At 45.5% G+C, this 72089-nt stretch overlaps 1 protein-coding gene across 1 annotated transcript; it reads right to left on the bottom strand.

Annotated features, from left to right (window-relative positions):
* Positions 1–2900: 2900 nt before the first annotated feature.
* CBY2 (chibby family member 2) lies at positions 2901–13822 on the bottom strand. Its single transcript, XM_030882119.2, is given in 4 exon segments — positions 2901–3725; positions 3801–4127; positions 4129–4194; positions 13769–13822. Coding segments are annotated over 4 exon segments (1272 nt in total).
* Positions 13823–72089: the final 58267 nt, after the last annotated feature.

Here is a 72089-nt window from a genome sequence, read left to right on the forward strand (position 1 = left end):
GACAGAGTGCACTACACAATGAAACATTGTTTTGAAGTAAAGCTCCCCCACTCCATAAAAATAACATTTTATGGTTGGTCTTGCTAATTTTTCACCCATTTAGATCCTGCGTGACAGAGAAAGTTCACAGTGTTAAATAGTATTAAGTCCTCCAAGCTCCCTCAGCTTGCAAGAAACCCTCCGACTGCTGTTAGATAGCTGACTCCAAGTTAAATATTCGTAACACAAACACGGTGACAGCGTGCCTTCCAGTTGTCTAGAATCACAGAAATCTATTTGGTTTCATCAAGAAACGAAAATGAAAAAAGCCCTGCACCCTGGGGTTAGTACATTGACTTAAACGAAGTATGGCAGTGGTCCCCAACCTCTTTGGCACCAGGGACCAGTTCATGATATCCGGCATGATGCATTTACCAAGTTCAGAAGGGAAGAACTGCAAAGGGCCAGAGGCCCATGAGCAACAACTTCCTAGTTATCAGATTTTGGTGGCAACAGGGGAATAAATGACGTGGCCTCTGCATGCCCATGAGTCACCTTCCACCCTTGCGTACGATTAGATATGTTGTCACTGCCCTGTCACTCCCTCATTTGGAATTTCTGATGCTATTCTGGATAAGACTCGAGTTCCTCAATCTGGAAAACAGGCACCAACACCATTGTTAAACTTCATTTTCTGGAGCCCAGGTTTACTTGGCAGTGTGATCTAATAGGAGTCTGAGATCCACCACCATTAGGTCTGTGCTGAAGCCCCAGTTCGGCTCTTCCTAGCTGGCTATAGCCTCTGGCAAATCACGTGGCATGGTAGCGTCAGAGCCCTGTGAGGAACGATAAATGCCTACCGTGCAGGTGCCGAGGGTCACAGGGGTCACATCAAGTGAAAAGTGATGGGCGAAGAGCTCTGCAGGTGTGGGCTGCTGCCTCTGGCTCACCTTCTGGAATTTGCTCACAGCTCAGAAATCGAGCCAGCGTGAACGATGGGTTAGGAGTAAGGACCTTCCAGTCTCAAGCTCACATCCGTCACAATTAGTTTTCCATCAGCAAAGTGAGTAAACTCTTTTCCCTCACATGCACCTACTCACTTATACCCATGACTAGAGAATGGGACATTCTATTGAGAATCAGGTGTCTTAGCTCACCTTACCATGGTGATTCCTCAGCTGTGCTGCATATTGGAACCACCTAGAGAGCTTTTAACCCTCCCGATGTCCAGTCCTACCCAAGACCACATAAGTCAGAACGTCTGGGGGTGGAGTCCAGGCATCAGTATTTTTCAAAGACCGTGAGGTGACTCTACTCCACAGCGAACTTTGGGGAACCTCTGTCCACCTCCCTCCTGCAGTCCCCTGAGGTTACCTTTCAACCTCTTGGTTCTAAAGTATGTCCGCCTTTGAAATGGGAATTGGGGCCCAGGACACCCAGTCTTGAGCCTCTACTGGACAGGAAGGCAAGTCTAGGCATCGGGAGTGCACAGGGCACCCCTTCCCAAACTGGGTGACCAGCAGAGTCACATAAACAGAGATTTCAAAGAAAAAACTTAAAGAGATTTCAAGATCAGATAAAATTGGCCAATTCTGGGTTCACCGAAGATAAGCGGTTTTCTTCATCGCAGGACCTCTCAGACCCTTTAAGCTGGAGTGTGATCATGAATCTGCCCGAAAGGATTGTCTTCCCCTCGTGGAAACCTTCACTTTCTCAGAGCATTTCAAGGGCTGTTGTTTCCAGGAAGATTCTCTGAGAGCAGTGTTGGGAGTGGGGCAGGGGTTTAACCTCCCACCCCCGGGGGCCATTTGACAAAGCCTGGAAACACTTGCTTGTCACAGCTGGGGGCCAGGTGGCTGTTCCTGGCATCTAGTGCAAAGGCCAGGGATTCTACTAAACATCCTACAACACACGGGACAGCCCTAGACAGAGCTTTCCAGCCCAGTGTCGCCAGCAGCCCAGGTGAAAAGTCCTGGCCTTGAGTGGGCTCTACTCCCACATCCTCTCCTCCACACTATGACCTCATCAGATGATGAGAGAGCAAGGAGGACAGGAGAAAGGGGAGGAAAACAAGGAAGGAAAAAGGGAGGAAATGAAAAGCAGATGATAATGAAGGCTGAAGTAAGGAAGAGACAAGAGAAAAAAGAAGAAAAGGAAGCCAGATTCGTAACTGCCAAAACTTGGAAGTAGCCGAGAAGTCCTTCGGTAGGTGAATGGATAAACACACTGCAGTAAATTCAGACAAGGGAACAGCATTCAGCATTAAAAAGAAACGAGCTATCAAGCCATGAAAAGACATGGAGGAGACTGAAATGCCTGCTGCTGAAAAGCCTGTCTACTGTATGATTCCATATGACACTCTAGAAAAGGCAAAACCATGGGGATAGTAAAAAGATCAGTGGTTGCTGGGGGTGGGAGGCAGGGAAGGATGAACAGGCAGAGCACAAAGGAGTTCTAGGGCCGTGAATATACTCTGTATATACTCTGTTCCATCCCATAGAATGAACCCACCCAGAGTGAACCCTAATGTGAACCGTGGCTTTGGGTGATAATGATGTGTCAGTGCAGGTTCATCAGTTGTAACAAGTGCGCCCTCTGGCGGATGATGTTGATAGCGGGGAGGCTGCGGGTTGGTGTGTGGGGTAGAGGGTATGTGGGAAATCTCTGTACTTTCTGCTCCATTTTGCCGTGATCCCGCAAGTGCTCAAAAGAAAGAAAAACGAGAAAGAAAGCAGAGCAGCACGCGCGATTAGCGGCCCTCGCCTTCTCACATCTTTATTGCTTCTCTGAGTTGACCAGGCCACTCGTTCTGCTCTTGCACGGGCACCAGCTGGTGGAGGCGGGCGAAGCGACCACGGGAAGGCGGGCGATGCCGTTTGGTGGCCCAGCTCTGGGCTTCGGTGCGGCTCGGACGGGGAGCCTCAGACCCTGCTGGGCTTCTTGGGGTCTTTGTTCTTGGTCGGGATGAAGGCGTACAGCTCCTCGATGAGCAGCTCCATCCGGGCGGTGACCTCGGTCACCGTGTCGATGACCAGCTTCTGCTGGAGCTTCAGCTTGTTGTTCTCCCACAGCGCCTTGCTCTCCTGGAAAATGCGGTGCTCCTCGCGCAGCACGTGCAGCGCCCGGTTCTCCTCCTGCAGGAGCCGGTTCTCCTCGCGGAGGGCCTGCAGGGTCTGGTTCTCCTTCTGCAGCGCCTGCAGCGCCTGGCTCATCTCCCGCAGCAGCTCCAGGGACTGGCCGCCGTCGGGCAGGCCCGGGCCCGCCTTGCCCACCTCCTCCCTGGGCTGCCCCGACAGGTTGCTGAGCATCTCGTGCAGGGTCCGGAGCGTCTTGGAGTCCTCCTGCGGGGCCTGGGGGCCCTTGGGCTCCTCGAAGGGGGAGGAGAGGCCCACGCCCTGGTCCGGCAGCAGCCCGCGGGGCGCCTCATGGGGCGAGGGGACCGGTTTGATCTCGGTCGAGGCCGCCTTCTCGTCCGGCTGGGCCCAGTAGGCCTTTCTCTGCTCCAGCAGCTGCTGCAGGGCCCGGTTCTCCTCCCGGAGGAGCTGCAGGGTGCTGCTCTCCCGGCCGCCGTGCACCTGCAGGTCCGGGTCCTTCTTCGCCGCCTCCAGGGACGAGGCGTTGTCCTTGTGCAGCAGTGGCGAGGAGGCCCGGCCGTCCTCGCGGCCCAGCGCGGCCTGGTGCACCTCCCATAGGACCTGCAGGATCTTGCTTTCCTCGCGGAGCGTGCGGTTTTCCGCGCGCAAGAACTGGATCTCCGCGCGCAGGGACTGGTTCTCCGTGCGCAGGGACTGGTTCTCGGCGCGCAGGGACTGGTTCTCCACGCGCAGGGACTGCTTCTCCGCGCGCAGGGACTTGTTCTCCTCCTGCCGCAGGCACTCCTTGGCCAGCCGCTTGTGGTGCAGCTTGTGGTGGAAGGACGAGGACGGGGAGAAGTAGGGGGACTGCAGGCGACAGTTCTCACTCACCCACCGCCCGTCCTGGAAGACGAACGTCTCGTCGCTGAGCTGCACGCGGGGAGGGTTGTAGTCCAGCTCCAGGTCCGCCTGGGAGGTAGGGCTTTCCATGGGGTCCAGGGGCACGGAGGGGAAGCGGTTCGGCAGGTAGGAGTGCTGGCTGACCGCCCGGCGGCTCAGCCTGGGCAGGGAGGTCCTGCCTGGCCCAGCGCGGGGTGGGGTACAAGTTGTGGAGCCTCAGGAAGAGCTCGGCTGTACCCCTCTGCGGGAGAGAACAGGGAAGCCCAGAGTTAGCGAAGGAGCTGACGCACCCGAGGCTGGCTGACCACATGAGAGGCCGGGAGACCCCACAAGAAACCCAGTCTGGAGGTCTGGACTGGCCACAGAGGGCGCTTTTGCACTTGGTCTCTTGGGTTCCTCGCGAGGAAATGACATCGGTCCTCCTTATTCGCGGTTCTATAAAGTCCCGCGAACACACCATTCGCGACTACTGTACCATTGCTCCAAAGAGACGCACGGCGTTAGGTTCCTGCTAGCCTCTGGTCACATTTTCCTCATCCAATCAATAAATAACTTTGTCTGCTGTTGAAAGACACCTTATTTTAAATGTACTTTTGATTCATTACATTGAACTTGCGGTCAACAGCACTGTGACTCATGCGGGAAGGAAGCTTACCTAGCAAGTGTTTTCTCTGTAAGGCACATCACATCACTGCTTTCTGGTGCTTAAGACGACTAGACAGCACTGCAGCGCTATGCTTGAGGGCCATTTTAGACAGAGAAACACCAACAAAAAGCACAAGAGTGTGAAAACAGTGACACTAAATAAACTGTGAAACGGACACTTTTACAGTCTGAGAGCTGAAACAAGAAGGCACCTCCAACTGGAAATGCATCAGGTAACTCAAATTTTTCATCATTCTGTGCATGTCTATGAATAATCATGAAAGTGAGACAAGTATTGATTTTGGGGCTGCAAACTAATTTTAGTGAAAAAAATTTAGGCAGATTCACAAATATGGAATCCATGAATAATGAGAATCAAGAATATATCATGGGGCTTCCCTGGTGGCGCAGTGGTTGAGAGTCCGCCTGCTGATGCAGGGGATGCAGGTTTGTGCCCCGGTCCGGGAAGATCCCACATGCCGCGGAGCGGCTGGGCCCGTGAGCCATGGCCGCTGAGCCTGCGCGTCCAGAGCCTGTGCTCCGCAACGGGAGAGGCCACAACAGTGAGAGGCCCATGTACCGCAAAAAAAAAAAAAAAAAAAAAAGAATATATCATGGAGGATAAAGGCATTGATATTGGAATCAACCAACTGTTTGAGTTCTCGCCCCATTATTTGATTAGTTACAAGAACATGGACAAATTATGTGAGCTTTAGTTACCACGCTTTCAAATTGGGGTAACTGCACCTACTGCCTTGCCTCATAGAAATATTTTAGGATAAAAGAGGTAATGTGTGAAAGCACTAAGCACGGGTTCTGGCACACTTCTGTCACCCTAGAGGAAGAATAAACACTGTTCTCCAGCCACCGGAGCTGTAGATGTGTACCCACAATTGGCATCACCCAACAGCCACTCACATTGTCCCAAATGGCAGTGCTACTGGTAAGTCCCACAGCCCCTTTAACACCAGCCAACATGGTGCTAAGCTTAAAACAGAGTCCAGCTGATAATTTTGGAAAGGAAGGGCACCATCACAGACATATCACCGAGCAATGGGAGTTCAACGTGTGGCAGTGAAGACATCAAAGGATACCAGGGAATGCATACAGAGGAATTCATGATGGTGGCCATGCACCTCGAAACCACCACATAAAAAGAGGATCGGAGCCACAGAGCTTAAAGCCAGCAAACCACTGCCACACTCCTCAATATAGAAGATAAGCTGAGTGCGTTTTAAATGCACATTTTGGAGCCTTTACTTACAAGACTCATTCACTCATTCACCCATCCATCTGTATTTCTAACCAGCTCCCTCCGGTGATTCTGGCTTCCGGTGGTCAGAACTGCTCTGAGCCAGGTAGAATGCAGTTTGCTCAGGTGAGGGTTACACCAGGGCTGAAGGTCAAGGGGTCAAGACTGGGGTCACACAGATGCTCATCCCGGTTCTGTTGCTGATGGGCAGCGTGGAACTAGAGAGCTCTCACCCTCTCTGAGACCCAGATTTTCACTAGTACGAAAGAGAGTCAGACTCTGTGACCTTAACGGCACCACCTTCCAACACTGAAAGTCAGCAAACTGTACCTGTCAAATGGAAATAATAACACGTGCCCTGCTTAGTTCACAACACCGTTGTGAGGATTAAATGAGATAATGAATGCAAAAGTGTTTTTAAAACTGCCAGGTGCCACAGAATGTAAGAAATGTAAGGTATTGTTACCAAGAAAAGGAGATTTCACTAATGGAGGAATTCTGAGATGAATTCAAAAAGCAGTGAACAAGTGGGATGCATCCTGGAGAAGAGGTAACAATTGCAGCCATGAATTTAAATAAAAATAAGATCATGAGAGCTGCTTCTGAATACACCAAAAGCATTTCATCCAAGTACACTGCAAGGCTCTCCAAATATTAATTTCTCGTTTCTTAGGTTATTTTCAAAATTTTACAGATAGAGAAGATAGAAAACAAGTCAGGTTATTCACATTGTATATATAGGCATATAGAGATACATAATTTGTACAGCGTATAAAGTTGGTTAGAATTCTTTAAGACCCAAAGAGCTAGATAAATAGAAGGCATGATTCTATGCTATTAACTTTCCAATAAGCACGTCATTAACTTTGTAAGGTTGTGCTTAGTCTTCCAGAGAGCAAAGGCGCAGGGACATTCTGCAATCAGAACCTTATTCATTTTAAATAAATCCAGCCTCCATGGTTATCATCCTTCTCAATGGGAGAAGCACAATGGCTCTTGTGACTGAACCTGTGATCAGAATGAACCCCATTGTGAAGAGCCCAGACCGTTCCCTTATACATTTAAGGTGCTTTGATCCCAGACTGGGAAGATTAGCCAAGGTCAATAAGGAGTAAATCTTGAGAGGTCCTCTTCATCCTCCAAGGATGAAGTACTACAGGAATCCGTCTCCGCAGTAATATCCTGCTCTTGAAGATGTTACTATGGAAAATGTAGTTTTAATCCATGATGGGTATACCCATCAAGAGAAAGAAAGGGAAGAAGTTTTGCACTACTGAATTCATTTAATCTTCACAACACTGATTTAATAAGGTGTTATTATTCCCATTTTACAGATGGAGAAACTAAAACTCAGAGAAGTTAAATAACCAGCACCAGTTCACTCAGTAAGTCACAAATCCAGTTCTGGCTCCCTGAACTTACGTATGTGAAGCACACATGTAGGGAATCTCCATGAACTAAGCAAAGGACTTTCACTACTTGGGGACTTTCTATTATGGAAAATTTCAAACATACACAAAAAGAGAGATGATAGTCTAATAAATTTCCATGTACCCAGCTTCGGCAGTTATCAAATCAAGGCCACACCTGCTTCATCTATACCTTCATCCAATTCCAGAACCACTCCCCTGCCGCTGGGTTATTTCAAAGCAAAGTATAGACACTGTTTTGTTTTGGGTTTTTTTTTAGGTTTTTTTTTTTGTTGTTTTTTTGCCGTACGCGGGCCTCTCACCGCTGCAGCCTCTCCCATTGTGGAGCACAGGCTCCGGACGCGCAGACTCAGCGGCCATGGCTCACGGGCCCAGCCACTCCGCGGCTTGCGGGATTTCCCGGACCAGGGCACGAACCCGCGTCCCCTGCATCGGCAGGCGGACTCTCAACCACCGCGCCACCAGGGAAGCCCCACTGTGCTCTTTTACCCATAAATACATCAATGCGTATTTTTTTAACAAAACACAATACCATTATCTTCCCTTTAAAATTTAACAATGATCCCTTAATACCAACAAATACTGATTCAGATTTCCCCAACTCTCTCATTTCTTTTTTTTTTTGCGGTACAAGGGCCTCTCACTGTTGTGGCCTCTCCCGTTGCGGAGCACAGGCTCGGGACGCACAGGCTCAGCGGCCATGGCTCACGGGCCCAGCCGCTCCGCGGCATGTGGGATCTTCCCGGACCTGGGCACGAACCCGCGTCCCCTGCATCGGCAGGCGGACTCTCAACCACTGCGCCACCAGGGAAGCCCTCTCACTTCTTTTTTATGATTGATTTCTATCAGAAAGATAGTCTCCCTGATCCAGGTGAACAACCAAAGAGAAACCTCTGGTGCTTTATACCTGTTCATAGTATCCTTGATGGCCTTTAAATCACCCTACTCAGTCAGCTGCCTTTATTTTATATCCATATCCTGAACTGGGTACCCAAGGGATTTTCAACTATCCCCTCAACATAAAGGCACTAAATAAAAACTTAACATGTGGGTGGCGGATCCCTAGCTATATAGACAATTTGGGTATTTGGGCCCTTGTCCTTACGCATGCCATTGGGTGACCTCGGTTACATCCTCTAACCCTCTGACCTTGGTTTCCACTTCTGTATAATGAAAGGTCAGTAGCATTATCTCTAATATCCTCTTGTCTAACTTCCTCTGGTCGAAGGGATCCATGTTTACAAACTGGCATCACTATGGCCCCAGCAGTCCTCTTTTATCAACCTAGCTGACATCGTGTCCCCTCCCTTAAATGACCAACACCTTCCAAGCAAGTCCTGTGCTGTCTCTGTTCCGTGCCCACGCACCTAATCCAGAAAATACTGATGGACTGATAGGTCTCCTTTACCTCCTTAACCAAGAGACCAAACGCTCCTCTTATGAAAGTCCTTCTATCCTTCCTCTTATCCCCAGACAGGACCCAGAAGGTGGCCAAGTCCAGCACTGCCTCATGGCCTAGTTTCTTAGATAAAACACTTAAATACTGTAAACATTTTAATAGTCATATATTTATTTTAATGGGTATTGGGAAAATATACCTATTTTATCAAACCCACAATCCTATGGATAGGATTTAGATGAAGCTAAAGTAGAGCAGCATCTTTTCTTTTTCTGAAAATGAGACCATCTAAGGGAAAATACTAAATATATACGATTTCAGATATATCAAGAATCGTGCTTAAACTTTGGGAAGGGATTGAGGCAAGACAAATTCTTTCTTTCCCATATTTCCCTGATTCCAATCAGACCTAGCTGGACTTATTAGTCCTCCAAGGAAATCTCTTTCTTGGCCTTGTGAAAACTTCTCACCCTAATCTATTCCCACTCTAAACATTCTTGCACCAAATCACATTTATGTCAATGAATCAACTAACATTAATTTGGCGTCTGTTCTCAGGGAACTTCCAATCAATTTGAAAATCAGTGCATAGCAACCATTATTTCTTGGGGTAAGTGAGGGAGGTGGACGTGCAGCAAGCATTAATTCTGGCACTACAGTATGGGGAACAGGGGACTGGACATCATAACACTGAAAAGGGTCCTGGGTCTGTGCTGTATGAGTGCATAGCCTTTACAAAATCACTTAATTTCTCTGCCTCAGTTTCCATAACTAGAAAATGTGGATGCTAGCATGATTCAGAGCCACCCCCTATGTTCGTGCAGGCTATACAATGCCCAGCTCTAGAGGGTGCCATTCACAACTGGTGTTGCAGTGCACAACCTGTGCAACCATCCACAGCAGTTTTACTAACATCTGCCCTATTTATTTCAGACGCTTTGTTGTAGAGTTCAAAAATAAAAGGAGAATATGTGACATCTTCTTTGTTTATAGAGAGCTACAGACATGCAAGAATGGTTACTGTGAATTCAGAAGAGAAGTTGCTTAGCATTTCCTTTGATTGTATAGAGCAAGGAAAAGGAAGTAACACTGAAAGACTATTATGTGATGATATGCTAACGGATTTCCATAGTCATAAGTAATATCTTACTGAAAAGAGCTACCATGGTTCCACCAAAGATCACATAGCCAGCAAGGGTTTAAAACCAGGATATCTGACTCCAAACTGCAGGCTCATTCTAGCTCTTCATAATGCCCAGATATTTTATTTTGCATGTGTGTTGATATCATTCCTTTGCAGTGATTCTCATACGTCTTGTCCCATCTTGTCCCCAGATGACTAAATTGTAATTATCTGAGCACAGTGACCCGTCCCTTACTTTTTTTGACATCCCTAGTCCTGGAAGTTAGAAGAACACATTTCACACACACTGGAGGTGTGATGAGTCCTTGCCAATGCACTAATCAACCAAAGTGCACTGAAAGGTAAGGAGGAGATATCAGATTGAACTACACAAAACTGTTAACATTATACTATTTTGGGCCCTCAAAAGTGGTGATTTTGTTTACCTTAATATGTTTAGTCTATTTAGGAAAGCCGTATCCACATTTCAATTCACATTTTTAAACTGCAGAGCTGTTACATCATGGGGTTTTCCCCATGTCCATCTACACAGTCCCTAAAGGAAGCCGTCCTCTGCACACAAGCATGCTGGTGGTCCACACTGCCATCTTGAACCTATAATCCAATGAGACTAGAGGTCTTAAATTCCCAGTAGCTTTGGGCTTAAAAGTCCCATCTTTGACTGCTCTTGTGAAAGTCGCGTAACTTCTCTGAATGTCACCTCTAAAATGAACCCCCATGTAGCTTCTCTGCCCTGTTCCTGGTGGTGCTGTGAGACGCTAAGAAAGTGGTCGGTAAGCTGTCATAAAGACCAAACAGGGGCTTCCCGGGCGGCCCAGTGGTTAAGACTCCTCACTTCCAATGCAGGGGGCGTGGGTTCGATCCCTGCTCGGGGAATTAACATCCCACATGCCGCGGAGCCAAAAGATTTTTAAAAAGACCAAACAGATGGCCAGCTCTACTAGTAAAGCTTAAACGTTCCTGACCCAAAACACTCTAGCAAATGCTGAATGTTTTTCTTTACAAAAGGACTTTGCAAAAAGTGAGCATCTGATAAGCAAACCCTCGAGGTAAAACATCCCAGGCCCCCTTAGCCAATGTCTGAAGCCAGCTCCTTCTTGGTGGGTCTCCTCAACCAGTGGTGTCACTGGGTTGGTTTCATGGGCTAAACTAATCTGTCTTTGGTGTCATTGAGCCCCACCAAGAGGTCTGGGCCAAGAAAAAGCGCCTGGAACACCCCCGAAAGTTCTCTTCAGCCTAGGAGGCGGAGTCTACAGCAGCCTGATTCAAGCCCCCAGAGAAGCCTGGCCTGGTCTCCCCATGAAGGAAAGGACGGTCTCTTCCTTGACCTGTGGGAAATGCCCTCACATGTGGATGCAGACCCAGTAGGTGGGAGAGGAAGAGGGGGGCTTCCTCATGAAAGAACAGGATATGAGAAAGGATGCAGGAGGGGAAGACAAATGGCCATGGCGCTCATCACACCTCGCATCTGGCTTTGTTAGGAAGGTGACCAAGAGACGCTGCCCTCAGGGGCAATGTGCTCCCACTTGTGGCCTAAGTAAGATGCATCAGTGCTGAGGATCCAGGAAGGGCCCTGGGCACCAACATCTCCCTCACCGGTGCCTGAATCCCACCTATGGTTGGGAATCCGTCCTTAACATCAGGCCTGGCCTTCTCCCTGGCATCTCCTTTTTTTGTGGGCCTCTCATTGTCACAGCCTCTCCCGTTGCGGAGCACAGGCTCCAGACACGCAGGCTCAGTAGTTGTGGCGCACGGGCCTAGTTGCTCCGCGGCATGTGGGATCTTCCGAGACCAGGGCTCGAACCCGTATCCCCTGCATTAGCAGGCAGACTCTCAACCACTGAGCCACCAGGGAAGCCCTGGCATCTCCTTTTTAAATGCATTTGGTCCTAGAAGGAAAATGCATGAAATCACCAACTATGTGCTTCTGTCAGATCACCAGCCTTGTGCGTGGCAAGTGGAGACCGTGGAGGAGGAAAAGCCAGTGGAAGGGCGGGCAGGGCAAAGGCAAAGGAGAGGTGATAAGACCAAAGTCTCTCTCTGATGCTAAGGGGTGTCTAAGGACCAGGACTCTGAGGGGGACCTTCTGGGCTGGAATTTCTGGGGCTGCTGGCCTCCCATCTAAATAGTTCAGCAACAGGGCTAGACAATGACTAGCCAGTTTAGCTGACATGCACTGAGGTTCTCTCCACTCCTGGAGAAGTACGGCTACCACAGACCAGAAGAGACGTCCAAATGCTCCCAGCAGACGTCAAGCCTGTTGACCAAGATTTTTAAAGCCCTACTTTGCCAGCATTACTGAGGGTTACGGTCAGAGAACATTCAACCATCTGGGGTTACTTTTCAAACATGTGAAGCTGAGAGGCCCAGGACGCTGGAAGGAAAAGCCAGATCTGCCACTAATTTTCAGACCAGGTTGACAAGGCTGAGTGTCTCATTATCATAGTTTTAAATTAACTCCGTTCCGAGCACCATGAGAAAGTCAATGTTGGTTTTAAGAAATGCGAACAGGTAAGAGGATAATTCATGGGTCAGTGTGACTGATTTTGATAGAATCATAAACTAACAGCAAAGAGGATGAAGATGTCGTCTGTCATGTATCTGGTAGTTTTAGCTAATTGTTTAACACACAATCTTCTGAAATCTTCCTCCTAACACTTATTCAAATTGGTAGAGATACAGGCATTGTTGGTGGATTCCATAGCTTCTGAAGAACAAACCCAAACAAAGGGGACTGAGAAAAGGCAACAGCGAGGGATAAGGGGGGCCCTGGAGGGTGCTGTGGGAGCTCATTCTGACCTGGTATAGATCCTTCATTAATGATCTCACAGGAAACAGTGCTTTTATGAAACTCACAGATAGCGCTCACTGGGGACATGGGAATGCTGGCGAGAACTGAATCATTATGCACAAAAGGAACCAGGAGGGCAGACAGCTTGGGCAGGAAGTAACATCGATGGCTGGCGAGTTAATGTGTTGGAGGGAAATAGACCAGAAAACACAAATGTTTAATGTGAGGAAGAAAAACTGGAAATCAATAAGACCTGAAAAGACCTAAGGGTGAAACAAATAGCGAACCATAGGCATGTGCAATGGAAATGAGAAGCGCCAGGCATGACTGGGAGCTGGGAGGCCAGAGGTACTTTCTGGAGACACAGAGCTGCTGCTGCAATCCCCTTCCCAGATGAATGGGCTCAGCCTCCAAACGAAGCAGAATGTGGCAGATACACGCAGGGAGCTCACGGTAGGCGGTGAAGACGGGCGGAGAAGAGGCACCATCTCTTAAGAGCAAGGGAAGAAGCAGGTGGCATGTGCCCAGCTTGCGGCATAGCAGAGGAAGTGGGCACTGACCTGGCTTCAAGCCTTTAACTCCAGCTCTGACATTACTAGTGGGCTTCCTAGGGTTCCCAGTTCCCGTTCCTATACAATCTCTCCCTCGCACTGCACGGCCCAGTGCCGCCACATGATCAAATCAGGGCTCAATCTCCCTTCATCCCCTTGTTTTTTGTTTTGTTTTGTTTTTGTTTGTTTGTTTGGCCACACCATGCAGCATGCGGGATATTAGTTCCCCGACCAGGGATCGAACCTGTGCCCCCGGCAGTGGATGTGCAGAGTCTTAACCACTGGACCGCCAGAGAAGTCCTCATTTGGGGAGGTTCAGTCAGCACACTGGTCCCTCTCACAGCTCTAGTGATGACCCAGTTCAGATCATCTAAACTTATAGATGCCCCCTTCACCCCAAGCGCCAGCCTAGAGTACCCTGCCGGGTGTCTGGAACCTGCCGCAGGACTTGTGCCCCCTTGGCAGGTAAACCCATGAGACACATCTGCCCATGTGCCCAGGCAGCAGGTGTCCTCTAATTTCATGCTCTCCAAGATCCCAGGATGCCCACTGGCGATCAATCCTGTTCCTACACGTCCCTGGACAGAGCTTTCAGATAGTTACCTCTGCATTGGATTCCTCCACTCTACATTTCAGCCCCTCTGGTTGCACCACCATAATCTTCCAAGAGGGCCTTGACTCTGGAGAAGCAAGGCTGCCCCCTTTGTGACACAGCAGTAGGAACAATCCAATCAGGAGGACCCCTCCCAGGAAACCCAGCCTGTCATCCGTTCATTGGCCTCCATTCTGAACCCCCCAGGCCCACCCCTCTTACACTCTCTCTGTCTTTGGTATACAGCAGGCCTTCATTCTCTTGACCCCTCCGCATGACCCTGTACCCCTCAGCCCACATCCTAGGTTCATGGATTCAGTCGTATGCTTTTGACTGCAAGTCTCAGTTCTAATTCTGCCCCCATAAATCCAGAGTAGTTGTACAACAGCAAGCACCAAAAGATCTAATTTTGAGAAGATTGGCTTATTTCCGAGAGTCACAGAAACTTCAAGTGGTAGGGCTGGAAGGTCTTCCCAGATCACCTAACCCACCCCGCTCATTCAAGGGATGAGAAATCCAAGACGCTGAGTGACTAAGTGGCCTCCCCCAGGTACACAGCTGGCTGGCGGCTGACCTAGAACTAGAATCTGAGGCCCTGACTACTCTGCTCCTTCTATGACATCCTGCTAGAGTTTTGACAGAGGAGGGCTATTCTCGCTAAAACTGAGAGGTTGCATCCTTCTGTGATTATCCCTACCTGAGGTAGGACCACACTGATTGGAATTTCTAGGCTTTCAGATCTGGAATCTCTTTTTCTTGTAAAATTTGGCCTCAAGTGCTGTGGAAAAGAGGAAATAAGTAGATTTCTGCTTCCCAGCCCATCCTCTGGACCTCAACTTCTCACCTGAAAAACAGAGGACTTTGTACTACTCACTTATCCCCTCTTGTTAATTATGTACATTATGAAAATCTGAGTCTGAGAGAATGTGAAGATGATATCTGATACGATGCTTTATCAGTCTCTGAACAGAAATTAAGACAGGTATTACAGTTGATGGAAAAGCTTTCTGAAAGTGTGTGGAGCAGAGATACCGATACCTACTACCTTTTCTAAAATTATTTCTATCTCAAGTAAAAAGCCATACCAATGTTAGGTGCCAGGTGTAGGTCCTATGCAGAAGTTGGTCACCAAAACACTCAGAACATTCCACGGGTGACATCACAAAACAATATGATGTTTTTCATGGCTCATGGTCTCTCTCTGAGCATCACAGGTGGGAATGAGGCATCTGATGGTCAGCAAGAGCTCACCCTGGTTGTGTCCACATGGCCGGTCAAGGTCGGTGTGACACACAATAGCCCAAACACGGGCCCCCTGTTTGGTCATCCTGGCTGACATTTACATCCCCACTGCCAGGCTGGGCCGAGACCCCTATCCTCTCTCCAGGGGTGGTATCTTCTACTTGGATTACTCAAGAAGGAAGAAACCCAGACCAAGAGAAAGAATGTAGTCTGAGATGTTTTTTGATACCAATCTATTCTTCAGTTCTCTGACACCAACTGGATGTCCTACACTTCAATTCTGACACACCCCACCTGGAGCTGGCACCAGATTCCACAAGTTAAAGGGCTCAGTCCCACAAAACTGCTCCCACTTCAGATGTCAGTCACAAGTCTTGGGCCACCAGTACTTCTAACTAACCAGCTACGAATCAGAGGCTCGCAGTTTTGCTGATTTGCTAGAAGAGCTCAAAGAACTCAGGAAAACGCTTTACGTACAAATACAGGTTTTGGGTTTTGTTTTTTTTAATGAAACATACAGCTCAGGAACAGTCAAATGGAAAAGATGCTTAAGGCAAGGTATGAGGGGAGAGGGAGGCAGAGCTTCCATACCCAGCAGGGCACACCACCCTCCCTGAATCTTCATGTACTCCCCAACTCGGACGCTCTCCAAACCCTGTCGTCTAGAGGTTTTTATGGAGGTTTCATTATATGGTCATGACTGATTATTTCATTGGCCTTTGGTGATTGAATAATAAAAGATACACCTATCACTCAAGAAATCCCAAGGGTTTTAAGTTACTCTGTGCCAGGAACTGGGAACAAAGACCAAACATATATTTTTATTAGACCACATGTAGAAACTGCTGACACCTGGGCTTCACGAAAGGGACAGCCTAGTCCCCTGGCCTCAATTCTGTAAATCATTTGCCTCGAGAGGCTGTCAGTGGGAGCCCTCCTATGTACCTTAAGTCTCCCATTAGGCGGGGAACTCCAACCCCACACTATTATGCCACATGCAGGGAAAGAAGTGGGGGACCAGGTTAGGGTCGCTGTAACAACCCACCAGAAGCTCCCGCACCCAGGTTACATGCAAGCCTCGCTTTAAGAAAATCCAATGTACAAAAAAATCAAGGACATACATATGTACAAACCGAGAAAGTAATTAATCACATTATCAAAGCATTTCTCATTTTCCATGGGAACTTCTCCTAGGGTTTCTTTTTTAATTTTTATTTTATTTCTTAATTGTGGTTACAAACACATAACATTAAATTTTCCATCTTAGGGACTTCCCTGGTGGTGCAGTGGTTAAGAATCCGCCTGCCAATGCAGGGGACACGGGTTCGAACCCTGGTCCAGGAAGATCCCACATGCCACGGAGCAACTAAGCCCACATGCCACAACTACTGAGCCCACATGCCACAACTACTGAAGCCCACGTGCCTAGAGCCCATGCTCTGCAACAAGAGAAGCCACCGCGATGAGAAACCTGTGCACCACAATGAAGAGTAGCCCCTGCTCGCCGCAACTAGAGAAAGCCCGCACGCATCAACGAGACCCAACGCAGTCAAAAATAAGTAAATAAATAAATAAATTTATTTTAAAAAAATTTTTTTTCCATCTTAAACATTTTTGAGTATACAGTCCAGGAGTGTCAAGTACATCCACATTGCTGTGCAATGGATCTCTAGAACTTTTTCATCTTGCAAAACTGAAACTCTATGACCATTAAACACTACCTCCTCTCCCACCTACCCCCCAGCCCTGGGAAATCACCTTTCCACTTGCTATTTCTATGATTTTGACCTCTTTAGATACCTCATATGAGTGGGATCATATAGTATTTGTCCTTTTGTGACTGGCTTAATTTAGCATCATGTCCTCAAAAAACCTCCATTTGGGGGCATGTGACAGGATCTCCTTTTTTTAAGCTGCATAATATTTCTTTGTGTTTATATACCACACATTTTATTTCTTTATCCATTCATTCATTGATGAACATTGGGTTGCTTCCACCTCTTGACTATTGTGAATAATGCTTCAGTGAACATGAGTGTGCAAAGATCTCTTTGAGATCCTGCTTTTAATTCTTTTGGATATATACACAGAAGTAGGATTGCTGGATCATATGTTTTATGTTTAATTTTTTGAGGAACCTCTATACTGTTTTCCACACCAGCTGTACCATCATTTCCACCAACAGTGCCCAAGGGTTCCCATTTTTCCACATCCTCATTGACACTTGTTTTCTCTTTCTCCAAGTGTTTCTGTAAGTGATTAACTCCCACACTGCCTGAAAACACAATTTGGTTTTTCCTTAAACACACACCTCATGGAAGCACCTGCACATGAACCTCTGAGGCTGAGCTGGGAAGACTAAACAGAGAGGGAAGTGGCTGTATTCATTTCCTAGGGCTGCGCAAAGGACCATGAACTGAATGGCTTAAAACAACAGAAACGCATTGTCTCCCAGTTCTGGAGGCTGGAGGTCCAAAATCAAGGTATTGGCAAGACCAGGCTCCCTCGGAAACCGTAGGGGAGAACCTTCCTCGCCTCTCCGAGCGTCTGAAGGCTGCTGGCAGTCCTTGGCCTGCCTTGATCGCACTGCAGTGCTTCAGTCTGTGCCTATGGCATCAGACGGCACTCTCCCCATCTGTATCTGTTCTCGTCTTAAGAGGGCACCAATCATATGGGACTAAGGCCCACCCTACTGTGGCATAACCTCATCTTAACCAATTACATCTGCAATGACCCTCTTTCCAAATAAGATTACATTCAGAGGTACTGGGGGTTCTGCCTTCAACATATCATTTTGGGGGGACACAATTCAACCCATAACATAACCTAATATTAACCGAACATATAATAAACACCAGCTCTGTGCTAGATACTTCATGTTATCTTCACTTAATCAGAGTCACTGGCAAATATGCAGATCCTACCACCCTTGGGATACAGCCCACCCTTGGGGTCCCTAAGCCCATCACCCTGGCCCACCTCCAGCAAGTTCAGTTGATTCCCTTTCTTCCCACCTCTAGTGCCAAGGAGCACAAGCTCTGCCCTGTAAGCCTCCCCACGAACAAAGGACCCTGCTAGTAAGCCTGATGTGTCTTATTACTATTACATATATTATATATCATTCATATTTATTATCATTTCCATTCTATTATTTTGCTTGCTGTTAGACCCCCTTCCTTCTCCATAGTTTTGACCATCTGTCCCCTAGTTCGCTCCGGGGTGAGAAAATCCTTACCCCAATCCTGCCCTGAGGCCATATCTGGAGAAAGAAACAGACCACCCATTTAAGTTACTCAGTGGTTTGCTAGTATGACCCCAAAGTCAGACCCGTGATATCAGGGGAGCTCATGGTACAGTTCACTCCTAGAAAGGAAGTCCTGCTACTAGATGATCACGGAGACTCCCTGGGTCCAGACCATGGTGCAAATCACCAAAGACAGCTGCTGATAGATTTGGATATAGGGTAAGCGAGAAAGGACCTAGGGCACTACTTCCCTCCTTCCTCACCTCTGCCATAGTCCTTTGCCTTTTCTCTGCAGAGGCCTGGCTCCAGGGCAAGGGGCAGCCACCAGATCTGTGGCTGACAGTGACGGCCCTCACAGCACGCAGGTGACTCATTATCCACGCTATCTGGTCAAAGCCCCCCCCCACCTCATCCTAGTAGGGGGAGTGCTGAGGGAAGGAAACAAAGCAAATAGGCACACGGACTGGCCTGCCACATTGGCATGAAAAGAACTTCTTTTACTGAACCCAAAGGAAAGGCACCGATAAGAATAAATGAGGCTGCAGATAGCAAGGTCATGGACACTGGCCACAGAAGACCTGTGTGCAAATCTGCAGGTCCAGAAATAGTTATTTACTATGTGTCTTAGTCAGCTCTGTCTGCTATAACATCCACAGACTGGTGGGCCTAACAACTGACTTTTATTTCTCGTAGTTCTAAAGGCTGGGAAGTTCAAAATCAAGGTGCTGGCAGATTTGGTTCCTCATGAGGCCCGTTTCCAGGTTTGCAGATGGCCACCTTCTCACTGCGTCGTTACACGAGAGAGAGAGAGAGAGACACAGAGACAGAGCGAGAGAGAGACAGAGACAGAGACAGAGACAGAGACAGAGTGTGTGTGTGTGTGTGTGTGTGTGTGTGTTCTAGTCTCTCTTTCTTTTTTATAAGGACACTAATCCCATCCTTAAGACTTCATCCAAACGTAATTACCTTCCAAAGGCCAAACCTCCAGATACCATCACACTGTGGATTAGGGCTGCACAATATGAATTTTGGAGGGACACAAACATTCAGTCCATCACTATGTGACCTGGGCAAGTTACCCCAGCTCTCAGACGCTCAGTTTACTCATCTCCAAAATAAGGAAATGACATCTAATTTGAGATCACATATGTAAAGAAGCCGACAGTAAGCTCTCAATAATCATTGTTTTGGTGCCTTCGGACGTGCTCCCTTTGACTTAAAGTCTCAAGCAGCTGACACACAACTGGTGCTGCTGTTAAAACGGCTTCATACTACGGCCTGGCTGAGGGCTTGTTTGCTTGCTTGTTTGTTTGATTTGCCTTTTTTTTTTTTTTTTTGTGGTACGTGGGCCTCTCACTGTTGTGGCCCCTCCCGTTGTGGAGCACAGGCTCTGGACGCGCAGGCTCAGCGGCCATGGCTCACAGGCCCAGCCGCTCCGCGGCACGTGGGATCTTCCCGGACCGGGGCACAAACCCGTGTCCCCTGCATCGGCAGGCGGACTCTCAACCACTGCGCCACCAGGGAAGCCCTGCCTTTTGTTTTTAAGAGAAGAGCATTTTGAACTGAGAATCCTGGTACCGGCTCCTGCAGTTGCCCATTAGTTGGGTCTCTTCCTCCTCAGCAGGACACACACATCTGTAACCCAGTACTGAAAAACTTCCTTGAGATTGTGCCCCAAATGTTATTGCTCAGATTAACACCGTCATCAATCACCCACGTTCCATGAGCGCCCACACTTGGTGGGTACTGCACAGAGCGCAGAGGTAGACATGCCTCGTGGCTTTCTAATCTAAACAGACAGGTAGAACAGAGACAAAGGAAAGGGCAAGCACGCATCCAAGACTCTCCCCGCTTTCCATGTCTGCAGCTTCTCTGGTGATGAATCACACGGGGAAATTCAACAAGAGTAGGGTCCATTAGAGAGCATGGGCCCCTTGCCCTTCCCCAGAGAGCCACAGAAACTGCAGCTCTTGGTCCAGGAGTCAGAGGTGGGTATGGGGCATAGGTTCTGACTTTTCTCTCCTTGTCATTTGTGGAGAAGGGGATGGGGAGTTGCGTGGGTGTAGTAAATTATCATGATGGCTGTCCTCTCCAAATCGCATGACATGTTTGGGAAGGTTTGTTATTTTTGCTACATAGAGCAGAGGGCAGCTCTACACTGGAGCCAGAGGAGCAGCCGGAGCCCAGCCAGGCTTTGGGCCAAGCTGCTCTTGGGACAGGCTAGGAGCTCTCACCTTCTGAGGAAGCAGGAGGCAATGGCCAGGAAGAGCAAGAGAGCAGCAGATGAGTCTGTCAGGCAAAAAATACAGATCAACTGTTGGAAAAAGTCTGGGCGGGAAGGAAGTAGAAAAATACAATGTCTGCTCTCAGAGGTGGCTGGCTGAGGTGAACAGCTGTTGTGGAATCACTCACATTTGTGGGAATACTGAAGGAACCAACAGAAGGGGCAGGTGTTGGAAAGCAGGGCAATTGACACACCCAGGTTCCAGAGATAACAGGACAGCAAATCATTCTTGGTGATCACCCGGATACCAAAACCAGACAAAGATACTACAAAAGAAGAAAATTACAGACCAATATCACTGATGAATACAGATGAACAAATCCTCAACAAAATACTAGCAAACAGAATCCAACAACATATTAAAAGGATCATACACCATGATCAAGTGGAGTTTATCCCAGGGATGCAAGGATTCTTCAATATACGCAAATCAATCACTGTGATACACCATATTAACAAACTGAAGAATAAAAATATGAACATCTCAATAGATGCAGAAAAAGCTTTTGACAAAATTCAACACCCATTTATGATAAAAACTCTCTAGAAAGTGGGCATAGAGGGAACCTACCTCAACATAATAAAGGCCATATACAACAAACCCACAGTAAACTTCATTCTCAATGGTGAGAAACTGAAAGCATTTCCTCTAAGATCAGGAACAAGACAAGGATGTCCACTCTCATCACTATTATTCAACATAGTTTTGGAAGTCCTAGCCATGGCAATCAGAGAAGAAAAAGAAATAAAGGAATACAAATTGGAAAAGAAGAAGTAAAACTGTCACTGTTTGCAGATGACATGATACTATACACAGAAAATCCTAAAGATGCCACCAGAAAACTACTAGAGCTAATCAATGAATTTGGTAAAGTTGCAGGATATAAAATTAATGCGCAGAAATCTCTGGCATTCCTATACACTAATGATGAAAGATCAGAAAGAGAAATTAAGGAAACAATCCCATTCACTATTGCAACAAAAAGAATAAAATACCTAGGAATAAACCTACCTAAGGAGGTAAAAGACCTGTACTCAGAAAACTGTAAGACACTGATGAAAGAAATCAAAGATGACCCAAACAGATGGAGAGATATACCATGATCCTGGATGCAAAGTATCAATATTGTGAAAATGACTATACTACCCAAAGAAATCTACAGATTCAATGCAATTCCTATCAAATTACCAATGGCATTTTTTACAGAACTAAAACAAAAAAATCTTAAAATTTGTATGGAGACACAAAAGACCCCGAATAGCCAAAGTAATCTTGAGGAAAAAAAAAAAACAGAGCTGGAGGAATCAGACTCCCTGACTTCAAACTATACTACAAAGCTACAGTAATCAACACAATATGGTACTGGCACAAAAACAGAAACATAGATCAATGAAACAGGATAGAAAGCCCAGAGATAAACCCATGCACCTATGGTCAACTAATCTATGACAAAGGAGGCAAGGATATACAATGGAGAAAAGATAGTCTCTTCAATAAGTGGTGCTGTGAAAACTGCACAGCTACATGTAAAAGAATGAAATTAGAACACTCCCTAACACCATACACAAAAATAAACTCAAAATGGATTAAAGACCTAAATGTAAGGGCAGACACTATCAAACTTTTAGAGGAAAACATAGGAAGAACACTCTTTGACATAAATCACAGCAAGATCTTTTTTGACCCACCTCCTAGAGTAACTGAAATAAAAACACAAATAAACAAATGGAACCTAATGAAACTTCAAAGCTTTTGCACAGCAAAGGAAACCATAAACAAGATGAAAAGACAACACTCAGAATGGGAGAAAATATTTGCAAACGAATCAATGGACAAAGAATTGGTCTCTAAAATATATAAACAGCTGATGCAGCTCAATATCAAAAAGAACAAACAACCCAATCAAAAATGGGCAGAAGACCTAAATAGACATTTCTCCAAAGAAAACATACAGATGGCTAAGAGGCACATGAAAAGCTGCTCAACATCACTAATTTTTAGAGAAATGCAAATCAAAACTACAATGAGGTATCACCTCACACTGGTTAGAATGGGCATCATCAGAAAATCTACAAACAACAAATGCTGGAGAGGGTGTGAAGAAAAGGGAACCCTCTTGCACTGTTGGTGGGAATGGAAATTGATACGGCCACTATGGAGAACAGTATGCAGGTTCCTTAAAAAACTAAAAATAGAATTACCATATGACCCAGCAATCCCATTACTGGGCATATACCCAGAGAAAACCATAATTCAAAAAGACACATGCACCCCAATGTTCATTGCAGCACTATTTACAATAGCCAGGTCATGGAAGCAACCTAAATGCCCATCAACAGACGAATGGATAAAGAAGATGTGGTACATATATACAATGGAATATTACTCAGCCATAAAAAGGAACGAAATTGGGTCATTTGTAGAGATGTGGATGGACCTAGAGACTGTCATACAGAGTGACGTAAGTCAGAAGGAGAAAAACAAATATCGTATATTAATGCACATATGTGGAATCTAGAAAAATAGTAAAGATGAACTGGTTTGCAAGGCAGAAATAGAGACACAGATGTAGAGAACAAATGTATGGACACCAAGTGGGGAAGTGGGGGGTGTTGGTGTGATGAATTGGGAGATTGGCATTGACATATATACACTAATATATGTAAAATCGATAATAAGAACCTGCTGTATAACACAGGGAACTCTACTTCAATTCGCTGTACAGTAGAAACCAACAAACACTGTAAAACAGCTATACGCCAATAAAAATAATTAATTAACTAATTTTTTAAAAATCCTTCTTGGTGAAGTCAGAAAGGCGACCATGTGCAGGGCTGGTCCCCACAGGTAACATCGAAGCTTGAGGGTCTCGAGGGCTGCATACTATCCTTGCAAACTTCCCTTCTGTGGAAGCTTTTCCTCCTTCACAGCTCCCTCCCACTGGTGCAGGTGCCGTCCCTATTCTTTTGTCTCTGTTTTTTCTTTTTTTTTTTTTCTTGCCCTACCCAGGTACGTGGGGAGTTTCTTGCCTTTTGGGAGGTCTGAGGTCTTCTGCCAGCCTTCAGTAGGTGTTCTGTAGGAGTTGTTCCACGTGTAGATGTATTTCTGGTGTATCTGTGGGGAGGAAGGTGATCTCTGCGTCTTACTCTTCCGCCATCTTCCCAAACTTCCCTTCTGAATCTGGAAGCCATTAGAAGTCCCCCCAAAGTTCAGACTTTTTCCTAACACTAGTTAATTTGTTCACTCCATCCAAGAGTGAGTGAGGCTGTATCAAAAGACATCCCAAGGAAAAGACTATCAGTCTCTAAGAAATTCTCTTTTTTTTTTTTTTTTTGGAAAAAGTCAAAAGAGGTAACTGCCTGGTCTCTGGCCCCATTCTGAAACAAAACTTGACCTTGGTCGCAGGCAGGCAGATGTCCTGGGAGCGGATGCTTCCAAATGAAGAGGTGGGTGGTCCCACTCCACTTCCAACCAGGAGGGGCGAAACTGAAGTCTTTGTTTATATTAGCACAACTCTAATCGTGATGTATGCGATTCTGTACATTTCAGTCTAAGCAAAATATTTTTCCATCGTTTCAACTTTAATTTATTCTTGAGGCTTATTTGCACTCCTGATCTTGAGAGACCCCAACTTCTTTTAATTATTTCTCTTTGCTTGAGCTAGTTAAGGCAAGTTTATTTTATTTTGTGATTAACACCAGAAAAGCCACGAAAACCGTGACAGTGGAAAAATGGTCATCATATTAAATATGGGATTAAAGAGTCTTGAGATTTAAGACAACCACTTCATCTTTCCAGTCCTCCGTTTTCACATCAACAAAACGAAGGAGGTAAATTAGATCAACTTTGTAGTACTCAAAAAATGTTGTTCCACTTCCATGTGGCTTCATGGTTTCTAATGCAAACTCCACAGTCATTTGATTCACTGTTGCCTTGTAAGTAATATATCATATTCTCTGCAGCTTCTTTCAAGATGTTTTTCATTGTCATTAGTTTTTAGCTGTTATTATGTGTCTAGGCTGGGATTTCTTTAAATTTATCCTGTTTTGGATTCACTGAGCCTTTTATATTTTCCATCAAATTTGAGCATTTCAGCCATTATTTCTTCAAATATATTTTTTTTTTCTGCATCACATTCCTTCTCCTCTCCTTCTTGGACTCTAATGACACAAATGTTAGACCTTTTTTCATATTTTCCCATAGACTCACCCTGCCCCCGTCTTTTCAATCGTTTTTCTCTCTGTTGTTTAGATTGGATAGTTTTTTACTGATCTACCTTCAAGTTTACTGACTCTTTCCCCTGTCATCTCTATTCTGCTTCTAAGCCTGTGGTAGACAGAATGGCCACCCAAAGATGTCTACTTCCTAACCCCAAGAACCTGTGAATATGTGGCCTTAACAGCAGATGCTAATTAAATTAAGGATCCTAAGAAAGGGAGATTAGTCTGAATTATCTGAGTGGGCCCAATGTAATCACAGGGTCCTTATAAAAGGGAGACAGGAATGCGAGAGACAAAAAACAGGAGATCTACAGCAGAAGCAGCGGTTGGAGAGATGCACTTTGAAGATGAAGGCTGCCATAAGCCAAGGAATGCAGGCAGCCTCTAGAACGTAGAAAAGGCAAAAAAAATGTATTTTTCCCTGGAGTCCCCAGAAGAAATGCAGCCCTGCTGACACCTTGATTTTAATTTTATAAGATTCATTTCATACTTCTGACCCTCAGAACTGTAAGTTACTATGTCTGTTTTGTTTTAAGCCACTACAGTTGTAGTACTTTGTTACAGCAGCAATGAGGAACTAATACAAAGCCCAGTCATTTAAAAATTTTTGGTTATTGTATTTTTCAGTTCTAAAATTTCCATTTGGCTCTTTATACTTTCTATTTCTTCACTGAGACTTTTCATCTTTTCATTCATTTCAAGCGTGTTCATACTTATTCATGTCTTTTTTTTTTTTTTTTTTTTTTTTTGGGCAGGTAGGATCTTAGTTCCCTGACCAGGGATCGAACCCACACCCCCTGCATTGGAAACATGGAGTCTAAACCACTGGACCGCCAGGGAAGTCCCCCTCATGACATTTTTATAATAGTGTCTTTTTTTAAAAAAACATCTTTATTGGAGTATAATTGCTTTACAATGTTGTGTTAGTTTCTGCTGTATAACAAAGTGAATCAGCTATATGTATACATATATCCCCATATCCCCTCCCTCTTGCATCTCCCCCCCACCCTCCCTATCCCACCCCTCTAGGTGGTCACAAAGCACCAAGCTGATCTCCCTGTGCTGTTCAGCTGCTCCTGACTAGCTAGCTATTTTACATTTGGTAGTGTATATATGTCAAAGCTTCGTCCCAGCTTACCCTTCCCCCTCCCAGTGTCCTCAAGTCCATTCTCTATGTCTGCATCTTTTTCCTGTCCTGTCCCTAGGTTCATCAGAACCATTTTTTTTTTAGATTCCATATTTTAATTAACTTATTTGTTTGTTTGTTTGTTTCTGGCTGCATTGGGTCTTCGTTGCTGCGCACGGACTTTCTCTAGCTGCAGCGAGTGGGGGCTACTCTTCGTTGTGGTGCGTGGGCTTCTCATTGCGGTGGCTTCTCTTGTTGCGGAGCACGGGCTCTAGGCACGTGGGCTTCAGTAGTTGTAGCACGCAGGCTCAGTAGTTGTGGCACGTGGGCCCTAGAGCACGTGGGCTTCAGTAGTTGTAGCACGCAGGCTCAGTAGTTGTGGCTTGTGGGCTCTAGAGCGCAGGCTCAGTAGTTGTGGCATATGGGCTTAGTTGCTCCGCAGCATGTGGGATCTTCCCAGACCAGGGCTCAAACCCATGTTCCCTGCATTGGCAGGCGGATTCTTAATCGCTGCACCACCAGGGAAGCCCCCCTAAGCAAAATTTTTAAATCAGCAAAGTAGTTAAATGTGTAATCCCTTCAACTAATTATCCATTAGTTGATCCTTAATGATAATGGAATGCTTACCAAATAGCATGTGATCTCTGAATAGTGCCAAATAAAGTGATTAAAATGTTTCTTCAAGAAGTAACAAGGGTTCCGTTTGCTCGGCTTTCTCAGTGAATCTTAATGCATTCAGGCCACTGAAAAGTGGATCCGAGATCAGGCTGGCATCACCATAAGGAAGGACAACCTCTAAAGGTAACCGTGTCAGAGAAACACTCACCTCCACACTGGGTAACTAAAAAGGCAAAGTTAGCACCTACATGGGACCCCTTTTCCAACCCCAGCTGGCGGTATGACCTCTGCCACTTACTTTTACTAAGCCTCAGTTTCTTTGGTGATAGAATGGGTGTGATAGTCCTTAAAATCTAGGGTTGTTGGTAAGGATCAAATTAGATAACATAGGAGATGAAAGACTTCAAAACAGTGGTGAGCAGACTTCGCCCATAGTGGCGATCAATAAATATGTACTGATTGACAAGTTCAGGTGACTGAAACTAACACAACATTGTAAATCAACTATACTCCAATAATAAAATAAATAATATAAATAAAATTTTTTTAAAGTTATAATTACGAGGGAGGAATGGGAAGCTATTGTTTAATGGATACAAAGTTTCAGTTTTGCAAGATGGAAAGAGTTCTGGAAGTGAATGGTAGCGATGGTTGTACAACAATATGAATGTTCTCAGGGCCACTGAACTGGACACTTAAAATGATTAAGATGCTAAATTTGAAGTTATGTATATCTTACCACAATTGAAAAAATATAAAATAATTCCGAAAAAAAAGTTCAGGTGAACTGAAATCATTATTAATAAACACGTGAGCATCACCTCTGAGCAAGACACTGCACTTGGTAGTGGGGATAAGGAAGGAAAGGAGGGAAAGAAAGGAGAGGAGAAGAAATCAGATACCATTCTTCACTCTCAAAAAGACTGTAATCTAATTAGAGAGCAGAATTTGGGGAAATAGGAGATATGATGATCATAATAGCCAACATATATTGAATGTTCACTTGTATCATGCACTGTTATAGCCCTTTAAGCATCACTTAATCTTCTCAACGATTCTATAAGGTAGGTAATGTAACTTTCAGCCCCATTTCACAGATAAGGAAACTGAGGCCCCAAGCTAAGTAACTTGCCTAGGGTCACACAGTAAGTGCCAGAGCTAGGATATGAGCTCCAATTCTGCATCCTTAATACTGCCTGTAGTACTGGGGGCAGGGGGTGGTCCTACACTTAGACTTGGAGTTCTAGATTTGAATCATCCATACCATCTGTGTAGTCCTAACTACTTCAGACTTCACAACAGTGGAGTTTTGGGCTTCCCTGGTGGCGCAGTGGTTGAGAGTCCGCCTGCCGATGCAGGGGACGCGGGTTCGTGCCCCGGTCCGGGAAGATCCCACATGCCGCGGAGCGGCTGGGCCCGTGAGCCGTGGCCGCTGAGCCTGCGTGTCCGGAGCCTGTGCCGCGCAACGGGAGAGGCCGCAACAGTGAGAGGCCCTGCGGTAAAACAGTGGAGTTTCAGAGTGGGAGTCTCTTCAACTGTAAAATGAATTAACAGTCCCCACTGAATGGCTGTTGTGATCATGAAAGTAGGTGAGTATAAGTGCTCTGTGCAGTGCCTGGCATGTGGTATGTGTCTAATAAAGTTCAGATACATCTGATCACTGTTTATAAACCAGAGTTGCCATCAGCTAAAAATTCCCTGATCCCCCCAGATAAAACCTGGACACTAAATATGCTTCCCATCTTCTCATAAGGTTGACCCAGACTATTCTGAACACTGTATCAAGGAATTACAATATGAACATCGCTAATCTACAGGCAGTGAGCTACAAAATCTTTTCATAGTAAATCCCACCAAAAAAATACTTTAAGTGCAAACCCTTAAACCTATATTTCTTATTTTATAAATTTGATGCTTTTTCTAACCTATTATTATGGTATGCATATTATAAAACATACCCAAAATTGAAATTTTACAGGATAAACAAAGAAAAATAACTGTTTCATAATAGTGTTATTTTATCTTCTTCATTAAAAACACAAAACAAGTTTTGCTTCCACAAAAAACAATTATCGATAGTAATATTTTTAGTGAGCACAGTGTAATTTTAAAAAGTGTGGTTCCCTCTTTCTTAAAATCTTGTTTTAACACAGTGAGCCAAAAGTCAAGTTCTAAGTTCAGTTTACTTATGTTTTTGGATTTAATGACTGTCCTTGCTGAAGAGGGTACCTCACAATGATGTACATATCCAAATGGAAAAACACATTATTGACTACAATTTCTAAACAATATTTAATATTCAGTCCTATCCCCAAATAATGCAATGGTTATTGCTAAAATTTTAAATTTGCATCCCAAATGTTCTTTTCATTGAGTGAGGTTCTTCACACACAAAAAACCACTCAATTCTCTTGCTTACTGTTAAAACACCATCATTTCCATGAAGGGGGAAATATATTTTTTTAATCTCTCAAAAAATGTCAGGTTCCTATATAGCACACTGTTAACAACCACTTGTCACCACAGGAAAAGGTTAGCAAACTTATAACACTGCTCTTTTGTAAAAAGAGAGACAACTGCAAAATCTCTGAGACACAACAGACTTTTATGGTCGGTCTCCATCTTGGTACAAAGTACTGCAAAAATCCTGGCGTTCTGTACAGCTCTCTCACTTATTAAAATCAGATCCACTGCATCCATGATATCATCTAGTTCCTTGTGCACTTCTTGGCTTTGACTGCTTTGCAGCGATAGTTTGACTATAAATTACTCTACGGTGAATAAATTTCATGAGTGATGCCATCCCTGTACCCTCACCCCAGCATCCTCTTGATATTCTAAAGCAGCCGCCCCATCAAATGTTATTTTAAACAACTGTTCCATCAGAACATTATTTCTAGTAAAGTTATTTACAGTTGAGATCTTTTCTGACATGTCTTTCTATAATTGGTTCACAAAAGAATAGCACTTTGTTTTATTATTGAAGGGGAAGCTATACCTGTACTTCACTCAGCTGTATGAAAAATACTACTTGATTTGTTTCAGTACTTGTTTCTTCAAAGTTTTCTCTGCATCTATCAGCAGTTTTGCTGGCTAAGGAATGAATATTCATTTCATTCAATCATTCAGAAAGGATTTACTGAGCACTTGGGCTGTGCCAGCCGCTGTCCTAGGTGTGAGGATGTCGTGAACAAAATTAAGTTCTCACGGAGCTGTGTGCCTGTGCAGGAAGACAGATGGTAAGCAAATAAAAACCCAAGTATATGTCAGGGTGAGCACTCTAAAGAGAAGTTCAACGGGATATTGGGACAGAGAGTGGCAGAGTGAGCCATTTCAGGTGATGAGGAAGACTTCCTTGAGGAGGTGACATTTGACCAAAAGTGTTGCGGGTAAGCTATGGAATACCTGGGAGAAGAGCACGTCAGCTGAGGGGCAGCAGGGGCAAAGCCCCTGAGGCAGGAGCTTGATTGGTGCAGCTGAACCACAAGGAGGCCAGTGTCCCTGGAGCCAGTGAGGGTGGGGATGCGTGAGGACCAGAGGTCAGAGGATTTTTTTCCAGCTGAGATAGGAAGCCACTGAGGGTGTTCAGCAGAGTGTGGCATGATCTGACTCAGGTTTAAAAAGATTTCTGTGGCCACACCATGGAGAATAGATTGCAATGTAGCAAGGCAGGAACGGGACAAATTTCAACTGTCCAGGTAAGAGATGGACTCAAATGGCCATGGTAAGAGGGCGAGAAATCATAAGATTCTAGATATAGTCTGATACAGAACCAATGAGAGCTGCTGATAGATCTGGATATAGGGTAAGTGAGAAGGGAGCTAGAGCTCTTCACCTAAGCACTTGGAAAATGTAGTGGTCATTTACAGGGGTGGAGAAGACTGACGGTGGAATGGAGATTAAGAATTCATTTAGGGACTTCCCTGGTGGCGCAGTGGTTAAGAATCCGCCTGCCAATGCAGGGGACACAGGATCCCTGGTCCGGGAAGATCCCACACGCCGCGGAGCAACTAAGCCCGTGAGCCACAACTACTGCGCCTGCGCTCTAGAGCCCGCGAGCCACAACTACTGAGCCCACGTGCCACAGCTACTGAAGCCGTCACGCCTAGAGCCCGTGATCCGCAACAAGAGAAGCCACCGCAATGAGAAGCCCGCGCACCACAACAAAGAGTAGCTCCCGCTCGCCGCAACTAGAGAAAGCCCACATGCAGCAACGAAGACCCAACGCAGCCAAAAATAAATAAATAAAATAAATTTATTTTAAAAATACATTAAAAAAAGAATTCATTTAGACACGCTAAGTTGAGAAAGACTACACTCAAGGGAAGGTGTCAAGAAACCAGCCACTTATAAGAGTCTGGAGTTACAAGAGAGGCATTTGGAATGGAAATATAAACTTGACACTTGTCAGTGTGTAAATGGCATTAAAAGCCTTGTCACTATATTTTCCCATGTATTATTTCAGCGGTATTTATTGCCGTGGGAAGAACAAGTATTTCCCCCAGCAGTATGCAGCTTTTATTTTTTCACGACTAAGTAAGGAACCTCAAAAGTGGCTTTTAAGTACTTTCTATTATACTAATTAAAAATTTTTAAGATATTACATTGAACACTACATTATTTTAAGTCAATAAAAAAGATTGTAGACATCTTTATTGTCTGTTTTTCCAATCTTAAAAGCGTCATACTCTTATTAGATAGTATTCCAAGACAGACCACAGTCCAGGTAAAGGTCATCATTAGCGATAGTGGGTGTAAATTTGTATTTGTACACATATTTAGTAATTTCACTGAAAAAGAGATAGTTGAGGCAACTGTGATTTCCTTTAGTAGGTAACTGGATAAATAAACTATGGTACATCCAGACACATTATATTATTAGATATTATATATTATTTAGTGCTGAATATATATTATTCAGCACTAAAGAGAAATGAGCGATCGAGCCATGAAAAGATATGGAGGAACCTTAAATGCATATTACTAAGTGAAAGAAGCCAATTTAAAAAGGCTATGTACGATATGATTCCAACTATATGGTATTCTGGAAAAGGCAAAATAGTGTAGATAGTAAAAATATCTGGTTACCAGTGGGTACGAGGTACGGGGGACGAACAGGTGGGGCACAGAGCATTTTTAGAACAATGAAAATACTCTGTATGACACCATAATGATGAACGCATACCGTTATACATTGTCCAAATCCATAGAATGAACCCAGCCATCATCAAAAATATCTACAAACAATAAATGCTGGAGAGGGCGTGGAGAAAAGGGAACCTTCATGCATTGTTGGTGGGAATGTAAATTGATACAGCCACTATGGAGAACAGTATGGAGGTTCCTTAAAAAACTAAAAATAGAGCTACCGTACGACCCAGCAATCCCACTACTGGGCATATACCCTGAGAAAACCATAATTCAAAAAGACACATGTACCACAATGTTCATTGCAGCACTATTTCCAATAGCCAGGATGTGGAAGCAACCTAAGTGTCCATCGACAGATGAATGGATAAAGATGTGGTACATATATACAATGGAATATTACTCAGCCATAAAAAGGAACGAAATTGTGCCATTTGCAGAGACGTGGATGGACCTAGAGACTGTCGTACAGAGTGGAGTAAGTCAGAAAGAGAAAAACAAATATCGTATATTAATGCATATATGTGGAATGTAGAAAAACAGTACAGATGAACCTATCTGCAAAGCAGAAATAGAGACACAGACGTAGGGAACAAACGTATGGACGCCAAAGCGGGAAAGGGAGGGTGGGATAAATTGGGAAATTGGGATTGGCATATATACACTACTATATATAAAATAGATAACTAATGAGAACCTACTATATAGCACAGGGGGAAAAGAAAAAAAGAATGACCCTTAATGTAAACCATGGACTTTGGGTAATTATGATGTGTCTATGTAGGTTCATCAGTTGTAACAAACACACAGCTCCGATGGGGCCATCGATAGGGGTGGGGCTGTGCATGTGTGAGGGCAAGGGTCATAGGGGAAATCTTTGTACCTTCCCCTCAATTTTGCTGTGAATCTTAAACTGCTACAAAAAAAAGTATCTTAATGAAAAAAATTAAAAAAGAGATATAGTTCTAGAAGTGGGACTGTCACTGCTGCTTCTCTTCTTGTGCACTTATTCTTGCTTTATTATTACCTTCTACCCATGATCACTGCAGATATCTCCTTAAGGCACGTGTTCATTATGTGAGACTAGATATCATCCACAAATCCTCTCTCCCCGACACATGAGAACTGCCATCCACCATCACACCACGTATCAAAGGAAGGGGTCACCACAACCCCTTGAGAAACTCCAGCTTTCCCTTAGGACACTTCCCTTCTCCAACAAGAATGTGACACTGTTCAGGCCACAGGAAGGTGCCAGTGACAGTCCATGCATTATGCATTAGTAGAACTCAGTTTCCTTCTAGTTTTTCTAGGGAAAATGAACATAAATAGAAATTGGAATAGTTTCTCCACCCACCCTCCCACCCCCCATCCCCCGCCTAGTGCATCTTGTATGTCCTTTGCAGTACGGCACACTCTGCCTTGATCGGGTCCATTTCACTGTCACAGAAGATGACTGCTGCAGAGTCAGAATGAGACTGGCCCCAGCTTCTGAATAAGCAATTCCTGTTAACACCTCCATTATCACACGCCCCAGGGGCACCGAACAGTGAAAGTTCACACCGAGTTCCCAAACTTAAAAAAGAAAACACTATAAAGCCACAGTAACTCTTGTGAAACTTTAAAGGCTTCCCTAGAGTCTATTAAAATGATAAAACTAGGCCGACTTTCTTGCCTGAAGTAACTGGTGTTAAGTTATTTTTGTAGGTTGGTTAGAAAAGATTATTTTTGCATGTCTTCACGGCCTCCTGAGTCAATCTGGCTATTCAAGGCAGATTAAGAACCTGAACTTCTCTCCTGAGCAAAGTGTTACATCTAATGTATAGTCAAAAATTGAGTGAACTTCCTTTTATGCTCTATCTGAAACTGAGTTTTACTCAGCAACAAACTAAGCAATGTTCCCTCCTCAGAGGAAACTAAGAAGTCAGTATAAGATGAAACACCTTTATGTCAATAGTAAGACTGAGATTTGAGGTAGCGGCAAGGTGGTTCTCAACTACCTGGTTCCAAATTACCTTGGGTGCTACTCGACACAGGCAGGACCCCAACTTCAAGGTCACATTTCCCAGGCCTCCCTTTCTCTTCCTAGAAAGCCAAACCCGAGAAGGCAGCGGCCATCCAGTGGGCATTCTCTTGCACTGCTGTCAAACAAAGTAGCCAGCGTGCAACCCTTTGAAAGGTGTTAACCAGCACTCACACCGCATCAGGGTAGCACCAGTCACGTGTGTCTGGGTGACATTTCCCTGTAAAGTGGGATTAGCTGACGGGACCCCCAGAAGAGACCCTGCACTGGATGGCTCGAGGTTTACCCTAATCTCGCCTCCGCGTGGAGGGGGCTGCCGGTCACAGAGGCCTCCACGGAACGATGGGAAACCTACAACAGACCCAAGTGCGGTGCTCATAAAAGGGAGGGGGAAGCAGGAGGACAAATGTCTGGATATTTTTCCAAGCAGCAAAGACATCATTCACTTAGAGGAGTTTCCCTAAGGGTAAAGGAAGCATCTCAAACCCACTGAAAGGAAGCGATGGCTTCGTGCCTTGCCTGTCATTGCAGCACTGCCTCTTGCAGGGGAATCAGGCTTCCTCCTGGTCCTTTCACTTTCAGCCCACGGTCTGGGCTCTACCAGGCACCTTTAAAGAAGCAGTAGCTCTTTCAGAACAGGAGGGCTGACTTAGAAAGTCAAGTTTTCTAGGATTCCTATACCATTCAAGGTCCCAGCGGAAAGCAGATGGCCACTCAAATTTAAGATAAGTTCAGAATGACCTCATATTCACAAGATGGTGGGCAGGGCGCAGGGACACGCAAGGCCGTAGTGCAGCCCCTCTGGCCTACACACAGGCCAGTTCTCCCAGCCCAAGGCCCAAGGAGGTGAGGAAAGGGAGTGGTTATGGGAACGTGCAAGAAGACAGTATGGAAGACTGCCCGCGGGAGAGGAGCAGTGTCTTCAGTATAGGCCACAGCTAGCCCAAGGAGATGCCACAGGGGAGTCAGGAGAAAGTATGCCCTGCCCGTACCACCTTCCTGCCCTCCTGTCTCCTGGTCAAATTCAAGAAGCCAGAGAGTAAGAGATCTCCCCGATGGAGTCAGCATCCTGGAGCAAAGAGAAGGGCAGAGCCTGGACCTAAGGAACAAACAGAATAACCAACACGATTCCCAAGTGGAAGGAACCGACTACATCGGAGTCTACCAGAGGTACATTTTAAAAATATGTGAATTCTCCAGAGCCACCCCCCTCCCCGCAAAGAATTCAGTTAGTATATAGGAGTAGAGCCTAAATAATCTGTTTTCTTTTTTTAAAAAAAATTGCTTAAATGATTCCAATGCACAAGCAAGTTTGGAATCTCAGATGACCTTAAAGATCTCAAAACAGGTCATAAAATCCCTTCTCACCATAAGTCCAAGGCAACAAGACCAAATCACCATAAGAAGCTTCCACAAAGGACTGCATTGTGTACTATTACACTGTCAGGTCTGCAGCAGCACTTATCAGTCAAAGAGAGAACTGTGTCACTTTCTATCCTCAAGTACCAATCCTCAGGACAGGTGAGCCAAAGGATAAGTTTTATACGCTCGAACATGATTGCCCCTTTACGCCCTGAGTAGAAAATACAAGCAAGAGCTCCAAAAGAAAGACCCGGTTCCTTGAAAACTTTGTATACGAATCTAGACCATCAACTATAAATGGCTGCAGGCTCTAATGGCCAAAAGGGACTGCATTTCCACAAGGACCATCCATCGGCAAGGCATGTCGTTCAGAAGTTTCATTTAAAGATCATTCTTTCTAAAAAAAAAAAAAAAAGATCATTCTTTCTATTATGATCATTGAAGTGAAGAGGGGAAAAAAAATGTTGACAGTCTGAACTCCAGACTCTTGACTTCAGAAATGCCTATTCATTCAATACAATAAAACTTACAAACTCCCCGTAATCCTCAAGGTGCTCTTAAAATTGAAATTGATTCTGTGAAACTGCTTTCATCAACTATCATTAAAGAAAGCCCCATTTTAACTCAACTCTTAATAGGGAGGGCATGAAGAAAAGTGGTATGTCCAGGAATACAGAATGCTATTCATGATCACTGGACCTGGAAGGAGGGGAAACAGAAGATGCACACCCAGCCCGGACCGTGCGTGTGCCCGCTACGCAGGTTCTGGCTCTAGCCACTGCTCGTTTTCCTAGGGAATTACATGGAGGAAGCAGCTCAGAACTTCCAGCCACACAGCACAGTTAAATGGCAAGTCATTTTCCACAAAAGTAATGCAACCCAATATGAAAAGAAGCTTGGGAGGCGGGGCAGGGGGTGAAGAAGGCATTTATTTAGTTTCACGGCCAGAGTCACAAAAGGACTTCCTTTGACTGCAGGTGCTGGAGTTGGAAAGTGGAGCCTAGCTTTATGCACGTAGTGAATGGGTCCCCAGGGCTGTGGTTGGTGTTGCTAGACTCCTGGGTCCAGCTCCCTGACGGTCTATTAATCTGCCACGTAACCTTGAACCAAGGCTTTTAAATGTCTTCTATCAATTTCCCAGATTGATAAATAGGAAGAAAAATACGCCTACCTTACAAATCCTATCAGAGCCAAAATTCCTTTTTCTACAGGTAGGTCCCACTGTGCCCAGCAGATATGTCCCAAACTGCAATGAAATGCTTGCCATGAATGAGAGATCAAATGGTTGTCAAGTGGTTTTTAACTACTCCCAGAGAATTGACTTTAAAAGCACTTATTTATGAGGGTGGCTAAAAGGCCAGTTTCTAGAGACAGACAGCTCCGTTTATTTCTGTAGCAAGATGTTTTTGGTAGATTAACCAACATTTTTTGCCCTTTCCCCTTACTTCCCATTATTCCATGACTCTTGGACCTTCTGCATTTACTACTTTTGTCAATGACAGCTTACAGATCACCAAAGAAGTGTGTTCCTGCACCTCCATGGAATGAACATGTCTCTGGGAAGTGACAGCCCAGCCAGGACCTGCACTTCCCAGCCCCCATGAGCTAGGGTGAGGCCAGGTCACTGAGTGCTATCGAACTCTGTGGGTAGAAATGACACATACTACTTCTGGACCATCTCTGCCTGGTCATTAGAAAGATGAGGAATGGAAGAGGATGCCTTGCTCAGCACAGAGATTCCTTAAATCAGTTCGAGAAAACAGACATGGGCCTCTTCTCCTATGAGTCCTTTAGCATCACATCCGTCCCTGAGAATCAATGTCGCTGACTCCTTTTCCAGGATGAACACGTGCCTCTTTAAAAGTCAGACCAAGGCACCTATTCCATGCCTATGATATGCCAGGATCTTTCACACGCAAATACAAAATCTCATTTTTAAGAGTAGTAGAATTATCTCCATTTAACAGAGAGGGAAACTCAGGTCAAAGAGATGCAATGACTTGTCCAAGGTCATTCAAATGCAGCAGTGCTGAGGTTTGAAGCCAGGTTTTCTGGCTTTGAAGGCAGTGAAGGCAGCTATTCCACAGCTTCCTCTCTTAGACAGTGTGCCCAAAGGGATCCCTAACTGTCATTCAGCTGTCACCCTCAAAGACCCATGCATCCAACACAGGATCTGAGAATGACTAATCAAACCCACCTGTCTCTAAGAGACATCCTATATGAGAGTCTGAGCTAAAAAAACCCTGTTTTCCCCAAACTCTGATCCACGTGGATACATGGGCCATAGGACCTGACCATCTGTCCACCATCATCCTTGTATGACTGACCACTACCAGATGTCACGCCAGCCAGCATAGATTAATTAGTATAAACCAAGTTCAATGTAATTAATCATGCAAACTTAAGTCCTTAATGTCTGATATTACTAAGAGCATACCATAAACTTGGGACACTATAAAGGATTAATGACCAAACTGGAGGCATGAATAAGACCCGGAACACACCTGATTCGTGTTGGAATCAAGTCTGATCCTCATTGCCCAGAAGGGACTCTCCCAACTCAGTATTGTTACCAATAAAAAATTCATGTCGCCTGAACACATATGGATTTCTGTTCATGTGACCCACTGGAGAAAAGCCTCAGACAATCCTTCAGTGAACCCTTCCCTTTGCTCGTTCCAACCAATTAGCCCAATACATTCCAGACCTACTTGCAAGACACAAGGAGCACACTGCCAAGGTTACCATGGCAGCCCCTCAATGTCTCCCTTGAGAAGGGCCTCCATTTGCAGACCCCATACCCTCCATTATGGGACTACCACACATTAATCACCTTCACTTCTCAAGGGGGCTTCCAAACTATTTGTGCCATTGATTGTTTCAGCAATTTACCAGGTAGGGAATTAGAGTTACGGGCTAGTAATTTCCTGTATACTTCTTCCTTCACTGCTTAAAGTTTGGTGCTAATTTAATCCTTGTAAGAACACTGCGCTGCTTGGATGCCCTGATGGTGACTAGAGAGCTGATTATTTATCTGCAAGACTTACCAAAACTCACTGACTGGCAATATGTCCCTGGCTGATGCAGACACAAGATCGGACACCAGGAAACTTGTTCAGCTAAAAGAAAGGACTAAGGAGAAGTTGAGGACCCAACTAGACAGAAGATGCCAAAGGCGGGGAAGGGAAGCTTTGCACCGTTTTCTGAAGGAGCCCAGGGCTGGACTTTGCCAGGCAGTGGGAAGGATGTGCTTAAACTCCTGCAAGGGAGACCACAGGAGGCACGCATTTACCTCCCGAATTTCTGTTCCCAAGACAGTGTTCTTTATCAGTCAAGTGTGTTCAGTCACAGAAAGCCAAGAAAGAGGGGTAAATGATCTTCACGGGAAAGCAAATTCCAGTAAGTCCCAGCTGCTTCTGCTGCTGACGCTTCTTCTTTTCCTTCCTCTTTCTCCTTTCTCCTTCTCCTCCTTCTTTTCTTCCCAACGCCTCTTGGGTGATTCTGAAATTTTTCAATTCCTGGGCAGGTATAACTCACTCACTGCACGATGAATTCTAATTTTAACCCTATCCCCACTCACGGATGACTGAGACAAGGCAATCGTTCTCAGTAAATTTCTTCAATCTCCTTACCCCCAAAAGAAAGACTGGCAAAGATTCTTGTGGAAGCATTGGCCGTCTGGGAAATGCAGAAATACAAAAGATCATGAGAGATTACTACAAGCAACTCTATGCCAATAAAATGGACAACCTGGAAGAAATGGACAAATTCTTAGAAAGGCACAGCCTGCCAAGACTGAATCAGGAAGAAATAGAATATGAACAGACCAATCACAAGCACTGAAATAGAAACTGTGATTAAAAATCTTCCAACAAACAAAAGCCCAGGACCAGATGGCTTCACAGGCGAATTCTATCAAACATTTAGAGAAGAGCTAACACATACCCTTCTCAAACTCTTCCAAAATATAGCAGAGGGAGGAACACTCCCAAACTCATTTTACGAGGCCACCATCACCCTGATACCAAAACCAGACAAGGATGTCACAAAGAAAGAAAACTACAGGCCAATATCACTGATGAACATAGATGCAAAAATCCTCAACAAAATACGAGCAAACAGAATCCAACAGCACATTAAACGGATCATACACCATGATCAAGTGGGATTTATCCCAGGAATGCAAGGATTCTTCAATATATGCAAATCAATCAACATGATACACCATATCAACAAATTGAAGGAGAAAAACCATATGATCATCTCAACAGATGCAGAGAAAGCTTTTAACAAAATTCAACACCCATTTATGATAAAAACCCTGTAGAAAGTAGGCATAGAGGGAACTTTCCTCAACGTAATAAAGGCCATATACTACCAGAAAACTACTAGAGCTAATCAATGAATTTGGTAAAGTAGCAGGATACAAAATTAATGCACAGAAATCTCTTGCATTCCTATACACTAATGATGGCCGCTTACTTTAACTTAGGCCAAAGCCTTTCAATCTATACAAGTATTTTCCCACCTTATTTTCACGATCTCACCCCCTCCCATTCCGGAGCCTTAAACATTTTTTTCCTAATTGCCCCCCCCTCCGCCATCTACGGAATTTTAATGCCACAGATATACAGATACTATGAATCTGTTTGTGCATTGTGTATATCTATCTGAGCTTTATACATAACAAGAATAAGGGTTTTTTTACCTCCCAAGAATAACTTCTGGTTGGCCCTCCTGGGAGTGTTATCTCCCTCTTTGGGAAGGAAAATACAGACTTAAATTCACACTAAAGGAAACAGAGCAGGACCCTGTGGTCCTTCCCTCCACCCCCATGTACTCCGCCTACTTTAGCCAAACAGTAAGTTTAATCAGGGAAGTGAGAAAATGTAGAAACAAAGGAAAACAGTCAAACGAGACCAAATAATAATAGTTTAGTCATGAACGAAAGTCAAGGACATTTAGTTCCTCCTCAACGGGCTGTAGATAATATTCTGAGCCCTATCCTGTGAGCTGTTGTAGCTACTGAAAGCCCAGGTGGAAGAAGTTAACTACATGATGACCAGACTGTAGCCATGACATAAGCTGCCATGATTCTGAGAACTGGCCTCAGAGAAATGGGAACAAACCGACCCTGGAAGTGAGGACTAACTGTACTTAAAACAATTAAGACGATGCTGGTCAGACCACCGCATGACCAACATCAAGGTGACTGTCAGAGCTGACTGTGCTGTTTCTGCATGGAGCCCCCTCGCTCTGTCTACGAAAGCTCTTGCCCACGGGTTGTCGGAGGTGGGGGGAGGGGAGGCCTGTGGAGTCCGCCCCCTGCCGCCCCGCCACCCTGGGTGCCAGCCTCCAAGATAAAGCAAACTTGCCTTTCCACCAACCTCGTCTCCTTACTGGCTTTTGAGCGGCAAGTAGCCGTACCTCACCTTCAGTAACGTGAAGGTGTGATGGTTTGCTATCAAGGCATGTCCTATTGAGTGGAGAAAACTGAGAGCAAAGGGGGTCAATTAGGGGGAAGAGGGTAGAGAGGAAGCAGGGGACCAATTTACATCCTTTATAATACTGTCAAGGGCCAGGCGTGAAACTTGGCCTTACTTACCCACACAGTGTCCATTCATTTATGAAAGGCATAAATATTGCCTCCAATTCTGAACTTACTCGCTTTCCCCACACTTTGGCACGCTCAGTCTTTACAGAAAATGTTACGCCAGGACTGACTGTGAGTAATAAGAAATGCTTTATCGGGGCAGACAGGGTCCTTTCCTCTGCCCTGTTCTCTGCCTCTGCCCTTGTCCCCGCTGTGACACTAGCTCTCCAGCAGCTCTCCACACTAGCCTCGGCCCCTCTCCATGGTGCTCTGGGCCATTCAGAGTTATTACAGCATTTTTTAATTAGCCAGGAGTATTTTAGACCCATATTTTTATTCCTCATCTCCCTGATTGATTTTCTAAACTATGTGTCAGCACAAAGGTGTTTGGAAAAAACACTTAACTCAGCAGCAATTAACGGCAAAGCTTTTAAAGCTTAGTTTTCATTTCATAGGTCTTCAAGAGACAGAAATAATATCAATAATACTGAAATCAAGTTGTTTTTCACCCCTGGTTATAAAGGCGGCAAGTGGCTTGAGAGGCACTATTATCTAAGGCGACATTAACTAATCTTTTCCTTTTCTGCTCCATTTCTAGCTGTCAAATTTTCTTACACACACACACACATACACACACACACATACACACCGTGAGTAGGATTTAATGGAGGGGGTATTGCTCATGAAAATGACTTTTGAAAGAATGTTTGAGATCTCCGAACACTTTGGGAACATCAGTGTTTTGTTTGGGCAAGACATCCTCATCCATTGTCTAGAACTGAAAAAGCTAAGCCTCTAAAAGCACAACCCTCAAGGTTATTCTCAGTTTACGTAAAGAGCTTATACAAGAAAGACACAACTGCCCAGTTGCCTCTTTTTTTTTTTTAACATCTTTATTGGAGTATAATTGCTTTACAATGGTGTGTTAGTTTCTGCTTTATAGCAAAGTGAATCAGTTATACATATACATATGTTCCCATATCTCTTCCCTCTTGCGTCTCCCTCCCTCCCACCCTCCCTATCCCACCCCTCTAGGTGGTCACAAAGCACGGAGCTGATCTCCCTGTGCTATGCGGCTGCTTCCCACCAGCTATCTATTTTACGTTTGGTAGTGTATATATGTCCATGCCACTCTCTCACTTCGTCCCAGCTTACCCTTCTCCCTCCCCATGTCCTCAAGTCCATGCTCTAATAGGTCTGTGTCCTTATTCCCGTCTTACCCCTAGGTTCTTCATGACATTTTTTTCCCTTAAATTCCATATATATGTGTTAGCATACGGTATTTGTCTTTCTCTTTCTGACTTATTTCACTCTGTATGACAGACTCTAGGTCCATCCACCTCACTACAAATAACCCAATTTCGTTTCTTTTTATGGCTGAGTAATATTCCATTGTATATATGTGCCACATCTTGTTTATCCATTCATCTGTTGATAGACACTTAGGTTGCTTCCATCTCCTGGCTATTGTAAATAGAGCTGCAATGAACATTTTGGTACATGACTCTTTTTGAATTATGGTTTTCTCAGGGTATATGCCCAGTAGTGGGATTGCTGGGTCATATGGTAGTTCTATTTGTAGTTTTTTAAGGAACCTCCATACTGTTCTCCATAGCGGCTGTACCAATTCACACAGCCTCCAATTTGCAGGGAGTTTGGAGCCCTGGTTATTTTGCAAGGTGTCCTTTCTGGAATTTGGTATTCGTTTGGAGATCAGAGCTTGCCCCTAGGGTATATGTTGATATAACTGCCCCCAAGGGTCATTCACAGTTGGAGATTCTATACAAGCAAGCAGTACTGCAAGTCAGGGAGAAGGAAACTGAAAGAACTGATGTAAGAAGAATCTATGGTTCATCATGGAATACTGCAGAAAGATGGAGGCTGGCAAAAATGTTTTCTCCACTGCCTTCCACCCGTCAGTCACCAAGCGGCCACTTACAGCCTTCTAATCCCATTGCCCACTTCAAGTCTGCCCTTGATGCTAATTTTAACTACATTTCACCTTCAACTTTTAAGCACAGGAACACAAGGGTGTGTGTGTGGTGTGTGCGCATGCGTGCATGTGTGGTGCATTGGGGTGATTTGGCCTTAAGATGCTCCTTCACAAGATGCAAAATGAAACTTTTATACCTAGGCTACCTTGTCTGCTTGAGCTCACACACCTGAACTCCTCTCGTCTCACAGCACGTTTTATTTTATTAGATAGAGACCTTCATATGTGGTCTAGCTTTCCTTTTAGCCTTGGCTGCCAGGAATCGCAAAGCTAAATGCTATGCTCAGTTGTACTAACCGGCTTTGGCACACATTTTCCGCCTCCACTGTCTTACCCGTCCCACCGCTGCCCCCCACCCCGTGCCCAAGGAGGAACTGGCCTGTGGAATTCTGACCGAGCTGAAAATGATGTCGAGTGACAGCAGTCGGATCAGAGAAGGGAGAGCAGTCACCGTCAGGAGGTAGGTGACAAAGTTATGCCTTTGTTCTTTTACCCTTTCTCAGGTATAACCTTTACAACAAGCTACCCTATAGCTTGTTTCGTGAAAATACAAATAAAAGAAAAAGAACTAAATTATCTTGAAATGACTTGGCATTATGGAGCAAAGTCTTTGCGATATGCCTGTGGTGACATCCTTCTGGAGAAAGGCTGATCTAGGGCGGCGGGGGGCGGAGGGGTGCATTTTAGCGAGGCAATTAGCGCACACATCAGAATCCATAAAACCTCGCCACCATAACCTGCTCCACGTGAACGGAAAGTCATTTCTGCCTCCTTTGGTGAAGTTTGCCGTCTATAAGATGATGACAATGCTTGCTCCTGCCGTTATACTCATGTTATGAGGATCAATGCCGCAGCGCCAGTAAGTGCTTTGAGCTCCTCAGGGGACAGGGCTCTATAACTATAATTACCATTATTGACGGCGGCAAGGAACTGCTGTAGGCTTTTCAACGAACAGTCAAGACTCGGGCACCTGCCCGGCCTTTGACTGGAGCTGCAGCTAGGCTCATGAGTTTGTCTTCTGCGAGGGGGCATGGATACCACTAGCTCCAATAACCCAGATAAAAAAAGAGTTCTCAAGATGCAGAAAGATTCCAAGAAGGCTGAAAACAACACATCATCACCACTGTCATTAAAAGGAGGCTTGAGGGACTTCCCTGGCGGTCCAGGGGTTAAGACTCTGTGCTTCCACTGCAGGGGGCACAGGTTCAATCCCTGGCTGGGGAACTAAGATCCCACATGCCACCAAAACAAACAAACAACAAAAAACAGCAAAAAAAAATAAAAAGGAGGCCTGAAACACCCAACAGCACAGCAGGGTAAACAGGTATATGGTGAGGAGAGCCGGTAGCAAGTGACACGGGGCCCAGAGGCATTCGCAGTTTATCCACACAAAGACCATCCTTTTCCTACTTAGGAAATGCTTTTATAGGATCCCATTCCTTATGTTGGAAAAATATGTATATGATGTCCACATCCATCAAGCTGTCGTGGCTTTTCATGACCTTTTTAAATTTTATTTATTTATTTATTTTTGGCTGTGTTGGGTCTTCGTTTCTGTGCGAGGGCTTTCTCTAGTTGTGGCAAGCGGGGGCCACTCTTCATCACGGTGCGCGGGCCTCTCACTATCGCAGCCTCTCTTGTTGCAGAGCACAGGCTCCAGACGCGCAGGCTCAGTAGTTGTGGCTCACGGGCCCAGTTGCTCCACAGCATGTGGGATGCTCCCAGACCAGGGCTCGAACCCGTGTCCCCTGCATTAGCAGGCAGATTCTCAACCACTGTGCCACCAGGGAAGCCCCATGACCCTTTTAAGACTACACCTTCTAGAAGCCTGCATTATCTATCTCAAGCAGACGCTGGGCTCCAGCCCATAACTTTGTCACCTGCCTCTGATAGTGACTGCTCCTTGCTCTTCTCTGATATGACTGCTGTCACTCGACATCATTTTCAACTCGGTTAGAATTCCACAGGCAAATTCCTCCTTGGGACAGCTCTGATTCCTCCTCTGATCTGAAATATTGCCCTTTCTGGCCAGTGGCATTTTAAGACTGTATTTCTAAAAGATATCTTCTGATTTCTTCTCAAGGCCCTCTCTTTTGAATATTGTCTTTGAAGTCTTTTCTGACCCTAAAGAATGCCAGGACAAATCCTAAAATCAGACATTATTTACCTGACTCCAAAAAAATACATTTGCCTCCTATTTTAAAAGTCTGGGTACAACTCATGTGGTAATGTTGGTGCAGTAGCAATGGCTAAACAGAAACTTCAGGAACTAAATGAGATGGGATGGCGTCTGGGTCAGGAGACTGAAAAGCCAAAGCAAAGAGAATAATTGGGGCTTCCCTGGTGGCGCAGTGGTTGAGAGTCTGCCTGCCGATGCAGGGGACGCAGGTTCGTGCCCCGGTCCGGGAAGATCCCACATGCCGCGGAGCAGCTGGGCCCGTGAGCCATGGCCGCTGGGCCTGCGCGTCCAGAGCCTGTGCTCTGCAGCGGGAGAGGCCACAGCAGTGAGAGACCCACGTACCACAAAAAAAAAAAGAGAGAGAGAGAATAATTGAAGAAAGATATATACTATGGATATAGTTCCAAGATTCATTTTGGGTGCAAAAGAAAAATGTACTGTACTTCCCACTCTGCTTTCAGTGTAGCATCAATGAATGCCAAGAAAGAAACACAATTTCAGAATATCTGAAATTCAACTGCAAACTTGCATTAACACTTAGCAAAAAGGTGGGGAACATAAAGTGACACATTTACTTGGAGTCTTGCAGACTCTTCTTTGGCCAAATTGCTGGTTCGAGACAGCTCATCATCTCCGTAAGAACAGGAACTGCAGACTTGTCACTTTCCCCGCTCTGTGCTATACAAGCTGAGTGCCCTCCCCAATCAGCAGCGCGGGTCCCATTCTCTGCAGTTCGAGCCGAAGAAGAGCCCTCTCAGGGGACTAATGAACAACTGTCACCAGCACTCTGTGAATGGATGATGGTGGAATAAGCGTTACGGACCAGCGGCACCTTCGAGTGGGAAGCACAGTCTCACTAACCGAGAGAACTGGCTCAGGGATTGGAGGTCCCCAAACACAGCATTCGGGTAACAACACACTGCTGTTAGTTACGTCTGTCCCCTGGCCTGTCCTCGGGGGCTGCCACCCCGTTGGCCCACGTGATCAGGTTCATTACAATTCAGCCAATCACTTAAACCGGAAGCACACCTCCGGTAAATGTTCCATGCTCCCGGCTACTTCGAGAAAAAACTCAGACCACTGGTCGTGAACTCTGGGGGTAGGAGTTGCCCCTTGACTGTCAGTGTCCAGAAGGAGCTCAATAAATGCTTGATGAGAATCAATCAACATATGAAGTGGCTTATTAAATACTTAGATTGTGATGTGCCTGGAATACTGTTTCGTATGAAGATTTAATTGAATCGTCACATAATCCTATGAGCACGTCACTGTCCTCATTTTAATGAATGAAAGAAGAGAAACAGAGTAAGTGACTTGCCCAGGGTCATGCGGCCAGTAAGAGGCCGGCTCTGGACCCCATGCTCTTAACTTCTACACTTCGCTTCGCCTGCATGAGAATAGAGGGCTCCCCACCCGGCACTCACTCCCTGAAGCCTGAGATACAGGGCAGACAGCTACACAGAGGTTCTTTCTACAGGAGACAAATGCAGTAGGGAGCTTTATAGGCTCCTTATAAAACCTCCTTTCTGCCCTCCCTCTGGCCCTTCCGCATCCAGTGCTGGCAAAGGAGAGTAAAGAGCAAAGGGCATGGCAAGCGCCCTCGAAAACCCGTCTTCTTGTCCCTGATGGGGCAACGGAGGGACCTTTCTCCCTCCATTCCCACCACCCCTATACGACACAATTGTACACGTGCTCCCACACCAAGGACTGCATTTCTCCCAACTTCAGCTACTGTTTTTGTCACTCGTCCCAGCAAAACACTGAGAAGGTAGTTGCCCCTCTAATGTAGGTGGGACAAGATAAATTCTAGAGTCCCTCCCGTGTCCGAAATTCCAGAACTGAAGTCCTCCTGGCTTTCCAAGAAAGCGCAGAAGCCAGTCTTATGGCCAAAATCTCAGCTGAGCTGTGATACCAAGGCCATCCTGCTCAGGGACAGAGGATCCTGGGGTGTGCTGACATGGTGGTCTGTAAACCCACCATCAAAGAAACCACAGAAATGGGGCTGGGAGGGGCTTCAAGATCATTTATTCCAAACCCCTGCCAAGTGGTGGGAGAACTTTTTCCAAACCAACTTTTTTTTTTTTTCATTGAAGTACAGTTGATTCACAATGTTAATTTCTGCTGTACAGCAGAGTGATTCGCTTATACATATATACATTCTTTTCTATATTCTTTTCCATTATGGTTTATCATAGGATATTGAACATAGTTCTCTGAGCCATTCAGTAGGGCCTTGCTGCTTACAAACCAACTCTTAAAACTTGGTTTTGTTGTATCAAACCCTATTTACTTGTGGTGGTATTTTTTTTTCTTTAAAAACAAACACGAAAGGCTTCCCTGGTGGCGCAGCGGTTAAGAATCCGCCTGCCAAGGTCGGGGACACGGGTTCGAGCCCTGATCCGGGAAGATCCCACATGCTGCGGAGCAACTCAGCGCGTGCACCACAATTACTGAGGCTGCGCTCTAGAACCCGCGAGCCACAACTACTGAGCCCGCGTGCCACAACTACTGAAGCCCACATGCCTAGAGCCCATGTTCTGTAACAAGAGAAGCCACTGCAGTGAGAAGACTGCGCACCGCAACGAACAGTAGTCCCTGCTCACCTCAACTAGAGAAAGCCTGCGCGCAGCAATGAAGACCCAACACAGCCAAAAATAAAATAAATTTATTTTTAAAAAAAACAACAAACACTAAAACAAAGCACTAATAATATATAAATCTCAAAGGGATTACTGTTCCACATCCTTTAAAGGTGGCTGGGTTTGATAGGTCTAACTCACTCAGTGTATTTTATTCCCGACTCTTGCTTTTGGTTCACGGAGGGCCGAAGAGGGAGGTTGGTGCCCTCCCTCCTACCACTGTGGCTGCCAGGCTGGCACCTGCCAAACTAGAGCCTTTGTTGCACCTCTACAGCTTGGAGCCTGGGGACATACGTCCCCACTGTTCCTGCTTCAAAATTCATTGTTACATCAGCATGATGACGTTATTAACTGATGAAATTATTTTCGCCTACAGACAAACTAAAAACTAAACCAAAGTTTCACTTAAGTAGTTATCAATAAGTCTACATGCTGATTTGAATGAGATAATAGATATCAAACTGCTTTGGAAAAGCTAAAACACTGTGCTTAAGTATAAGCTATGCCTGTATGTGTTAGGAGGTTTTATATATATATATATATATATATATACACACATATGTCTATATATAATATATATTTAGGTGAAGCACTATTAGAGTTGGTCAAACTTAACTCCTCCCCCCAAAAACCCCTCCACCCGTTTGATGGGTCATGATTTCCATATATGTTCAAATTCTCAGCCGTCTGGGGCTGAGAGCAATTTCTTTCCAATTGGCTCCCTTGGCTTTTGTGTGAGGGGATGGCTGAGTGTTCAAGGGCCAGAGGATTCACCAGAACATTCCACCTGGGCTCATCTCACATTCCCCACCCACACTCACTGACCAGGCAGGGAATTGCTGGTGGAGGCTACTAAACACTATTTTTTAAATTGCTACGCTCTTCAGCGATCCTTCTTTTAAATGATTTCCTTTTCACAACAGCTGGAATGATCGATCAAGAGAGGTTTTCAGCAGAGAAAGGAAGAAATTTCACATTCCAATGAGGACCAGTTCTCACAAATTGTAGCAGAGGCTCCCCCAACTCATGAACAGAGGTTGCAAGAGCTCATCAGAAGGCCCGGCTGTTCTGGGGTATTCTGTGACAATGCCCTAAAGACCACAGTTAGCCAAGAGCAGAGGCTCGACACAAAGTGATTTAGGCAGAAGAATCCAGGTTGATGGTCCCAATTTTTAGGTGTCCAGGCCACTAGGCGATGACCATGACTTTTAGGCCTCTGTTCTGCCTTCAGAAAATACAAGCCTAGAAAAGTGATTCAAACAGAAAACTCACCCGCCTTCCTTAGCATGCACATGCTTCCAACCACCGCTCACCAACTCACTCACTCCTGCCACGGGGCAAATGCCCAGCACCCTCTAGCGATGATTGTGGACAGAGCTGGAGGTGCCTTTGGACAGGATCTTCAGCTCTGTGTGGTCCTCAATCATACTGAACAGAAATTTCTAGGCCTTTAATTATTTTTCACTTTTCCTTAATTTTTTTCTAAGTTCACAAGTCATATGTTCATTGTAATACATGAAAACAAAACTGTATGAAAAAGAAGTTATTCATCTCAGCATACCCCTTCTCGTCTTCCACGCCTCCACCCAACAATCCCTGCTCTGAGGAATTCAGAGTCCAGAAGCTGGTGTGTATTCTTCCAGACCATTCTCCTCACTCATGCACATGTATTCAGGCCGACGTGCACATACACAGCGGGTTTCTGGGTTTTGTTTGGAGTTTTTTGCCCAAATAAAGAGAATCACACTCTATACGTTATTCTGTAATTTGACTTTTTCACTTGACAGTACCGTGGGCATCCTTCTGTGTCAGTTAGCAATTGCAGCACAGCTGACTAATTTAGTGTGGTGTTGCCGAACTAGAGCTCTGAGCCAGCCACCTGCCTTTGTAAATAAACATTTTTTTTATTGGAGCACAGCTACACCCATTCATTTCTGTATTGCCTACAGTTGCTCACGCCCTACAACCTGAGAGGTGATAAGTAGTTGTGACAGATCGTATGGCTCGCAAGCTGGAACTATTTATGTACCATCTGGCCCTTTAAGCAAGCGTCTGCTCACCCCTCCCCTCAAAATATCAACCATTTATTGCCTCATGATTCCGCAGGTTAGCCACATGGGCAGGGCTCAGCTGGACAGGTCTTCTGCTGGTCTCACCTACAGTCCCTCATGGGGATACAGTCATTAGGCCGCTGAAAAGTCCAAATGGCTTCACTCACACGTTGGCAGTTGGTGCTGGCCATCAGCTCAGCAAAGGTGTCCAGCAGATTTCTTCACGTGACGGCAACATTCCAAGAGGGCAAGCCCAGTGCACGAATGCAAGCGTCTGCTTGCATCATATTTGTCCCATTGGCCAAAGTGAGTCACATGACCAGGCCCAGGGTCAAAATGAGAGGGTCCACACTTGGGTGGAGATACGGGAGGGTTGATTCACTGGGGACCATTCCTATGGCAATTTATCCATCCTCCACGTCAGTAGATGTAGACATAATAATGAGATATAGAGGTAGACAATGATGGGTGTTTACTTAGCAGCTCAGCAAACTTGGGAATGGACTATTTGTGTCTAGTTTGGCCTACCCCTCATGCTTGCTGCCTCATGGCTGCAGAATGGCTGTCCTAGCTGCAGGCTATCACAGCCATGTCCAAGGCTGAAAGAATAGAGAAAGGGACTGCACCAACTGTACTAATCCCTTTTTATCAGATTAGCAAAAGCTTCATCAGAAAACTTTTATTGGACTTCAGATAACATGAAGTCACATGGAAACTTCTAACTTCAAGAAAACCGTTATTTAACTCATCCAGCCTCAATAATGGAACCAGTCCCCACAAAGGAGACTAGAAATGGGTCAGGATTAGCCAACCTCAGAATTTGCCAGATATTCTAAACCAATTATACGTCATTTTTTTTTTGAAGATGTTGGGGGTAGGAGTTTATTAATTAATTAATTAATTCTTGCTGTGTTGGGTCTTCGTTTCTGTGTGAGGGCTTTCTCTAGTTGTGGCAAGCAGAGGCCACTCTTCATCGCAGTGCACGGGGCCTCTCACTATCACAGCCTCTCTTGTTACGGAGCACAGGCTCCAGACGCGCAGGCTCAGTAGTTGTGGCTCACGGGCCTAGTTGCTCCACGGCATGTGGGATGCTCCCAGACCAGGGCTCGAACCCATGTCCCCTGCATTGGCAGGCAGATTCTCAACCACTGTGCCACCAGGGAAGCCCTATACGTCATTTTTGTCTAGAATGGGTGCTGAATTCCATCTAAAGACTTTTCAACACTAATTAATATGACCATTTTTCCCTTCACTGATGTAATGAATTATGCTGATAGATTTCCTTTGTATCTCATTATCCTTCTTCTCTTTGGCTAAACCCTACTTGATCATAATTATTGTTTTTTCATTGCTGGATTCCATTTGCTAATACTTTTATTCAGAATTTTTGCATACATATTAATAAATAAAATTAGTCTATGGTTTTCTCTATACTATCATCAGTTTTCGATATTAAAATTATGCTGGGTTCACAAAATGGAGAAGTTTTCCCTCTTTTTCCTTGATGTGGAATTGCTTATATAATATTAAGTTTTCTGGTCTTTAAGGATTAGATAGAATTCAAGAAACAGTTGAATTCATCTGGTCCTGGTGCTATTTCCATTCTCTTAATGGTAACTGTTCAATTTCAATTTCCATCTTCTTTGGTGAACTTGGGTTAAATTGTGATTTCTTCTGGGTCAGTAGCTGTGCTTTCACAATCCTATCTAGGATTCATTCTCTTCTAAGTATCACAGAATTGAGCAGTCCATGCTGAGGTATTCCTTCTCCCCGTCTCAATTTCTAGGTGTTTCTAGGAAAATTTACTACTTTATTTTCCAGAATATTACTAGAATTTTCTTTGCAGTAGGTCTCTTCTATTTCAAGAGTAGTTATTTATCATTCATAGTACACACTCCCAATCTAGCATCCTTCAGTAATTTGTATTAGCTAAGGTAATGCCAACTGCTGTAACAGATAAACCTTGTGAACTCAGAGGTTTAAAACAATGTCTGTAACAGGTAAACCTTGTGATCTCAGAGGTTTAAAACAATGTCAATTTATTTTGCACTTAGGTAAAGTCAAACTGGAGGCAGGAGGCTCTGCTCTGTGCAGTCACTCTCAAACCTAGACTGACAGAAGCCTCTCCATTTTCAACTCTTATTTCCATGGTCGCCATAAGTATCAGCACCCTACTGGCAGGTAGAGGAAACACAGCATGGACCAAGCCTCAGAGTGGCTTACATCCCTTCCACCACATTCCATTGGCCAGAACTCAGCACACGGCTACCCCAAACTGCAAAAAAGATGGAGAAATGTAGCTATGCTGTGTCTCCTGGAAGAAATGGAATTAGATTTCGGTGAACAACTTCTGGTCATTAAATATCCATTTAATCCAGAGACCCTCAGCATCTCTTTAAGAAACACAACCCAAAGTCATCTAATTACTGAATCCAGCTCAAAACCCAGAAGCTCCCCAGTGATGTGAAATTCTCTCCATCAGGTGCATCTGGGGCTCAGAGTGGGCAGTGAGCTAAGAGATAAAAAGACAGGTTAACCTCCACACCACACAGATCCAATCTGGAATGGAAGAGCAGGGATAGAATAACCCCAATAAAAATTCCTCTTTAGGACAAAGTAATACTTGAGAGCTGCTCGGTGGTCACTGGTCCACAGAGGTTGTGAAGGCCTGCTTGTCAGGAATGGTGAGGGCCCTGCCCTGGGGTTGGAGGAGTTCCTTTCTGAAATCCTGATCCTGCTTCCAGGATGAACTCCCTGCTCTCATTCTTCACAGCCCTTGGCCTCCATGCCTCTCTCTCAACTTCTCTGAAATAGGAGGCGGAAAAGCTACCCCCATAATCTGATGTTTTCCAAAGGTCTGAATTTTAATGGAAATTAGTTGTTCAAATATTTCTTAGATTTATCTAAGTCGAGAAGTAGAAGACTTTTCCAAACCTGCGAAGTCTCCAATTTCTGGATTCTCTCTCTTCCCCCATCTGCTGTCTGGACACCCCGGGCAATCTCGGGAGCGACAAATTGAAGCCAGCAAAGTCCCCACAGCCCAGGCCAGGACACTGAGTGGAGCAGAGCACCCTCCCTGCCCCTGCTCACCACCACGATGACAGGGCTTTACGAGAGCACGATATGATCCTCCAGTATAAGCCGCTGAGGGTTTAACTGTTACAACAGGTAGCACTTCCTTAACTATATGATGAAGGTTTCACTGCTATTTTTTTCTCTCCTCATTACCTTCTAACTTGCTATTCTGATTTTTCACTTGTTTTGTTTGTTGTTTTTTATTCAAATCTGCTCTTCAGATGCAGGTTACATAGTCCCTGAGTGACCACGTACTTGCACACTTGTAAATATCTTTCCTTCCACGTGGCGGCATAGGGACCATATTTCCCTGGATCCACGATTCCATCTATGTAAGATGCACCATTATTTTATGTACCACTTAGAAAGAAAAAAAACACTTCCAGTTAAACTATAACGTAATGCTTTTTTATAACTTAGAATGATGTTATTTTATACTTATTGAAAGGGCTTTTTCAGGCTTACAGATTTTTTTAATCATTTTTTACTCTTGTGCATTAATAAAAAGGAATATATAAGCACATTAAATTGGGTAGAAACTTCTAAAGCCTCTTCTCATACAGAGTTTATAGATCTCAAACTACTTGTCAACTCAGAATTGTCAACATCCATGTTTTTCCACATATTATTTTCTCTACCATCAAGAAAGTTCTTGAAAGAGCACTCCATTGTTATCTCCAAGATTTTCATCCAAGCTACTAACTCCCATTCTGCAAACTTTCACGCAGCATTTTCTTGATCTTTTCAGAAGGTGTCAACACATCTTTACACAACGGTCCCAGTACTCGTGTTCCTTCCCGGTCATTAATGATTTGTTCTGAGACGCTCCCCCAGTCATAAATGGGCTGTGAAGACTCTGCAGGCCCCCAACTGAGGCCTCACTCACACGGAGCTGCAGACCTGCCCCATCAAAAAGGGAAAAAGAGCTCGAGCTAGAGACAGAAGGCAGGTGGGACACAATCCAGGCGCCACCTTCCCGGAAAGTCCCCAGCTCTTTACTTTTATAAAAGATGGCAACTATCTGAGTAGAATATAAAAAAGTGCTCAGGCCACACATACTGTTCCATCCATTCCTACCATTGGAACGCCTCCATTGGGACTGTTATCCCAAACCACAAGAGAGAGTTGTGCATATAAACAATTTTCTGCCTGTGAGGTGGGGTAGGAATAGATGGTACGAAAAAAGAGGATTAAGAGATAAAGCCTAGGAATGGTTTTGGTACAAACATGCTCCACCCCACCCAGGGTAGAAATTCACATAAGACCAGCAAAAAGGTAATCCCAACTCCTCAGAGAATTCATTCACCCAGAATGAGGACCAGCCAGCACGGTTTAGAGGCGTCCGTGTTCTCCATTCAAATGTGGTCACAGCTTAGCCACTGGCAACTTACTTTACCTTAGTATCAGATTTCTTATTAGTCAAACGGAAGAGATATCACCCACTTTGAATATGCTGTGAAGATTAAGTGAGATCACATAAGAGAAAACATCTCACCCAGGGACAGGCACAGGGGTGATTCTCAATGAACGTGCATTCCTTTCCTACAGCTCAAGGTAGTTTCGAGTGAGCTAGCGGGCGCTCTGGCGCAATCTGGCTGGACACCCAGCCTGACCCAAGGTCATTCTTGGCCAAGCTTGAACCAATTCACTCTCCACTGCCTTACCCTCAAAGGATTCCAGGTTCCCTGTTGAATGCAAGGATGGCGGTCACTTCTCATCAAATTTTAGTGACAAAATATCTGAAGTGTTGAGCACAGTGTCTCTCACCTAAAAGTACCCAGTAGATAGGAGCTGTTATTCTCTGTGCATTCCTCCCTCCAGCTCTCCCCAACCTCGCCCATTTCTACTGTATAGAGGAGGGAGGATAAAGTGCTCAGAAGAGTCATGAAGCCAGTGAAGGGGAGCAAGTGGACAAGAAGAGGCAAGAGGTAGAGGTGAGGGTGAGTTATAAAGAAGAGATAGAGAAATTCCTCTGATGCAGAGGAGAAAAATCGTGCAGCATTTCCTGCAAGACAACCACATGAAGAAAAGATTTTGATTTAAAAGCTTTAGATCACTCTGAACCTGCAAACCTTAAGGGCAGACTCTGAAAATCACAAGAAGTCCACGTGTTACTAGATGACTGTGCCCTGATGTACGCCGGTCCACTCCGGGACACTTAAGTATGAAATCTCACATTTAAGGAACAAATGAACAGAACAGGTGGGCACTGCCACTCCGAGACCTAGAAATAAGGGTTCTCTAAGATTTGACAGCCCCGGATCCTACAGGCCTGGAGCAGAAGACAAGTGTCGATAGAGCCCTCTGCGGTGGCTTCTCTCTAATGGGATGTGGAAAGCCAGCCTCTGGGGCTTCAAAATAAAATCTCTGCTTTCCCAGGAGCCCAACACTCAAAAGTATTTATGTTTAGCATCAAATACCTCAGGCAAAAATAACAACCCTGGCTCCCGGGGCTTCCTCGGGTATTTCAGAAAACGACTCAAGCTACAGCTCCGGGGCATCCACGCTATCATCAGAAAGGGGCGCAGATTAGTAACCAGGAGGTGAATTATTTCTGGCTGCTACACAGCTTTGAGGCAAATGAATCAAAGTTTTCTTTCATTTGATTAGCTCGACTGGGTAAAGGCTGAGTTGCTTAGAATTCTTTCCTACCCACTGATGGAAAAGTAAACCAATTCTATCCAAAATATTTGGAAAACAAAAGCCTCACCCGGGAGTCTCAAAGATAAATCTTGGATTGAAATAAAATATGTTATATGATTTGTCTTAGAAAAATCAGCTTCTCGGCTGCAACTTGAACAAGCTCCGATTTTTATGGTGCCGTGAAAGTGTTTTCGCGCTGGACTCGGAGACGAGACCTCATAATTCCTTTGTGAACTATGAACGAAATCTATCTCTGAAGCCCTGTGGGCAGGAACACAGATTTAGGGGGTCAAAACACCAAGCCTTCCCATTCATGACCTTACCACATGAACCCCTAATTAATTATGGGTGTCCTAATGTGAAAAATACTTTCATAACTGGAAGGTGACCTATCCCCATTCATAAGCAGACCACAAATCAGTCATAACTCCCCAAACACCATGAAAGAGCTGCTCAATTGGTATCTGAACTTCAAGTGTTGCATAATTTAAATCTAAAATCCACTCTCATACATCTATTGAAAGACCCACTCTGACCTTCGCTTCCAATCCCAACTGCATTAAAAGGGACTATAAATCACTGGAACACGGGCACCCAATTGCAGCCCAGCTCTCTCAAAGCCAGGCAACTTTCTTCCCTTGATGAGTTCATCAACCCTTCCCTTGATGAGTTCACCAACCCATCAACCCAACCCAACTGGTTATAAAACCTGTTCATATTTTGAGATAATAACTCAAAGGCTCTTTTACACCATGGTTCACTATTCACCCAGGTGGACCAACTGAGCAAGTACACAGAAGGAACCACCATCAGATCCACACTCAGCCCTGCAATGCACTGTCCTCACTTTAGGAGAGCTCTAACAGACTTTATATCCAATGGTGGTGCAAGATATAAAGCTCTGATCCTTATAGCTAAGAATCCGGTTGACTGTGGATCAAAAGAAAGAATTTTTACAGGAAGCCCACATCGTCCTTTCATTACAGCAAAGCTTTGCTTTGAAATACAAACATTTCTCGATTCCTAAGAGATAAGATTTTCTTTTCTCAGTTTTTCCAGGGAAGGAAATCTTTGTAAATTTCTCTCAATTCCTGGATACGGTTAAATCCATTGTGCCGATAAAGCAGATGTGGTGACGTCCCCCCTGACCCCAAATCACTACAGAGAACCAGGAGCCCCGCAGCAAACAGGTGCAGCCCAAAGCAGCTTCTTCTAGCAGTTTCCAGGGAGATTTTCCAAAAAGACTGAGGAAGAAGTGTAAGGAAGGCTTGCTGGTACCTGCCACCCAGCAGTGTGGCAGCTTGGGATATTCCTTAGCCCCCTCGGTGTCATCTGTGTCTTCAAAGGGGCTTGGTCCATCCAGAGTGGCAGCAGAGGGCTGGGAGGCTGGGACCGTGGCCAAGCCTGCTTCAGACCAGGCATCCATTGAGTCTGTCTACAGAGAAGCAGTGTGCTTGGAGTTGACATTTGTCTGTCCTGTTCAAGGGACCCTGGTGTGGTGTTTCACTAAGGCCCTATCCCCACAGTCCACAAGAAATGCATGCTTGTTGGCTCCTTGCAAAGACACACACAGCTTGCAAGTGTCCTGAATGCAAGGTGGCCACCCTGCGAAAAGAAGATGAGGGGGCTTGGAACGTTCCTCGTTACCCCTCAGTCTATTAAGAGGTTTGAAGTTTCCCAGGTGGGATCTAACACAAGAAGAAAAGTCTTCCAGGTGGGCCACCACATATGGCAGAATTAGACCTGTCATAGTGAGAGGCTCTTACATGGTCCTGATATCTTTTCTTTTCCCTTTTTTTCCTTTTTAAGCTATTCTTCAGTGATTACTTCTTTCTTGTGACACCCCCAACTGTGGTTAAGGGCTCTGTACAGTAGAACCAAGTTAGCAACGTGCCGATTTGTCTGTTCTTCCTGTGCTTCTAAGCCTGGAGCTCTCTCCCTGACCCCTGCTCCCCTGGGGTACAATTCCCTACAGCAGGAATGCATAAGAAGGCGCACGAGAGAGCTGTTTGACTTGGAGGATGCTCTTCCATTCTACAGTTAAAGAAGGAACAAGGGAAACAACGCCCTGGGAGAGGAAAATTTGATTGTCCATATATAGAAAGGCAGGATTTTCAAAACATTTTTTTTTTTACCCCTGTTGTCTTTCAGGAAAAAAAAAAAGAGTTACCATTGTTGAAGCCAACTACCCTTGGAATGAGAAGGTAGAAATCCAAATGAGCATAAAAATTAAGAACGTGTAATAACCTATAATGGAAAATAATCTGAAAAAGAATGTGTGTGTGTGTGTGTGTGTGTGTGTGTGTGTATATACATATACAACTGAATCATTTTGCTGTACACTTAAAATTAACACAACATTGTAAATCAACTATACATCAATTAAAAAAATTAAAAAAGAGGGCTTCCCTGGTGGCACAGTGATTAAGAATCCTCCTGACAATGCAGGGGACACGGGTTCGAGCCCTGGTCCAGGAAGATTCCACGTGCCACGGAGCAACTAAGCCCGTGCACCACAACTACTCAGCCTGTGTTCTAGAGCCCGCGAGCCACAACTACTGAAGCCCACATGCCACAACTACTGAGCCTGCGTGCCACAACTACTGAAGCCCGTACACCTAGAGCCCATGGTGTGCAACAAGAGAAGCCACCGCAATGAGAAGCCCACGCACCGCAACAAAGCGTAGCCCCCGCTCGCCACAACTAGAGAAAGCCCGCACGCAGCAACAAAGACCCAACACAGCCAAAAATAAATAAATAAAATAATTTTTTTTGAAAACTACTTAAAAAAAAAGAAAAGATTTCTTAAAAATTAGAAAAGAACTACTACCTATCACTAAACAGGGTGTGATAAACAGGACCCAGTAACGAGTAAGACCCTGGTGAGGTCTTACTCAACCAAAGCCCCCATGCCTAGATTCTAAAAGAGGATGAAGGTGGTGCCCAGCTTTACAAAGGAAAGGGGCCCTTGGCAATTGCAGAGTGTTCCCTTGAACTGTGATGTCTGGAGGGATGTTAAAATGGATTCTCCATGAGTCCATTTGCAATCACCTGTCACCGGCGTGATTTTGTGGAAAGCAAATTGTTAGCCTAACTTCTCTTGGCTCCGTGGTAGATGCCAGGAAGCAATAAATGTTATCTCCAAAAACCTCACCTAGGCTCTGGGTTCTCTTACTGCCACCAGAACCTAAGGAATTGGCCTTAATGAGTGATTCTGAGGGCTGGCAGCTGGAGAGGGCAGAAAGCCGGGTTTGGGGATTGAAGGGGGACAGAAGACAGGGGTCTCTCCATCAGGCAGAAGAGAGGTCAGTTCACCTCCATCCTGCTTCAGGGATGGACAGACCCAGGTCTGAGAGGAATTCAGGGGGCTGTCGGCAAAAGCAGCTGGATTTCTCCGGGGTCCAGGGTTTCTCTCTATTTGGTTCCCTCTGCTTCATCCCTCTGTATATCCTGCTGTATTTGCTGCTTCCTCTTTTCCAGGTCTTAAACTGCTCTGCCAAAGTTAATGTTGAGGAGAGAAGTAACAACAAAAGTCAACCTGTTGATCAAACTCTTTTCTAACACAGACGAACGTGTCCTCATTGGTGCTGGTGGTGGCTTTTGTTGATCCTGCCAAAGGAATCCACTTTTCTTATGCTTACTTTTCTGAACTTGAGCCTACATTAAATATTTACTATTTAATAAATATTAACCATTGCTAAAGTGATCATTTGTCCTAGTTTGCTAGGACAGTCCCAGTTTATGCCTGCTGTCCCAGGAAAATTACTCATCTCTCCCCTCTCACTGTCCCAGTCAGGATGATCAAGGCTACACTCACCCCAGCCGTGGGGCACGTGCAGTGCTTCTTTCTCAACCAGCCCATCCTCTCCCAATAAGCACTTGTTTCTCTCTAGCCCATTACTTTTTAGTCATACCAGAGATCATAAATAATTTACTACTCATACCTCACTTACTTCCCAACAGGATTAAAATGGCATACAGTGCATTCACTCAACAAATATTTACTGGAAGCCGAAAAGTTCCACGAACACTCCCTGAGGATACAGATACATATAAAGTTGTTCAAATAAAAGTTAAAAGTGGGGCTTCCCTGGTGGCGCAGTGGTTAAGAAACCGCCTGCCAATGCAGGAGACACGGGTTTACGCCCTAGTCCGGGAAGATCCCACATGCTGCAGAGCAACTAAGTCCGTGCGCCACAACTACTGAAGCCTGTGCACCTAGAGCCCGTGCTCCACAACAAGAGAAGCCATCGCAATGAGAAGCCCGCACACCTCAACGAAGAGTAGCTCCCACTCCCACAACTAGAGAAAGCCCACGCGCAGCAACGAAGACCCAAGGCAGCCAAAAATAAATTAATTAAATAAATAAATTTATTTTTTAAAAAAAGTTAAAAGTGAAGGCAATGAGAAACCACATAGAGGGGGAAGATCACTGAATCAGAGACCACAGATGCAACAGTCATTGTAACTCCCTCTATATCTGACTTTGAACTACCTGGTAGTAAAACCAAAAAGTAAAGTACAATGAATAACATCTATCATATTGCCTAAGGAAATACACCTTTGATGCAAAAGATGCTTTTTCTCTGACACTGATAGAAATTAATCATTCATTCAATAAATATTTACTGACTACCTCCTATGTCCCAGGCGGTGTTCATTGGGTGGGATACAGAAGTGAACAAAGCAGAACAAACAGATAAAAGTCCTTGCCCTCGGTGAGCTTACATTCCAGTAGGTTGAGACAGACACTAAATATCACATAGAGTGTGTCAGACAGTGATAAGTGCTATGGAGAAAAATGAAGCTGGAACAGAGAAGAGAGAGCTCAGACAGTGACCTGCAGTTTTAATAGGGTGGTTAGGAAACCCCTCACTGAGAAAGCAACATTTGAGGAAAGACATGAAGGGGAAGAGGGAGGGGTCACGTCACTATCTGGAGAGGAGTCTTCCAGATAGAGACCCTGCGATAGGAGTACACGGGACCAGTGTGAGCCCCGTGACGTAAATCAGGACATTATGAGGACGCCAGGTCAGAGCTGGGAAGGCAGGGACAGGAAGTGGAGATCTTGGGCTCTTTTCCTTCTGATGAGACAGAAAGACCTGGGAAGGTTTTGAGCAGAGAAGTACCATGACCTAATATTTTAAAGGATCATATTCCGGATGGTATGTCGAGTATGGATGGAAGGGAACAAAACACAGAACTAGAGAGACCAGTCAAGAAGCTTGTGAAATTTTCCATACAACAGAAGGTGGTGAGAAATGATCAGATTCTGGATGTGTGTTAAAGGTAGAGGCAGGATGTGATAACGGGTTACAAGCGAGGTGACACAGGAAGAAAGTGGCCAAGACGGTTCCAAGACGCTTCGCTGAGCAGTGGAGCTGCTGTTTGCGGAGCAGACAGACTGAGGGAGGAGCAGATCGTGGGGGAGGACGGGAGTTTGGTGTTGACCTTGTTAAATGGGATACACCTGCTGGACACCCAAGTAGAAAGGTCAACTCAAGCAGGTGGTCAGATGAGTCTGGGGCTCTTGTGAATCCTTACTTAAAGGACATGGAGTGGTAAAGTGAATGAGGTCCGTAACAGTTATTTTTGCTAAAAGTACAGAAACATTTGTTTTATGACCATTTTTATATCAGTCTGCAATAAAAGTCAAGATCTTCAATCATAGGTAAGTGAAGGTATTTCCAGAAGAAGCCAAGTTAGTGGAGTAAATGTCCTCAAAGATGCTGCCTTTGGGAATCTAACTTAGAGCAAAGGTAGAGCTTACGAAGCTGAAGGAATGGGCAGTTCCCATGGACCTCAGCCGGCCTCTCTCAACTCTGATTTCAGATTTGCCTTTAGCAAGAGGGAGCTCTTTGACTGTACTTATTCTCTGGGGTAGATGGTCAAGGAGCAGAGTTGACGTTTCACTATGAAAGGCAGAAGTGTCTGATAAATTCTACCCAGATCAAGGCCCACCTCATTTTATCTGGAGGCAGGTCACCAGGATATCTGAAAGACCTGCCAGAATTTTTCTTTAAAAAGGAGCTGTGAATTTACTCAAATGGGCAGATGAATCGCAAGTCGAGGCCTCGGAATGATAAGCTGGTGTTTGGCAACAAGGTGAAATCATCCAAGTTAAAACGTAGTGTTTTCCTGGCAAAAGGGATACACAGACAGATACACAAAGTTAATACGCAGACAGATAAAAGTTAATCCTGTCCCCAGCCAAATAAGAAAAGTGTCTATAGTTCCTCCAGGCCACACCCAGCCTGGAGGGGAAAAAAAAGTGTGCAACTGTCAGAAATGGAACAGAACTATCAAGAGTATATACCAGCAACATAAATGGGGAAACTGACATCGCAGTTGTGTTTTGCCTCTGAAAGTGTAAGAATCATAACCTTTTAAAATTCCTTGAAACCTGGGACTTCGTCTGTTTTGTTCAGTCAGTATCCCCAGCACCTCCTAGAACAATACTAGCACACAGTAGGCATTCAATCGAACACTGACAAAGGAATGAATCAACATTACAAAATAAAGTGAAAACAAAACCCATCAGCGCCATCTTGTGGAAGGCCTTACCATGACGCATCCAAGGTTCCAGTCACCAGGCTGGGGACCAGACCCTGAAATTTCTGTATGACAGGGCCTGAGGGGCCACGGACTGTCGGGAGTGCTAGGCTAGGAAACTTGTCTTGAAGCTGTGTTTGCACACCATGTACACTTTTGACTTAGATTCAGGTGAGGTAATGGAGATTATGGGGGCAGGAGGGCTACAAAAGTTCCCCCAAGCCAAGCAGCCCTGACACTGCCGGAGTATAAGTGAGAGAGAGAAATCTCAGAAGTAGTCTTGGACCAGTTCCCCCGCCACACACACACACACACACACACACACACACACACACACACAGAGCAAAAACTGTTGTGATAACCTAGCCTCAAATTTTCCCTGTGTCCTTCAAGAGATCCTTGGGAACCAAATATTCAAAGAGCTCTCTGGACACGTGGTAACATCGTCTGTCTTCCTATTTCCTTCCTACACCCCTCCCCAACTCACTGAGGCTCCTGCTGTCACCCCTTGGTAGTAGTATGGGCTTGGCTTCTCTCTGCTTTTCTTCCTCTTTCTCCACATGGGGGGAAGGGGGGACCAGTAATCGCTATCTGGTCATCTTCCACTTGCTTACCTCCTATGGGACCACCAAACAGAGGTGGAACCACCAACAATCACCAAGGTTCTCTGTGTCTCTGTCTCCCACTGGAGCGCCCTTTTCTGTCATTCCCACTCCCTTCCCAAGAGCCTGGCACAGGGCCCGGAGAGGCAGTATGAAGAACCCCAGTGGCACACACTCCTGGTATGCATGTGGTACTCAGGATTCTTCAGGTTTTGTGGATACCTAGAGCTTATACAATCTAGTGGACCCTCTTTGAGAAAAAGGATAAAACATTATAAATATGGGCTTCCCTGGTGGCGCAGTGGTTGAGAGTCCGCCTGCCAATGCAGGGGACACGGGTTCGAGCCCTGGTCTGGGAAGATCCCACATGCCGTGGAGCAACTGGGCCCGTGAGCCACAACTACTGAGCCTGCGCGTCTGGAGCCTGTGCTCCGCAACAAGAGATAGTGAGAGGCCCACGCACCGCAATGAAGAGTGGCCCCCTCTTGCCACAACTAGAGAAAGCCCTCGCACAGAAACGAAGACCCAACACAACCATAAATAAATAAATAAATTTAAATCATATGGGCTTCTAAGAAGACCTCTGCTTAAAAAAAAAAATTATTAAAAAAAACATTATAAATATGAATTTAGGTGCAGAAGTGAATATTTATTTAAAATGGGAAAAGATATCACAGAAAATTACTGGCACCTCAGAGATATAAGTTCTTTTCTTCTGGTTCTCTGTGATAATTGGCCAGAAATGCCTACACAGAAATGGATTTCAACGTGGCCTCCTGGCCCACCTGGGCCTCTCTGCACATCCAGCGAGGCCAGTCAGAGAAGCCAGAGCATATGAGCTTCGCTGGCTTCCTCCTACCCTTGACCCCAGACCAAGCCCTTGCACCTGGACTCTGTCCCCTCAGGGCGGCTTCTTAGGCCCCCTCCCCCCTCCAAGAGTACTCCAGAGGGGGCAAAGGGCCGGACCTCCAGGATGCTTAGGGGTCTCTGTCCTGGGGGCCAGCCCGAGTGAGTCCACTCAGGGTGCCTCATGTGTTACCACCGGGCCAAGCCACCTTGCAGCCTCACACACCTGACCAGCTAAAGGGTCTCAGCTCTGGGGGCCTCAGACCTGTCTCTCCATCTTAGCAGCCGCCCACCCAACAAGCTCAGCGCTGCGCCCCAGGATTCGGGAAAGGAGATGATGCGTGATTTTCTTATCAGAAAAAGTTATAAAAATTACGTACCATTAAATAAATAATAAAACAAAATAAAAATCCGCCCGGTCTTTGCCGCCCCTCCTCTGCCTGGGAGCCCTGTCTGGCCTGGCAGGCGCCAGCTGCCTCCAGGTCGTTGGCGTCGCCAACGCCCGACGCAGGTGGCCCTGACGCCATAGTGAGAAAACATGTTGGCCAGCCACTGCCGCTTGGCCCCAAGATCTCCCCGGCCAGGAGAAAAGGTGGGAAAGGGAAGCCGAGGGCAGGTCCAGAGACTTGGAACTCCCGGCGCCGAGGCGCAGCTTCTCTGGAAACCGGGGAGGGCGGGGCTCCGTTCCCATGGTAACCGACAGACAAACAAACTCGGGCGCCAGGACCCCGCGCTGGAGCCGCGCGGCCGCCGAGCTTCGGTAAGAGCTGCGGGCAACCAACGCCGCGCGCGCGGGGAGACCCGACTCCTCCTCCAGCCCCGCCGGGGAGTGGGGAGCAGATCAAGGGACTGGGGAACAAAGAAGCGACACCACGCAGACATCTTTGTTTCTCTCCCTTTCTCCGCTCTTCCTCCCTTGGCCTTCGTGTTCCCGACCGTGCCGCGCTTCTCCCCTTCGTGAAGCGCGGCGTAGGGTCCATACTTCTGCAAATAAAGGAGGACTGGGCCCCTTCCACTCCAGACAGCCCTGGCCCTGAGTTCAAGGAAATACTCTGGGTGTGACAGTATGACTTCTTCCTTTTCAGCCGGCACAGATCAGTCAATTATGCAGGAAAAGGGTCCCGCGCATCCCAAGTTCCAGCCTTGCGGACACACCGGCTCCTGTGACCCAAAGCGAATGACTCAGTTTATCTGTGTTTCTTCCCCCCGCTCCCACCCCCACCCCCTCTAAAATGGGACCAAAAAAGAGGCCCCAACCTTCCAGGGCGATAGCACCGAGTGGCCAGTGCTAGTACCCCACAGATGCTCCTGCCACGCGACGGCTCAAGGTCACCCTCCTTGAGAGCTCAAACCTGAATACATCCTAAATTCTATTTATTTAAAAAAAGGCCGTAGGAAAAAAAAAAAAAAGGCCGTAGGAAATTATGTTCTAATGAGCGCACTGGGGTGTCTATACTGCTAAAAACTGCACTGATTGGTCTAAGGGGATGAACGTAACTTTTTTTTTTTTTTTTTTTATGGCTGTGTTGGGTCTTCGTTTCTGTGCGAGGGCTTTCTCTAGTTGTGGCAAGCAGGGGCCACCCTTCATCGCGGTGCGCGGGCCTCTCACTATCGCGGCCTCTCTTGTTGCGGAGCGCAGGCTCAGTAGTTGTGGCTCACGGGCTTAGTTGCTCCGCGGCATGTGGGATCTTCGAGACCAGGGCTCGAACCCGTGTCCCCTGCATCGGCAGGCAGACTCTCAACCACAGCGCCACCAGGGAAGCCCCGATGAACGTCACTTTTTGACTTCAGTGTTTGCCCCCTGGCCTTTTTTGACGTGGATCCCGATCAGCACAGGCACGGCACCAGGAATCTCACTGAAGGAGGCTATCGGCCAAGAATCCTGCCAGTCAGTTAGAGAGATTATAAACAGCTCCTGAGGACGATAACAACAGCAACCAGAAGGCCTTGCGTTTGCAGAGCACCAGGGAATACCCCGGATCCTTTACAGAAATGAGACTTCTCCCAGAGCTCCAGCTAGGGTTTCCAAGCCTGCGCTGGCAGCACCCGAGCTACACCCAAGGGTCCTGTCCTCTTCATCAGCTACATCTTTGTTGTCTGAGCCCTCCCACAACGCATGTCTTGGGTTTTTCCTCCATAACACAAAAGAAAGATAAGTGGATGGGGGCCTGAAAAGTCCAGATCAGAACCTTGATATGCAGCCTCCTGTGTGCCTTTCTTCCTATGATCACCCATTCGGTCCACAGGCTCCAGCTGAAATCCTGCTACATGTCAGGCATCGTGCTAGACATGCAAACACACACGCACGGTACGGGAAAAGAAGAGCTGAAAGACCTGTGGGAGAAAGAGGACAGACTCTTTCCAGAAAAGCTTGCACGTCCTCACGGAGGAGGTGACTTGGAGTTAGGTTTTAAAGGATGAATAGACTCGCTTTCAAGTGATGAGAAAATTCAAAAGCAAGGCCGGCATCCCAAAAAGAAATCCCCCTCTGGAAGGGCTGGTGAAAATGTATACAACATTCTCCAGAAAATAAAGCAGGGCTGTGACTAGCAAACCAAGAAGGGGCTCGAAACACGGGCCAGGAGGAAGCCCAGGCAGGAGGGCTGCTCAGTAGACACATCCCTGGCCTTAGCTCTGAGAGAGGCCTGCAGCACCTGAGCTGGCCAGCTACTCCATGACTAGCCCAAAGGCCTGGCCTCTTTGTAAACTGACTCCTAATGTTAAGCAATGTCACTGTTAACAGGGCCTCCTCCTGGGCACATGAAGGACTGACAGGAAAGACATGAGTCCCACAGGTAGAGTTTTGAATACACTGGCCTGTTCTAGAATCAAACTTCTCTCCGGTCTCTTATTGGAAGGAAACTATCTACCTGCTGTCTACCAAATCTCCAGGCTTCTCTTGAACCATGAGACAGTGGAGCCCTGCCGTCTCGTCTTTGCTGATGTGTTTTGGGGCTAATGTATACTGTTAGGCAGGGCTTCAGCAGCAAGTCCCTCACCCTTTACAGTCCTCAGCCAGTGACTGCATCCACTAGTCCCGCACCCAGCACCTGCTGGTCTCCTCCTGGATCTTAGGGCTTTACCTGGCCTCTTCACTTTGGGCTCATGTAGCTCACAACCTCTTGGTCTAGAAATATTTGCCTATGCTCTTCCTGTCCCGCCAATAACAGGAGGTGCTAGTTTAATAACACAGTTTATGCGGTTTTCATATTTAATCCCTCCAAACTCCAAATGTGGAGCCAGGCACCTGTGCCATTTTAGACTGATGTCGTAGCCTTTTAGAAGAAAGGGGTGTTCAGGCAGCACACCCCAAGTCTTGAGCCTGCCTCTCAGCCCCAAATCATTGAAGACCAGTCCTGCTTCCACCAGTGGCTGTGATCAACTTCAGCTCTATGTTGGTTCCCAGCTATGAGCCGTGCTTTTGGAGCTCAGCTATATGTGTGTGGTTTGCACCCACTCATGGCCACACACTCAGTGCCCCGGGCGCTACCCCTGACCATGTTCATGGCCACGCTCTGTAAGGAAATAAACACGATCAGCATTCCTCACCCAGATCATGATTTTCTGAAGTCCCGGCAACAGGTGGAGCCCAGCAGCCCTAATCCAATCAGTGTGTGCAAGAGGCTTTCAGGGATTCTAGGAAGCCTGAGGAGAGGTGCAGGGCCAGTTCCCAGGCGGCGGGAGGCACGGGCCCAGAACCCACTCATTCCCAGGACTCTGTCGCCTCTTGGATGTAGCTCGGGTGCTGCCAGCGCAGGCTTGGAAACCCTAGCTGGAGCTCTGGGAGAAGTCTCATTTCTGTAAAGGATCCGGGGTATTCCCTGGTGCTCTGCAAACGCAAGCCCTTCTGGTTGCTGTTGTTATCGTCCTCAGGAGCTGTTTATAATTTTCTCCCCTTAGGAGGGGCTCACTGCCTCGAGGTATCCCCCTTTGAACAAGGACGTGGGTCCAACATGGGATGACGGGTCTACCAAGGTCACCTATTCTCTGTCCTACAAAATTCCTAACACCTGGGAACCTGCAGGCTCCCAGCACCATCCTGGGGTCTGCAACGTGGGCAGATGAGCCCTTCTGCCTGGACACCTGAGGATTCCAGTCTTCACATGGAGGTCGGCCTCTAAACGACAGGAGAATTCCTCTTGGAAGAACCCCACGAGCGGCTGTAACAAAAAGTCCCTTTGCTCTTGGTCTTATCAGCCTTCCCAGTGAGTACTGGGCATTTTCAGATCACAAGTGACCCCCTTCCTCTCTCACTTTGCCCCTCCCTGGTCTCTCATTGAAATCCAAAATGCCCTCTGAGAATTCTGCTCAATATTATGTAACAACCTTAACGGGAAAAGAATTTGCAAAAGAATAGATACATGTATACGTATAACTGAATCACTTTGCTGTACACCTGAAACTATCGACATTGTTAATCAACTACATACTCCGACATAAAATAGAAAGTTAAGGGGTTTCCCTGGTGGCGCAGTGGTTAAGAATCCGCCTGCCAAATGCAGGGGACATGGGTTCGAGCCCTGGTCCAGGAAGATCCCACATGCCGCGGAGCAACTAAAGACCATGCACCACAGCTACTGAGCCTACGCTCTAGAACCCGCGAGCCACAACTACTGAGCCCACATGCTGCACCTACTGAAGCCCACACGCCTAGAGCCCATGCTCCACACAAGAAGCCACCGCAATGAGAAGCCCGCACACCACAATGAAGAGTAGCCCCAGCTCGCCGCAACTAGAGAAAGCCCGCGAGCAGCAACGAAGACCCAACACAGCCAAAAATAAAGTAAATAAATAAAAAGGTAAAAAAAAAAGAAAATAAAATGCCCCCTGATTCTCTAGTCCGCCATGTGAAAACGTAGCCCCGCTAGCCAAGGCAGCTGAACTTGATTCTTTGGGGAGCCCCACTGGGCAGGCAGGTAGCAGAGAGGAGCAAAGGCTGTAACAGCAGGCAGTAAGAGCCCAGCCCCCTCTGTAAGTAGGCGCCCCTCACCTCCATCCTCGTTCCATTCCTTTCCATTTCAATTCTCTTTCCAGTTCCTCATGGTGACTAAAGCCTCCCCCCCTCCCCCAGCCCTGGGACATCCTCTGGCTAGCTTTGAATTACATGGGGACGGTCCCTGTCCCTGACGGGTCCCACACCCCAGAAGCCAGAGGTGGTGCTGGCATCTTCCTAGCTCCCTACTTTCCCCCCTTACCGATGATTCCTCTTCCGACACCTGCTAAAATTCCCGCCCCCTCTTTCATTCATGACATAAGCACACTATACTGTACCGTAATTTATTTTTCTGTCTGCCTGCTTAAGCAAGCAGCTTTCTTGAGGTCTACAGGTGTGTCTTCTGCAACGTTGCAGCCCCCGTGCCCGACAGTGTCTGGCACATAGAAAGTCCTCAACAAGTGTCTGCAGAAAGAAAGAGGAAAAGAAAAAAGGGAAAAGGATAGGAGGGAGCCTTGCAAGCTTACCCTTTTCAGCATTAAGCTTTATAAGATCTGGTTAATGCACGGAATGACAGAATCAGATGCACAAATATCTGAGCAGCCTGGAAGGGGGAGGCAAAGGCCGCAAGCTGAGACGTAATACTGATCCATATAAATTCCTGCATCGGGTTCATTTAGTAGCATAAGTCTGTGTCATTTGTTACGTGCTAAATACAGTCCCTGGCCTGTAGAAATGGTGGCTGAATAATTCCACACTTATTGTGGTGATCTTTCTTATCATTATTATTACCAGCATCATCGTCATTATTTATTATTTATAAGAGCTGTCCAACAGTCTGCCTCAAGAAGCACTGATCTCTCTTCCATGGAAATCCAAGGTTATCGCTGGGTAGCCACCTGTCTGGGGAGTTTGTCGACCTGATTCCTAACCCCTGGCCTCACCTTCTCCGTAATCCTGTGACTGGAGGAACAGTATGTCCTGGGTAGATACAATTCCTGGCTGAGCAAACTGTCTTTTATACAAAGAAGCTTTTGCAGTGCCTGCATTGGTTGCAGTGTGCCTCCTTCCAGCAATCCCTCGAAGCATCTCTTTGATGTTGAAAAATAAAATTGCTTTGTGTGACAGCTCCTTTAATCTTATATAGATACAAATGCCTTGTATCTTTGGGGATATGCCAAATTGCTGGTAGTGTTCCAGAATTAATCTTATTAAAGAAAGCTCTGTTTAATCCCCATTGCTCTTTGCCGGAGATGCTGAATAATTCCACACCTATTGCCGCTTTGCCACGCCCCCTTCCAGGATTTAGTGTCGTCCAAGAGAACACATCCGCGAGTTTAGGCTGGACAATGGCATTCCCACTTTGAGTTTAGTGCTGTAGTTGTAGAAATGTTCCTTTATACAACTTTATCTCAATGTCTTAATGAAAGAAAAGGAAGGGGTCAGAGGACTTGCCTGTTGTGAAGAATAACAAATGGAATAATGAGATGCCTCATGGACCAACTCAATATAATTACATATGATAAACCAGGGCTGCTAATATTGCTAAGAAAAATGGAACTCATATAAGGTTACTATCTGTTGTCTCTTCCCAAAGAATACAGGACACTGCTGGTTAGACTGCCTAGTTTGTACAACGTATGTTTCCATATAAATGTATATTTTATATACCTATATATCAGTATGTGTGTACATATATATATAATGTATATATATACACACACACACATATGTATCAGTCAAATGAAATTACAACTTCCTCTCTCCCAACAGACTTCTGGATCTTCTCCATTAGGAGCCATCAGTGAGTGATCCAAACACGCAGCCATATGAAATAATTATGCATTTATTAATTTCAACACATAGTTATGACCTCCTACTATGTGCCAGGCATTATTCTAGGTGGCAGGAATACAATGGCAAACAAGAGAGCAAAGTTCCTATTCTCAGGTACACAGATCAATGAATGTGATACAAATGTTACGATGAAAATAAAACAACATAATGAAATATATAGTGCCTGGGGGGTGAGGGGCTATTTTAGATCAATTAGGGCCTCACGGAGGAGGTGACATTTGAACTAACACTTGAGGAGGAGAAGCCAGGCATCTGAAGATCCAGATGAAGAACTTTGCAGACAACGGGAAGGACTAATGGAAGAGCCCTGAGGCGGGAACAGGCTGTAGTTTGGGACTCAAGGGGAGGAGTGGGATTCCAGGAGGGCCAGAAAGGAGCCAACATGGCAGGACTTGGAGGCCTTTCAAAGTGAAGTGGAAACCACTGGAGGGTTTCACGCAAGGTCATTAAGACACGATCTAATTTATGTGTAAAAAAGGTTACCTCTAAAGAATGATTAGAATGCAAGAGCCAAAGCAGGGAGGCTATTGTAGAAGATGGTAGATTAGACAAGAGTGATCACAGTGGTGACAGAAAGAAGAATACATTCAGGACAATTTTTGGAAGATAGCGTGGAGAGGACTTACTGACTAGCAGGCTTGGGAGGATGAAAGAGAGAGGAATCAAGGATGGCTCCAAGTTTCTACGGCTGAGCCACTTCATGAATTGTACCACGGGGTCCCAAACTTTCTCAGCTCATGGTACTCTCAGCATCTCAGTGAATTTTTCATGGTGTCCCCTAAGCAAAAAGAAATCCGCAACGGTTTTCATTTATTAGTTATATCCAAATAACTTAATAAACACTTGTGTTGCATCCTTATGTCATACATTTATGTCACAACTGAATACATAAAAATTGAAAGAAAAAAATCATGCTTTTACTTCATTCTTAAATAGCCACAATGAGTTACTATTGGAATGTGCGTGTCCATTGGGCATCGCACGACTTCAGTCTTGGAATCAGATTGCACACAGCCACCCTTGTTTCCTGTTCCACACTGATTTTTGCACGGGACTTGCTTTTTATCTCAACAACTGCCAAAAATCCAACTTTGCAAAATATGCCATCTGTTGAAAGGGATGCAGTGTAATCTAAATTAGTAGTTCATACAATATCCAACAGATGCTGAGTATGGCTGTTTTCCTCAAACATTTTAAGTCCACTGCAGCATCCCTGTGAGTTCTCTGCGGTACCCGGGGAGCCACAGTGCTCAGACTGGTCAGACCATTTAGTGACTGGACAGGGGTGTGGAATGGCAGGAGAGTTATATAAGCGAGGGCTGCTTGGGTTGGATTTCCATGGTGGATGTTCATGGAGACCTACTGACCAAGGAAGGTTAAGGAAGACACATGTACTACAAAAAAAAAAAAATTCCATTTAATCTTAGCCTAGAAAAAATATCCATTATCCAGTATTCTCAGGAAATGAGGAGTTCTCTGGCTAATTTTCTGGGTCACTAAGAGCTAACCAGGAAACTTTTTTTTTCCAGCTGTTATTGTTGAAGAATCACTTGGCTTGGACTCAGTTCACTCCCTGACATTGTAAGTATTGCCCATGAGCGTAACTGGGCGTAACTGCTGCTGCATCTTCCAGGTCTTGAAGGCTGCACAGTCATGACTGCAAATAATCCTTACTGCCCTCCCTGTGAGCCACACTGTGATCCCAGAAACAGCAATGGCAAAATGGATCTCCATGAATTTTATTTTAAATGCATTGTTGCCCATCAAGAGCATAACATGAGATAAATACTAGATGTGACCACCAAAAGGGCATCCAGAGAAACACAGACATAGGATTACAATCCCTGATGCACAAAACCTGTAATCCACAAAGTTCTAAAAACTGAAAGTCTTCATGAGAAGTCTGTGGCAAACTCATCGGGACACAAAACCTGACCTGCTAGAACTCAGCTGGAAGCAAAATCCGGCCTAAACTGACGGAGACTATTTAAAGTTTCTCTTTATCCCACTTATTGCAAACAATTACGTGTTTTGCTGCAGAAATACTAATAAGATTCACTACAGGGTGCTGCCTCAGACCCCTCTAGGGTTGTTATATATC

The sequence above is a fragment of the Globicephala melas genome, chromosome 18 (assembly GCF_963455315.2).
Source record: "Globicephala melas chromosome 18, mGloMel1.2, whole genome shotgun sequence".
NCBI classification, from domain to species: Eukaryota; Metazoa; Chordata; class Mammalia; order Artiodactyla; family Delphinidae; genus Globicephala; species Globicephala melas.